We start from the raw sequence: 60948 nt of genomic DNA, 5'->3' as shown, positions 1-60948 counted from the left end.
CTCCTGAGGCTAACACAGAGAGATAAAGAACGGATGTTGCTTGAGTGCCAGCAAACAAACACCGGAACCATACGCTGCCATGCTTTGTTATGCAATGATTCCAGACAACATGCTACTGGCCTGGCATGGTAAAGTGTCCTACCATGGAGGACGGAATAAGGCTGCCCTGCCCAGAAACCTTTTGCAAAGGCTTTGGGAGTACATTCAGGAGAACTTCATTGAGATGTCCCTGAAGGATATGCTCCATCCCCATACATGTTAACAGACTTTTCCAGTAGCTGTACTGGCCACGAATGCATCCCAAGTCTTCAGGGCAAATTAATCATTAAACATGCTTGCTTTTAAACTATGTACAATATTTACAAAGGTACACTCACCAGAGGTGCCTTTGCCGCCTTCAAGGTCCATGAGCCCGTCTTGAGTGGGTTGAGAGGGTACTGGGTCCAGGGCGATTAACAGTTCCTGGCTGTCGGGGAAAATGTTTTCTCCGCTTCCTTGCTGTGCGCTAACGTCAACGTCCTCCTCTTCCTCGTCCCCTAAATCTGCATCCCTGTTGCATGAGAGTCCATTGACCGAGTCAAAGCACAGAGGTGGGGTAGTTGTAGGGGCACCCCCTAGAATGGCATGCAGCTCATCATAGAAGTGGCATGTCTGGGGCTCTGCCCTGGAGCGGCCATTTGCCTCTCTGGTTTTTTGGTAGGCTTGCCTCAGCTCCTTAAGTTGCACGCGGCACTGCTGCGGGTCCCTGTTATAGCCTCTGTCCTTCATGCCCTTGGAGATTTTTTCAAATATTCCAGCATTTCGTCTTTTGGAACTGAGTTTGGATAGCACAGATTCATCTCCCCATACAGCGATCAGATGCAGTACCTCCCATTCGGTTCATGCTGAAGCTCTTTTGCAATTCTGGGACTCCATGGTCACCTGTGCTGATCAGCTCTCCATGCTGGGCAAACAGGAAATGAAATTCAAAAGTTCACGGGCCGTTTCCTGTCTACCTGGCCAGTGCTTCTGAGTTGAGAGTGCTGTCCAGAACGGTCCCTATAGAGCACTCCGGGATAGCTCCTGGAGGCCAATACATCGAATTGTGTCCATGCTACCCCAAATTCGACCCAACAAGGTCGATTTCAGCGCTAATCCCCTCGTTGGGTAGGAGTACCGAAATCGATTTTAAGAGCCCTTTAAGTTGACAGAAATGGCTTCGTCGTGTGGACGGGTGCAGGGTAAAAATCGATCTAACGCTGCTAAATTCAACCTAAACTCGTAGTGTAGACCAAGGCTGAGTGTGCTCTTCTGAGTCCTACAGACAGACTGATAGTAAAATAACCAAGAAAAGCTTTCTTGATTTCCCTCCTCCCCCTGGAACTTAATAAAATAACATTTACTGTATTTGAGCCTTTCATTCATCTAAATTTGGCCAGGCATAATTTGCCCATACCACTTTCCACCAAAAATACAAATGCACAAATATGGACATTATAACTTGATGCACTCTTCATCAGTGTTTCTCACGTGGCAAGAAGGCATCCACAAATAGTCCAATTATATTACATTTGAATAGTGGGGAGGAGGTTGGAGAAGGAACATTTTTATAACTACTGTGATCTTTGGCCAAAATTTTAAAGCTTGGATGCCTAAAATCCCTTTGTGAATCTGAATGTATCACTAATATTAATTAATTTATTTTCACAACATTCCATGAAATGGAGATTATTGTTATCCCCATTTTACAGATAGGGAACTGAGGCCCAGAGAGATTAAGGTCAAAAGTATCCATTAATTTTGGGGGCCTAATTTGAAATGCCTAGGACCTGATTTTTCAGAATACATTACATAACACTTTATATATTGAAAGCACAGCTTCCTTTGATTTCAGCTGACGTTGCGAGTGCTCTGCACTTCTGCAAATCAGGCCCCAGGGTCTCAAGTCAGACAACCAAAAAATGAGGCGTAGTCAGTTAGTGACTGCCTCGGAAAAGTTTGAGTTAAGTGACTTTGGTAGTATCACACATGAACTCTGTGGCAGAGGTAGAATCCAATTCTCCAGAGCAGCAGTCAAGGGTCTTAACCACAAGACCATCTTTTCTCTTCCTGCAATCCTTCACCTCATTTACTACACACCCTCCAAATTCTGAAGAATAATTAGGTAGTGGGTCTTACAAACAATATCTTTTCTAGACAACCCTGATTCATCCCCAGATCAAATTATTCCTGTGAGTGAATGAGGCCGGGGTCCTGTGGAAAAAAAAATAGTATGTGATCATGTAATTAGACTGTTTCATAATACATACACACAAGGGGGGCAAATTAAGCTTGCAAAGGCAAGTTCAATTCTGGCATTTCCTAAGTTCTGAATGCCTGACTTTGCAACCTTAATGTTCTTTTAACACATATATTTGTATGTGTAGGTGAGTGATTTACTAATTTTAAAAAACCCTGGATGACAAATTCCATCATGAGGCATGATATTGACACCCCCTTGGGTCATCAGCAGGGTTGGAACCCTTAGATCCACCACACAGATCTCTGCCACTTGAGCTGATGGAGTAACTGATAGCAATAGTAGACAGTTGTTATCCTCTCTGTGGATCAGCGCTAAAGAGGGATGAGATGCACATACTTTGACAATGGGGTTCTCAGATATTTACTGACAGCAGAGGAATGGTGAGACTCAGGCCAGGACTACACTGAAGACTTATGTCAGTATAACTATGTTGCACAGGGGTGTGAAAAATCCACACCCCTGAGCAATGTGGTTATACGGACCATAAGCTCCCATGTAGACAGCACTATGCCAATGGGAGAGCTTCTCCTATCAATATAGCTACCACCTCTTAGGGAGGTAGGTTAACTATGCCAACAGGATAGCTCTCTCCCGTTGGCGTAGGAGCATCTTCACTTAAGAGCTACAGCAGTGCAGCTGCACCGATGCAGCATTATACGTGTAGACTTGCCTTCAGAAATCTTGGGTTCCATTCCAGGCTCTGTAGTGGGCACAGACTTTTCTGCCCATTCTCCCCCAAGCTTGACTCCTTCTGTTCCGTTCCCTCAAACCTGTTCCTGTCTCAGTCCTTTCTGTTCCCCACCCTGGCTCCTCCTCCCAGTCCAACAGTCCCAGTCTCATTTCCCAACAAGTCCTAGTCTCACCGCTCCAGATTTCCCACCCTGGTCCCAGTTTCCTCCCTAACTCCCAGTGCCAGTCTCCTTGCTCAGCCAGTTCCTATTCCTCCCCTCTCAGCTTCTCATCTGATCTCTCTCCCATACCCTGGCTTCCAGTCAACCACACCCCATCCCCACTGGCTCCCACTTCCAATCTCCCTCCCCAGGCTTTTCGTCCAATTTCAGTGTGCCCTCCCCCCCCCCATCCCATGCTCCTTATCCTAGTCTCTTTGCCCAACGACTGCCAGTTTCCCCCTGCACCCTGGATCTTAATCAGATCTTTCTTTCCTCTCCTGTTCCTCCCCTTGCCCCACTCATTCTCAGTCCCAGTCTCTCCCGACCCTAACTCCCAGTCCCAGTTTCAGTCTTCCCCACTGCAAGCCTCCAGTGCCAGCCTCCCACCCCAGATTCCTTGTTCCAATCTATTCCCCGCCATCCCTCCCTCAAGTCTGGCACTTGTCCCCTTTCCATTTCAATCAGGCAGCTTGCTCCTCCACTCTGCCTGGGCCCAACAGGGACATCACGAAGAGCACAGAGCAGTCTTGCTGCTCTGAGTTCAGGTGCCAGCATCAGGAGCTGAAATGGTCACAGAAGCCTAGAGCTGCAATTGCAGGGAAAGTCCTGCTCAGCCCTCTGCTGTGCCAGGCTGGAGCATGCCCAGTATGGATGGAATCTGCAGAGATTTTAGCTACTAAAAACTAGCCATTCTTACAGAGCCTGAGCAAACTACAATTTCTCAAAAGTCTTGTAATTTGGCCAAGTTTGGGTGGAGTTCCATGGGGATGGTAAAGGCATATCCTTAACACAATGGTCCCCCTACCAAATTTAAAGTCCTCTCTCAAAAGCATGGGGACTTTAAATTTGGTAGGGGGGCCAAGCTCAAAAGCATGGGGGCACTTGAGCTTTTCAAAGAAAAGGTTGCCAGTGTTTTTAAACATTGGCAAAACAATTTATTTCCCCCTATGCTCATTCTCTGAAACATCTGAACCATTTTGATTAAAATTTTCTAGAAAAATTCAGTCTAAGGCTGACATCCAATATGGGAAATTTCAGCCCCAGCAGTTAACATTTGGCAAAATTATAAGCAACTGAAAACAGTCTTATAATAGGAAGTGTCTGGCAACCTTAAATAGGTGGTGACTACCAGCCATGTCAATAATAATTTTATACACAGAGATCAAGTGGCTTGTGCAAAGTCACGGAGGAAGTTTGTGACAGAGACTTGTGTGACACTATGCCCACATATTCTTCATAATGATATTGTTATGATATGATTATGGCATAACTATGATGTATTTTATACAAGATAGGTCATGTGAGGTATCATTGGAAAGGTTATGATTTACTGAATCTGATTATCCTACTTGTATGCATGTATCATTTTGGTATCTGAAGTTAGGAATATTGTCTATGCATCTATTACAAATGTGTTTACACCTGGGGAATGCTCACTAGACAGAATGCAATCAGTCTAGAAGGGCCATTAGGGAAAACAGTAGGACTTTGAAGATGCTAATCTCCCACCAGAGAACCTTCCTGAGGATGTTACAAACAGCCGTTGTTTCATGGCTGCTATGCCCCTACAGGGACATGTGACCAAGTCACTTGGTACTGGGCTTCATCATAATACTAGTGTTTTTCCACTGACCAGGCATGGGAATCAAATAATGAGACAAAGGGTTCCCACCATATGCTAAAGCTACTTAAGGCAGGGGAATGACATCATCATGGTTCATTCTTCATTGACTCCCCACCCAAGATGACTGTTGTAAACACCTAAAAAACAAAGCATGAACTGGGGGAGAAGGGCTGAACCCAGGCTAAAGAGTTTGTGAAAGGAGTACCTGGAGTTTTGAGCTGCAAGCAAGAGTAGCTTGCCCTCAAGAATCTCTGCAAATTGCCTAAAAACAACAATTAGAGTGAGAATTAGCTACTTATAACCAATTTCTTTAGTATATTAAGCTTAGATTGCTTTTTGTTTTATTTGCTAGGTAATCTACTTTGGATCTGTTTGCTATTCCTTATAATCGCTTAAAATCTATTTTTTGTAGTTAATAAAATTGTTTTGTTTTGTCTAAGGCCTGGTCTACACTACGATTTTAAGTCAAATTTAGCAGCGTTACCTCGATTTAAGCCTGGATCCGTCCACACAACAAAGCCCTTTTTTTCACCTTAAAGGGCTCTTTAAAATCGATTTCTTTACTCCACCTCTGACAAGGGGATTAGTGCTGAAATCGGCCATGCTGGGTCAAATTTGGGGTAGTGTGGACGCAATTCAACAGTATTGGCCTCCGGGAGCAATCCCCGAGTGCTCCATTGTGACCGCTCTGGACAGTGCTCTCAACTCAGATGCACTGGCCAGGTAGACAGGAAAAGGCCCGTGAACTTTTGAATTTTGTTTCCTCTTTGGCCAGCATGGCGAGCTGATCAGCACAGGTGACCATGCAGAGCTCATCCGCATGATGTGCACGTTGCCGGGGCACATTGCCCAGCCCATACTTTGTGAGAAGTCTGTGTCCATGTCTATGTCCTCATCACTCTCATCACTGCGCTGCTGTCGCCTCCTCCTCTGGTTTTGCTTTTGCAGCTTCTGGTTCTGTGCTGAAAAAAGGCGCAAAACAATTGTCTGCCGTTGCTCTGACGGAGGGAGGGGCGACTGACAACATGGCTTACAGGGAATTAAAATCAACAAAAGGGGTGACTTTGCATCAAGGAGAAACACAAACAACTGTCACATTGACTGGCCTGCTCAAGGATTGAACTTGAAACCCTGGGTTTAGCAGGCCATTGATTTCACAAAACAGTGTTTTGATCCACTCCATCTATGTTTTACATCTTAGGCTGGCAGCAGATGGTGTAGTACAACTGCTAGCCATCATCATCTCCTAGCTGCAGGGCCGGCTTTAGGAAGTGCGGGGCCCAATTCGAACAGTTTCCACGGGGCCCCGGCAGGGATGACTATTAAAAAAAAAAAATGTAAAAAACCACATGGGGCTTGTACTCACCAGGTGGTGCTCCGAGTCTTCGGCAGCACTTCAGTGGCGGGTCCTTCACTCACTCCAGGTGTGTTCAGTGGCACTGAAGGACCTGCCGCTGAAGACCCAGAGCAAGCGAAGGACCCACCGCCGAAGTGCCGCCAAAGACCCAAAGCGCCACCAGGTGAGTAAAAATTAAAAAGGTGCCTCTAGCCAGGGAAGGGATTCTCACTGGGTGCGGGGCCCTCTTAGGTGCGGGGCCCGATTCGGGGGAATTGGCCTAAAGCCGGCCCTGCCTGGCTGCTTGCCAGAAGACAGTGCAGTACGACTGCTAGCCATCATCATCTCCTGGGTGCTTGGCAGAAGATGGGAATGAACTGGCTGAGAGTCACTCCCATGTCTGCCCAGGCACCCCTGATCGTTCTCACTGAGGTCAACTAAAAGAGCACCCAGGAGTACGACGACGATGGCTACCAATCGTAATGCACCGTCCGTTGACAAAAGGCAATGAGCTGCTGCTGTGTAGCAATGCAGTCCCACATCTGCCAGCATCCAGGAGACGTATGGTGATGGTGAGCTGAGCGGGCTCCATGCTTGCCGTGGTATGGCGTCTGCTCAGGTAACCCAGGAAAAAAGGCGCAAAATGATTGTCTGCCGTTGCTCTCATGGAGGGAGGGAGGGAGGGAGGGAGGGAGGGAGAGGGGGGCCTGACGACATGTATCCAGAACCACCCGCGACACTGTTTTTGCCCCATCAGGCATTGGGATCTCAACCCAGAATCCCAATGGGAAGCGGAGACTGAGGGAACTGTGGGATAGCTACCTACAGTTCAATGCTCCGGAAGTCGATGCTAGCCTCGGTACTGTGGACGTAGTCCACCGACTTAATGCACTTAGAGCATTTTGTGTGAGGACACGCACAATCGACTGAATAAAAACGATTTCTAAAAAACCGACTTCTATATATTCGACTTAATTTCTTAGTGTAGACATACCCTAAGACCAGTTTGTGGAAAACATTACGGGAGGGGTGTTGGGGGGGAAGCTGTTGCATATCTTCCTCCAGATTGAGGGAAGGGGCGAATTTCATGAGCTTACGCTCTACAGTTCTCTGTGCAGCCCAAGACAGTATAATTTTGGGTTTACTCTCCAGAGGGGGGTGTGCACTTGAGTAACTGGGCAGTTCCTTAGCTGAACCTTCCCATGCAGAGCTGATCTCGGCATGTGTGTGTGTAGCTGCAGCTGGGTGTGTCCCTACCTGTATGTGTCCTGGTAAAGTGCAGTCTGAAGCCTGGGAAAGGGCTTGGCAGGCTTGCCTCAGCAGTACAGTGTAAAAGGATCCCAGGCTGGTAGGTCAGTTGGGCTCAGTGGTACCCCGAGGGGGAGAAAACCCATCACAACTTGAATAGTATTTATTTATATCTGACAGTGTGCTTGGTACTTTACAGTACACAACAATAGAGACCACAGTGAAAGATGGTGTCTTTGATCCCCTCTGAAATTAAAGCCAAGTACCTGTCTTAAAGATTGTATAACTAAAGAATATATTTCTGATGGGGATTATTTTTGCTGTCTCATGATTTTATAATGAGTATCTAAGCAGATATGGCCCAGATCCATAAAGGCATTTAGGTGCCTAATTCTGATTGATTCCAATGGGAGTTAGATACCTAAATACCTTGAGGATCTGGGCCAAACTTTTTTTTGCAGGGAACTCTGCATGGGCACCATCTACTCTAGCTATGTCATGTAAGCAATCTGCAAAACATTGTGACAGGCTGTTGAAAAGTGAAGTGGTATCAGGTAGTATTAGCACTGAGATGGGGCCTCCATCCATTGCCGCTGATGTATTGTCAACCTCAACATTTCAAAAATCCTGAATCAGGCCTAAAGATGTAATGAGATTGGCTTATAAATCACAAGAATGACTAACAATAAAAATTGCGTTATCTTATGGTTTCTGAGCCTTTAGGGTTCATGCATTCAGGTTTTTCCTATACAACCATGAGGATTAGCAATTTACTTAAACAAAAGGAAAGCTGAGACTCTCAAGTAATCACTGGAGTTCAGGAATTAAGAAAGAAACCAAATATCAGGAGACTCGCAATAAAATTGCAAGAGTGGCAATGCTGCATTATATGATGCTTTAGTGCTACTAGGATTGTCTCCACAGAGGTTTACAAATTATTATTTTTTATTTCTGACTGTGATAAGGAAATTAGACAGTTTCTATTTCGACTACCTAAACTTTCTATCTGAGGAAAGATCTCTATTTCTTCTTCCCAAGGACCTAAAACTTTGTGAGGTCTTTTTTAAATATTCCGGTTATTAAAATCTGGTAAAGTCTCTAGTGCTTAAATGGAATAATCCGATACACAGTAAAAGTCCTGTAACCACAAGTATGTATTTAATATAAGGCTGTCAATTAATCACAGTTAACTCAAAAAATTTAATTGGGATTAAAAAAATTAAAATGCACTTTTAACAACACAATAACAATTGAAATGTTATTCTACAATATTATTGGATGTTTCTCTACATTTTCAATATTGATTTCTATTACAACACAGAATACAAAGTGCACAGTGCTCACTTTATATTATTATTTTTATTACAAATATATGTACTGTAAAAATGATAAAATAAATAGTCTTTCAATTCACCTCTTACAAGTACTGAAGTGCAATCTCTTTATCGTGAAAGTGTAATTTACAAATGCATATTTATTTTGGTTACATAACTACACTCAAAAACAAAACTGTAAAACTGTAGAGTTTACAAGTCCACTCAGTCCTACTTCTTATTCTGCCAGTCACTAAGACAAACAAGTTTGTTTATATAGGTGGGAGATACTACTGCCTGCTTCTTATTTACAATGTCACATGAATGTGAGAACAGGCATTCGCATGGCACTTTTGTAGCCAGCATTGCAAAGTATCTACATGCCAGATATGCTAAACATTCGTATGCCCCTTCATGCTTTGGCCACCATTCCAGAGGACATGCTTCCATGTTGATGATGCTCATTAAAAAAAATGAAAAAAATTAATTTAAACTGACTCCTTGAGGGGAGTATGTATGTCTCCTGCTCTGTTTTACCTGCATTCTGCATATATTTCATGTTATAGCAGTCTTGCAGCATGATGACCCAGAATATGTTCCTTTTAAGAACACTTTCACAGCAGATTTGACAAAACGCAAAGAAGGTACTGATGTGAGATTTCTAAAAATAGCTACAGCACTCGACCCAAGGTTTAAGAATCTGAAGTGCCATCCAAAATCTGAGAGGGACGAGGTGTGGAGCATGCTTTTAGAAGTCTTAAAAGAGCAATACTCTGATGCGGAAACTACAGAACCCAAACTACCAAAAAGGAAAATCAATCTTCTGTTGGTGGCATCTGACTCAGATGATGAAAATGAACATGCGTCAGTCCGCACTGCTTTGCGGGGCCGTCCTTAGGATTTATGGTGCCCTAGGCGGGATTATTAAACTGGTGCCCCTGTGCCTGTCTTGCTCTTAGCAACACAAACATAAGCTTACACAATTGGAAAACTTGCCACATGCATGTTATTAAAACCAGTTTAACTTAATGAAGCACACTGTAATGCTGATGGACTAGCACTAAAGAAGTAGCACTATAGAAAAAATTCTGATTTGACAGAATGATGCAAATAATATAATTTTTTAAATTTGTCAACATTTTATTGGAAATTTATATGAAGAGGTATTGAAACAAGGATTTGTTTTTAATTAAAAGCAATCTTTCTGGCTTTTTGGTTGCAAAATCAGTAATAATGTCATCGTATGACAAAGACAAAGTGATGTCTTGTTTGATTGCAAGAATAGCAAGACCAATCAAGTGTTCCTGACTCTTGTAGAGCAGAGATAGTTTTTAATGAGCTTTAGTTTTGAGAAACTCCGTTCTCCCGATGCTACTGTTAGAGGAATTGTCAGTAGAATACGAGTGGCAATGTACACATTAGGATATATGTCAACAAGTTTGCTGGTATGAGTAAACTACAATGTCCATCATCGATTTTGCATGTGGCAACATTGATGACAGTGTACTCAATTCTTCATACAGTTCAAGTCCATTTAAATCAAAATGATCGCCGTGCTTCAGGAGGCTCTCTAGGTCAGGGGTCCCCAACGCGGTGCCCGTGGGTGCCATGGCGCCTGCAGGGGCCTCTCAGTGCACCTGCGTACTGGCCGGCGGACGAGCATCCGCCGAAATGCCACCAAAATTCGGTAGCATTTCGGTGGTGACACCTTTGGATGACGCTGCTTGCCGCCGATAAGCAGCGTCATCCAGAGGCGTCGCCGCTGAAATGCTGCCAAATTTCAGTGGCATTTCGGCGGATGCTCGTCCACTACCACGGTCCTTCGTCTGTTGACCGCCAGACAAAAAAGGTTGGGGACCACTGCTCTAGGTTCTTGCACTTTGTCATTAGTTGCTCTTGTTTTCCTATTTCGTTGAATTTAGTCCTGCTCAGCCCACCTACCAGCTGAGTGAATGGAACCCCAGGCCGACAGCAGGTTGAGTGGCTCAGCCAGGGTATCAGCCGCCGGCCTGCTCAGCCCACTGCCAGCCTGGGGTTCCTTGAGGGTCCCCAGGCCAGCAGTGGGTGCTGAGTGGGGCCAGTGGCTGGGACCCCAGGTGGCAATGGGGCAGCAGCCGGAACCCCAGAGCAGCAGCGGGCTGAGCCGCTCAGCCCACCACTGCATGCCATCAAAAATCAGCTCGTGTGCCACCTTTGGCACATGTGCCGTAGGTTGCTGACCCCTGCTTTATACATTAGTAAGGAGATGAGCATATTACAGTTGTTGGAGGGCTCTATTTAGCAGTAATAGGGCTATAGGAAAGTCAGTCAACATTTTTTGTTTCTCTGATGAAAACTGGCCCACTCCCTTCCCCATACCAAACTTGACACAAATAATTGTCAACAACTTAATTTTCTGTTTTTGGCTAAGATATTGATTTTTTTTTTTAAATATTGAAATTGAATTCAGGATTGTTAGCAAGCATTTTTGGCTAACAAATTTGTTAAATGACAATCTAAATGGCAACACAGTACTGCTTTCATGCTTGGCTCACTCCCTAGCCTGCTGGTCCAACAGCTGCAGTAGAGGAGGAGGTAGGTGGAAAACTGCAGGACCCCAAAATCCACCTCTTGGGGTGCAGAGTGGCAACAGCAGCAGCAAACCCTCATCTCCGATCACACGCCAATGGGCACCACTGCCAGCCCAACAGACCATGATGAAGTTAGCACAGCATCTGATCTCAGGGACGGGGCACCCTGGAGCCACAGCAGCTCATCCTGCCCTGTGCAGCTCCCCCCGGATGAGATGGATTGCTGCCAGCCCGGGGGAGAGACACACTCCCCAGCTAGGGTGACCAGATCCAGATGTCCTGATTTTATAGGGCCAGTCCCGATATTTGGGGCTTTGTCTTATATAGGTACCAATTACCCCCACCTAGGGTGACCAGACAGCAAATGTGAAAAATCGGGATGGGGTGGGGGGGAACAGGAGCCTATATAAGAAAAAGACCCAAAAATTGGGACTGTCCCTATAAAATCGGGACATCTGGTCACCCTACAGATGAGTTCCTTCCCCTACCCCTACCGAGAGACCCCAGCAGCCAATCCCATCCCTCAGACTGTGCTGCATTCATCTCTCTCTAGGACCCAGCAGCCCTGCTCTTATGTGCTCCACTGCTTCCCACCTGTCCGGGCTCCCAGCAGAGCAGTGCCCCCAGACCTAGTGGTGCCCTAGGCGGCTGCCTGTTCTGCCTATGGCTAAGGATGGCCCTGCGGATCGTTATCAAACATAACCCATCAACATGAATGCATGTCCTCTGGAAGCGTGGTTGAAGCATGAAGGGACATATGAATCTTTAGCTCATCTGGCACGTAAATATCTTGCAGCTACAACAGTGCCATGCATACACCTGTTCTCACTTTCAGGTGACATTGTAAACAAGAAGCAGGCAGCATTATCTCTGGCAAATTGTAACCAACCTTGTTTGTCTGAGTGATTGGCTGACCAAGAAGTAGACTGAGTGGACTTGTAGGCTCTAAAGCTTTAGATTGTTTTATTTTTGAATGCAGTTTTTTTGTACATATACATCTGTAAGTTCAACTTTCATGATAGATTACATTACAGTATTTGTATGAGGTGAATTGAAAAATCCTTTTTTTTGTTTTACAGTGCAAATATTAGTAATAAAAATAAATATAAAGTGAGCACTGTATACTTCGTATTGTGTTGTAATTGAAATTAATATATTTGAAAATGTAGAACGCATCCAAAATATTTCAATAAATGGTATTCTATTAACAGCATGATTAATCACAACTAATCTTTTTAATCGCGCGATTAATCACAATTATTTTTTTAAATCACTTGACAACCCTAATTTAATACACAGTGAAAATTATTCCACTATTACGAAGTATAGTTACCTCATATTCATTCTAGCTGCTGCATGTGCGCGTGCATGCGTGTGTGTATTTGGCATTTGGGTGGGGAAGAGGAGTTTCAGGGAGAGCCAGCCTTCCATTATTTGCCTGGAGTTTTTTAAGTATATTAGGAACAAAAGCAACCCTAGGAATGGTATAGGTTCATTACTAGATGAAAATGGAAACATTATGAATAATGATGCAGAAAAACCAGCAGAGTTCAATAAATATTTGTTCTGTATTTTGGAAAGAAGCAGGTTGAGGTACTCATATCACATGAGGATGATGAAGAACTTGCCAGTCCATTAGTACCTGAGGCCAGGTCTACACTGCAAACTTTTGCTGGCATAGCTATGTCAGTGTGATCCCTGGTTGACAGAGCTGCGCTGGCAAAAGCCCCTAGTGTAGATGCAGTTACACCAGCCAAATTGCCCTTTTGTCAGTATAGCTTATTTCGCTCTGGGAGGCTGGAATACAGTGTAACAGCAAAAGTGCAGTTTTGCTGGTATAAACTACATCAAGTATACTGATGTAGTTATACCAGTAAAATGCTTCTACTGTGGACCTAGCCAAAAGAAGATATTAAACAACATCAGCTAAGGACAACTATTTTAAAATCCGTCAAGTATCAGAGGGGTAGCCATGTTAGTCTGGATCTGTAAAAGCAGCAAAGAATCCTGTGGCACCTTATAGACTAACAGACGTTTTGCAGCATGAGCTTTCGTGGGTGAATACCCACTTCTTCGGATGCAAATAGTAGAAATTTCCTGGGGCAGGTATATATAAGCAAGCAAGAAGCAAGCTAGAGATAACGAGGTTAGATCAATCAGGGTGGATGAGGCCCTGTTCTAGCAGTTGAGGTGTGAAAACCAAGGGAGGAGAAACTGGTTCTGTAGCTGGCAAGCCATTCACAGTCTTTGTTTAATCCTGAGCTGATGGTGTCAAATTCGCAGATGAACTGAAGCTCCGCAGTTTCTCTTTGAAGTCTGGTCCTGAAGTTTTTTTGCTGTAGGATGGCCACTTTAAGATCTGCTATTGTGTGGCCAGGGAGGTTGAAGTGTTCTCCTACAGGTTTTTGTATATTGCCATTCCTAATATCTGATTTGTGTCCATTTATCCTTTTCCTTAGAGACTGTCCAGTTTGGCTGATGTACATAGCAGAGGGGCATTGCTGGCATATGATGGCGTATATTACATTGGTGGATGTGCAGGTGAATGAACCGGTGATGGTGTGGCTGATCTGGTTAGGTCCTGTGATGGTGTCACTGGTGTAGATATGTGGGCAGAGTTGGCATCGAGGTTTGTTGCATGGATTGGTTCCTGAGCTAGAGTTACTATGGTGCGGTGTGCAGTTACTGGTGAGAATATGCTTCAGGTTGGCAGGTTGTCTGTGGGCGAGGACTGGCCTGCCACCCAAGGCCTGTGAAAGTGTGGGATCATTGTCCAGGATGGGTTGTAGATCCCTGATGATGCGTTGGAGGGGTTTTAGCTGGGGACTGTATGTGATGGCCAGTGGAGTCCTGTTGGTTTCTTTCTTGGGTTTGTCTTGCAGTAGGAGGCTTTTAAAATCAGCAGGCCTGAATAACTTGCATCCAAGAGTCCTAAAAGGATGCCATAAACATGACTTCCATGGCAAGTGATAATGTGGACACCACTTGGAAAGAGAAAAAGAGGGCTATCAAGAGAAACATTAGGCAGAGCAATAGAGAAAGAAGTCAAATACATCAACATGACACTCAGAAGCCTGAACAGACCAACCCAAGACTGAAATAAATGGCAGAAACTGGTGGATACCCTGTTCACTTGAGGATGCGGGAGGATAAAGAAAGAAGAAGAATCCTAAAAGAGGTGGCTGAAGAGATCTCTGGCCCCTGAGGATTGTTAATTTTTAATAAATCTTGGAATATTGGGGAAATTCCAGAAGATTGGAAGAATGCTAATATGCCAATACTCAAAAAGGGCAAGCAATGTGACCTGGGTAACTGTAGGCCAAGTTAGCTGACATCAATCCCAGACCAAATTATGGACAAGCTGATACAACATTCAATTGATAAAGAATTAAAGGATAGGAATACAATTAATGCCAGTCAACATGGTGTTATGGAAATAAGTCTTGCATTTATTGATGAGATTACAAGTTTGGTTGATAAAGGTAACTGCGTAGATGCAATATACTTAATCTTTCTGACCAAAAAATTAGCAGTATACAGTATTAATAAATCACATGTCAAATGGATTAAGAACGGGCTGACAGATCTCAAAAAATAGTTGTCTATGTAGAATCGTTATTGAGTGGGGGTATTTCTAGTGGGGTTCTGCAGAGATTGGTAATAGGCTTGATGCTATTCAACATTTTCATCAATGATCAGGAAGCAAATATAAAATCATGGCTGACAAAATTTGTGGATGACACAAATACTGATGGAGTGGTGAATGAGGACAGGGAAGTCATACAGAGTAATCTGGATCACTTGGTAGACTACGTTTTAATACAACCAAACACAGGCGCAGACTTCCTCTCTACCCAGCGGGTGTTCAACGCCCCCCTCCATCCCAGGCCCACCCCCAACTCCACCCCTTCCTCCAAGCCCCCACCGCTGCTCTGCCCCCATTCCACCCCTTCTCCCAAGGCCCCACCCCACCTCTTCTCACCCCTGCTCCACCTCTTCCCAACCCCTCCCCCAAGCGCACCCCATCCCCACTTCTCCACCCTCTCAGTGTCTCCTGCCCGCCATGGAACAGCTGGGAGGGAGGGGAGGAGCTGGCTGCCGGTGGGTGCTAAGCACCTGCTAATTTTTTTATGTGGGTGCTCCAGCCTATGCAACCAAATACAAAGTTATACATCTAGGAACAAGGAATGCAGGCCACACTTACAGAATGGAGAACTGTATCCTGGAAAGCTGTGACTCTAAAAAGGATTCAGAGGTCATGGTGGACAAGAAACCCAACATGAGCTCCCTGTGTGACGTGGCAAAAAGGACTAATATGATCCTTGGATGCATAAACAGGCAAGTAGTGAGTATGAGTAGGGAGATGATTTTACCTCTGTATATGGCATTGGTAAGACCATAGAATTTTGATGTCCTTTTTTTTTTAGAACGTTAAAAATTTGGGAGGGTGCAGAAAATAGCAACAAAAATGATTTGAGGGCTGGAGAAAATGCCTTACAGTTAAAGACTGAAAGAGCTCAATCTGTTTATCAAAAAGAAGATTGAGAGGTGACTTGATTATAGTGTATAAGTACCTTAATGGGGAGAAAATAGTGAGTACTAGAGGACTTTTTAATCTAGGGGAGAATGGCATAACAAGAATCAATGGCTGGAAGCTGTAGCCCCATTAGTCTTTGCAGGTTGAATTGTGTCTGAAGCATCTTGAAATTCTCAAATTTACAACAGTGACCGTCACTACACCACCAGTGTAATCACTGGAACCAACTACCAAGGAAAAGCGTGGATGCTCCATCTCTTGAGGTTTTCTACCAAGTTTGGACACCTTTTTCGAAGTTATGCTTAAAAAAATATAAGCTTTGGTTTAGTCAAACACAAGTTATTGGGTTCAGTACAGGGGTATGTGTGTGAAATTTAATGGCCTATGGTATATAGGTCAGACTAGGTCATATATTGGTCCCTTCTAGCCTTAAACTCTGTGAAATCTACTCTGGGAAGAAATCTGTTTATATGGTAAATTCTCCACCCTCTCTTGTAACCATACCTTACCACAGGCAGGTCTGCAAAGATAGCTACCATAGGTCAGTACATTAACCCTTACATCACTTAGGGGGACATGAAGACATGTTCTGGGTGATGCCAACAGAAGAGGGGATGGAATTCTGGAATCAGAAGGTTCCATAGTAGTTGGTGATGACAATTAGGCGGTACCTCAACCCCACCAGAAGAGCTCCAGGGGGAGGAAGGGGGCAGGTTCCTCTGCGGGAAACAAGCTGCTGCTGCTTGTGGGTTGCTGGGTAGCAGCTAGTGCCAATGTTCTGTTACTAGGGCTCGGGGTTTCACTTAGTTTCTTTTCATTACTGTGAGAAAGTTCAGGAAGGGGAAAGGGGCTTATTTCAGAGCAGCCAATTTCTCCATGGCATGCAGAATAAATGCAGCAAAAGGGTTACAGGAAAATACCCACAGGTGAACAGGGACCTAGATTCAGGTTCCCATCACACTCCTAGCATTCAGGGTTCTGCACAGCACCCATGTATCCAGCATAAGGGTAGGTTGCTCACTAGGTGCCCATCCCTGCCCAATCATTTGTGCCTTCTGCCTCTGTGAGGATATAATCCTGATCTGCATCTTGGTCTGTGGCAGGGTGACACTCACTGTCACAGCACCTCCTGCTGGTTGTCCAGGGAATGAGCTCTTTTCCAGCTCCAGAGCACCCTGTCAGCTGATGTCTCACCTCCTGCTAGCCCATGTCCCTCCCAGAACCCAATGCCCTCTGCCCAGGGGTTCTGCCCACTACAGTACCCCCTCACTCTGTCTCCCCTCCCAGGGGAACCCCCAACTCTCTATCCCCACTGTGCCTCAGTGGCTACTGCCAGTCTCTATTTAGCCCCCACTCACTGGGGCAGATGGCAGTCTGTAAACCACTCATCATCAGCAAGGAGGGTTGGACCAGCTGCCTCTGCCTATTCCTGGGCTGCCCTTGTACCCTTTTGTGGGCCCTTAACTCAGCCTGCAGCCTGGGGCTTTACTAGGCTGGAGTTCCCTCGTTTCCTCTGCTCTTCCCCAACACTGCTCCACCCTAGGTACCCTCTTCAGCTTCCAAAGCAGCCTGGTTCTTCTCTCTCAAGAGCCAGAGAGAGTGTCTCTGTCTCTCAGCCCTCTTATAGGGCCAGATGTGGTATGATTGGGGCATGGCCCCACCTGTGGTTGCTTCCCCCATCAGCCTAGCTTCTCCCTTGCCACAGCCCCTTCCCAGGGCTGTTTTAAGCCCTTCAGGGCAGGAGCAGGGTGACCACTCCACTACATGGAAACTTAAGTGGAAATGGTAGGGCAACTTAAACATTCTCATTAGACTGCAGACTTTATGACCTAAACATTGGGCAAGGGCGGGGGGTAGGTGGGTTTATATTGCTGTTCATTGTTATAAAGCTTTTGATACCAGAGCCACATATATTAGAGTCTGTATGAAAATGGAAAATATTTTTTTTTAAATGTTTGCAAATTTTCCCCCCTTTGTCATTTTGTTTCAGTAGGCATTTTCTGACCAGCTTTATTGTGCATGGTTCATTTTATGGGGAATTGCTTTAGTGGACTGTCCAGTTAACTATTGGTTACTGATTTAAGGTAGAGCAATACCAAATCCTCTGAGTGGCAGATCAGTAAATCTAAAATAATCTCTTTCAAAAATTGTCCTGGTATTCTGACCTCTCCCATCCCAACAATATTTTTACCTGTGCGGAAAGCAGGGTTAGTTTACATGTACACATTATCCTTCAGCACCTATTGCCAAAATAGGCTTAAAAAAATTAGCTTAGGCCCCAGTACAATAATTTATTGTAAGCAGATGCAGCAGTCCAGCTACATGCAACAAGTAGAATCGGTACCTTAATGCAATTTAAAGGAACTATTTCTATGAAGCATTGTGCTTTCGCCTCCATTTTTTTTTCCATGCGACTTTCACACATTTGGAGCTTATAGAGTTCAAAGTACATATCCACTGTATACTAAACTGAGAAATTAATTTGCAAGTGTTATTTAAACTTTTTGAAGCTTGCATCTTGATATGTGAAAGACTAGTGCACAAAATTAAATTTGCGACAAAATGGAAAAAGCCAAAAATATCAAAGTTAAGGGCATCAACTTTGTCTCTATTCTGGCAAGCATATTGCCTAATAGTGTCTCTGGTATTTACTGGTTTGAATCACTTGCAGCACCACCAACATAAACATTTCCCCTTTTTGAATTTTTTAAACTACTATTGTTAAAAGTAGCATATGTAGTACTTGATTACTATAACGGACAAATGTATTTGCGTGATTGTCTTACCAGTTTCTTTACTTTGTGCATGGTCCATTTCAGTTAGCCAAGCCCTTTATATACACTCCCACTGAGTTCAGAGGGCCTACTCATGGGCATAGAGTATGTCTACACTACAAACAAAAGACTCATAGCAGTGAATTTCAGAGCCTGGGTTAACTGATTTGGGCTTGCAGGGCTAGCACTATAAGATAAAAATAGCAGTGTAGACATTGGGGTTTAGGTGGGAGTCTGGCTCTCTGAAAAGCCAGGGCAGTGGGTCTCAGAGCCTGGACTGTCCTGAATGTCTACATTGCTATTTTTAGCCCTGTAGCAGCCCATTAGTGGCCCAGGCTCTGAGACTTGCTATCCCAGGTCTTTTTTGCAGTGTAGAGGTACCCAAAGTTATTCATATGGGTAAATATTTACAGGGTTGGGGTCTTTGCTTACTCATCTTTGACACAGCAACACTGCATTTTTTTAAACAGAACATTTTAATAAATATAATTGTAAAATTGGAAGTACTCAAAATTACATTTAACTCCTTTTTTCTTTGACAGTGTTCTTTAACCTTTTTCTCCCCATACACGTTTATAAAAATGAACTGTAATAGTGTTTTTAGATTTTTTTTCTTCTGTTTTTATATGGGACACCACCACCTGAAGCTATGCCAGTTCTTTACAGGAGGATACAGAACACGTACCATGTGTATTAAAAATCCTCAAGGAAAGTAACTACTACTATTACATGTACAAGAAGCCACTTTCAATATGTAAAGGTCGAGGTTCGGTTTCAGTCCTATTTACAAAATACCAGTTCACACCAATCCCATTATACTGATCGATTTGTTTTCCACTAGGGCTCGCCTGGAATTATCCCGGGCCACCCCCCTCCTCCCGAGCTCCGCTACTCAATCCGATTTTATTTCCACATGCAAAAAAATACAGAACAACCCCAAAAACAATAAAAAAACAAAAACGCTTTAATCCCCCCCCAAAAAAAGCGCGGGGGGGGGGAGAGGCCTGCAAAGTTTCCAGGATGGGCTAAAAATATATTTTGGGGGACGAGGGAGCCAGGCCACCCGATGGGTCAGTGCCACCGACTGGAGCGGCGGTGCCCAGGCCCGGCCAGGCAGGGGGCCCGAGCCCCAGCTCCCCTCTCCCCGGACCGCGCTGAGCGGCTCTGAGCCCCGAGCGGAATTTTACGGCCGAGCTGGAGCGGAGGAGGAGCCGCCACCGCCGCCGCCCTCCTGTTCGTCCGACCCCGGCAACGGCGCCGCCGAGTCCCGGGCCCGCTCCGCTGCCCGCGGCCCCGGGCGCTTGGCCTGAGAAGCGGCGCAGGCAGCGGCGGCGGCGTCTCCCTTCCGCATTTTCCTGGGTCTCTCTCGGGCAGTGACGTGACGTGCTGACGGCGGGCCCGGCCCGGGGAGCTTGGCCGCTTCCACTCAGCTCCGAGCTCGGCCCCTCCCTCCCCTCCCGCCCGCCCCGCCGCAGCCACCGCCGCCGAGCTCGGCCCAGTCGCGCTGCGAGAGGCCGCCCCGAGCCGAGCGCCGCCGCCCGCCACCCCGCACGGTAAGCAGCGCGGGCCGGGCCTTCTCCTCCCCGTGCCCGCTGCAGGCCGCGGCGCGGCGCCGCAGTGCAGGCCCGGAGGAGGCCGCAGCTAGGCCGCGCCAGGGCTCCGGCCGGAGCGGGCCGCAGGGCCGCGAGCCGGGCTCTCGCAGCGCGGCTGGGTGCGGCGCAGCCGGGGCCGGGCCGTGTGGGGAGCGGGGTCGGGGCCGGGCCGGGCCGGGGGGCGGCGGGGCTAGGCCCCGAGCTCGGCCGAGAGGGACTCGCGGAGCCTGTGGAGGAGGAGACAAGATGGCGGCGGGGCACAGAGGCTGCGAGAGGCGGGGGCAGGGCGCCGGCCGCCATCTTGAATTAATCGCTCGTCCCAGCAGCCGGGCTCCCCTCGTGCGGGCCGGGCCAGCGAGGGCGGCCCCAGCCCCGCTCCGCGGCCGCTACCTCCCCCCAGCCCACCCCGGGGCTGCGTGACAGGGGCTGGCGCTGTCCGCCCCCGGCGGCTTCCCGGGCCCCTGCAGCGCCAGGGCCGCCAGCAATGCGCCCCGCACTGCGGAGAGAGGCGGGCGCCCGCCCGCCCTACCGCCACCAGCCTCGGGAGGGGGCAGGGCAGGGCGCGCCGCGCTGCAGCCCGACACACACACACCCCTCCCCCCTGGCGGTGCCTGGAGCGCGGCAACGCTGCGTTGTTGTGAGCCCCGAGCGGGGTCCCCTCCACACTGCTCCCTGCTCAGCCAGGGGGCTCAGCGGGCGAGGGGGAGTCTGGCTGCCTGCCAGTGGGGGGCAGTGAGTTCTCCCCCAGCCCAGGCTGTAGAGCCCCCTTCACTGAAGAGTTTCAAAGAGATACTGGGGGCTAAATGTTTCCCCGATTTAGGCTTTATTAAAATCAGCACAGGCACAGTCTGACCCAAAACATCCCCGTCGCCCTCTTTTCTTAATCCAGAGGAAACATCCTTTTGCCCAGTGTCTGCAATTCCAACATCCAGCACTGAGTTAGTGCATGAGAGTGAAAATGAGTTTGGAGCCTGCCTGTAGGCCACAGGGAAACTCTGCTGCTTTTACTGCCCAAACTGAGGGAGATGCAGAAAAAGAAACAGGCAGCTAATCGTATTTGGAACATTTTTCATGGTTTTAGGACTTATTTGTGAAGTTGAGCCCTTGCTTTATAAAGGTGTAATTCTGAACATGATTTTTTCCTTTGTGTGTGTGTGTGTGTGACATGCTCAATGATCAAGTCAGGCAGGGAACCTGGTTTCAACACAGTAATAAGTTGCTACGGCATTGAACTGCTCAGGGCTTTAACCCAATTATGGGGACACAGTTAGATCCTGTCTATATTACATTTACTACACTACTTTTAAAACTGATGTGACTAGATCAGGGAAAAATCTTGTAGTTGGTTTTCCTGACTCAGTTATACTTCTGATGTAGATGGAGGTCTTTCACTGGGGGTGGAAGGTAGGGAATTTTGCTCATTGCTCTTCACCACTGGAAGTGAGGTCTGGATTTTGTTGTGCTTTTTAAAAATTTGGTACGGGGATAAGGGAGATTTTACTCTGTATATTGGTATCTTTATGGGAATGGAGGTGGGTGAATGATTTTTTTATATTATTCTCATCCGTAAGGATGGAGAAATGATTTTGCTGTATCTTAGGGTTTGTCTACACTTAAAACACTAGTGGTACCCCTGCAGCTGTGCTGCTGTAGTGATTCAGTGTAGATACTACCTGTGCTGACAGGACATAGTCTCCCATCCATGTAGATAATCCACCTGAGAGGCAGTAGCTAGGTTGATGGATGAATTTTACATGTGAACTTAAGGTCATCTTAACTATGCTGCTCAGGCATGTGGATTTTTCACACCCCTGAACAACGCAGTTATGCTGACCTAATTTTGTAGTGTACACCAGGCCTTAGTCTTCCTCCTCTTGCTTCCTTTGGAAGGGGGTTGGGTAATGGAATTTGCATGTTTCAGTGGCATATTACAATCTCACTAGCTCCTGCACATGTTCTTTCTCCATTCATTGCTTTCTTGAATGATTGTATTTAAGGTCAGAGTTATGGGGAAAGATGTAAATAACATCTTGGGAAATGAAGCATTTCTTTTGTAGGGTATTTTTATTGAATTGCTAGCATTTTAATATCTGTATTCCAAATATATATTTTTCTTGTCCTCATATCAGAAATTTGCCTTGATTTACATTTGCCCAAATAAAGTTATATTGCTTATATAAGCAGATATTATAAGCATCCTGTTAGAGCTGTCTTTATAGTTTAGCTTTACAGACTAGAATATGCAATATTTAAGGTCATTCTTATTCTACAGGCACATGAAACTGACTTAGTTCCTGATCTTTCAGTTGGATCTGACTGTGTAGGCGGATCTGTATACCTGCAAAGAGGCTTTTTGAAGCCATTGGGATTCCACATGGGTGCAGAGGTCTCTGCATGATCTAGTTGTAGGACTGGGGTCTTAAAGTGTATTAAGGCAAATCTTATTTATTCCAGTAGAGGCTAGTTTAAAAAAAAATTATAAAACTTCTATGTTGTACAAGCTACAAGTGGTAGAAAGTCTATCCTTGATTCACCACACTAAATCTTAAAAATCCACTTGCTTGGAAAGCTTTCTCAGATGACTGAAATCAACATTTGCAGAATGTAAGCCTTGCCTTTGCAGAATTTCTGATCTCAATGGTTGAGCATGAACAGAGTCAAACAAATATAGTACTGTCTTCCTGAATTTTGCAGATGGACAGCTCTAGCATCTCTACTGTTGTTGGTATCTTTACTAAGTTGCATCAGGGTGAGAACTGACCTTGAGATTTGTCAGTTTTTACTGTTACTACTCAGAATCTGTGGGCAGCCTTGAGTAATGATGAGAATCAGGTCAGTTTCACACTTCTGGAATTTACAACATCAGTACAGGAAAGCAGTGGAATTATTCCTAGGAGAGAAGGACCCAAAAGAAGCTGAGTAATGAAGACCTCCCTGTGCAGTAGCCAGAAATTTGAGGGAAGGATAGGATAACAGATGGATAACATCCATCACAGGAGCAAGGAGGCCATGGCGTGGGAGTGGGGAATAGAGAGCTTGAATGCTCCTTCTAGCAGCCAGTGGGAATTGGGGCTTCAAAGTCATCAAACTCGAACTTATCAAAGGTTAATATGTATGATAAGATGGAGCCATTAAGTAGGATCCAGAAATAGTACTTCTACTTGGCATTGCTTGGGGACAGAGCAGGTCACTCCATTTTTTTTTGTCAGTTTTTGGCTAGCAGGTTTAGTTCTTGCTACTAGGTATCTGATACATTTATAAATCCTGTGTGTGTGCATGAATGAGGGGGATGCATAGAGGGATATATTAGAGAGGGTAAGTTAGAAGAGAGAAATAAATGACTGGGGGTGTAGTATGAGAAAATATAGGTAAGACAGCAGAGAACATGATGTAGGGAAAGATTGAGAGATGCCAATGGGTGGAGAAAGAGAGAAGGAAAAGAAGCAACCATAAGAAGGCACCACAGGAAAACATACTATTATAGGAAAGAAATTCTTAATAGACTTAATAGACCTGAACTTGTTTAGTTACTAAAGCTGAACAGATTTGGGACTGGTGATTAATACTTGAATAAATGATTGTCTTAGAATACCTGGGGTGCTAGAGTTCTTGCTTTTCTACGATAACAAAAGTCGACAAATCTGTGATCTTTCCCAGATCCAAAGCTAAAAAAGTTTCTTTCTAATGAGTATTTGGGGTCCTAAATCTGTGAAGGGATCTGCTTGGGCAGACCCTTACATCAGTGCAGAATGCCATTGACATAATATCTTAACATTCAAAATGGCCTGATTGATCTCAACAGAACTCCATAATGATCTGTCAGTGCAGATTTCTTTTCAAGATCGGGGAGCCTTGGACTAGAGTCCTCCACAGTTTGTCAGTGAAAGTCCTTTTTCAGAATCTAGGGTTCTTCAACTGGACTTCTCCAAGTAACAAGGGAGTCCATGGAAAAAAGTATAATTTTTACATTGTACTGCAGCTGCTGTTCTCATAGTTTAATTTCTGGTTACATTCCCTCTCTTTCCCCCTCCCCCAACTTGTTTACATTATTTTTCTCAACAGGAGGATTTGTTAGCTGAGAGTAGCAGAGGATTGGGTTGTGCAAGGATGGGGTTGGAATATATTTGCTTCTGGCTGGGCGTATATGTTTGGGAATGCTTGTTTGTTTGTTTATTTGTCAAATAAAGAAACTCCCCCATGCAAAAACTTAATTAATATAAAGGAAAGATGGAGAATGAAAACAAATTGTTGAAGTTTTCAGTTAAGGTTTCCATAAAAATCTTAACTCTTTATATTGGGCTCATGCATTGTAATAAGGCACTATGGTGATAGTGGGGAGGGGGGTTACTGCCCATTATTGGCAAAAGTGTTTGGAGGGAGGAAAACCACATGCCTTCCACCTACTGGCATAATTCTTATTGGAAGAAATTTTCAAGGAGATTCTGTGGCCTCTTCCTGGTCTTACACATCAAATCCCCGTAGCTTGGATTAAGTTCAAGGGACCAGTCTAGACTGGTTTTCTCAACCCTAATTCTGATGCATATATGCCAGGGGGTCAGAGTTAGGGTTAGAGTGGTAATTTGTAATGGGAATTACTTAACCTTTAGTATTTAGATTTTTTGGGCGGTAGGGTGATTTAACATCTAATCAGTTACTATTCGTCAAATAAGTTTTGACATTGTATCAAACTATAGAGAGTTGATAGATTTTTAAATTTGATCATGTTTGAGACCAGGTGGTATTTTTAGTCTAAAAGCAAATGGATGATGCTTTTCCGGGGAGCCTCTGCATAATCTCATTCATGAGATTCGACGTGCCTGTGACATGGGGGTCTGGAAGCTTGTGGCAATGACCATTTGGGACCCTGAGGGCAGTATGAGATGCAAGCCCTAGCTACCTTAGTTCCTTTCTGGCTGCCAAAGGCTGTGAACATAAGTGACCCCAGAGCAGTGTCCCTTTCTGATTCTATTAGACATATATCTTTACTCACCTTGAGTAATTTTGTAATCATTATTAATTTGAGAACTCCTCAGCCCATCATCCATCTGGGTTGTATTGTTCACCAGTCTCTCATGAGTGGAAATGTGCAGAGATTTTTCTCTTTGGGGAATATCTGTATGTATTCACTTTCTCTGCCCATCTTCCTCAGAGTTTTCTATACCTCCTTGAAATAATTAGGTTCAGGAAAAATGAACTGAGGTGTTTAGGGGTCATCTACCCTTTGTTCAAGCCCTGAATGTTCAATCACATGAGATGCTTTTGAGAGTCCCAAAGGGTATGGCTTTCCAGAGATTTAGGAACCGTACAGGCATCTTGAGTGAAATCTTGGCCACACTGAAGTCAAGAGGCATTTTGCCTTTGACCTCAATGGGGCTAGGATTTCACTTCTTGAATAAAAGTGTGAGATATGCATAGGGAACTCTCGGAGAACTATAGTTACTGGGCAAGTAACCTTTCTCTTCTTTATTTTTCTCAGGCACTGTGACTGATGAGAATTAAAGGCCATGGATGAAGATGGACTTGAACTGCAGCCACATGAGCCAAATGCGTTTTTTGACCCAACAGGTTTGACAGGAGATAAAGCATATAAGGCCCTTCATGTTAAACATAAAATAGATTATAACCAGTCAGTTGTCGTTACTGAATCGGGCTGGGCTGTTTTATTATTATTTTTGGACTGAAAGCTGCATTTGTGATTTTATTTTTAGTTCAGAACAATGTAACTAAAATGTACTGGCTATAGGATACTCTGAAAGTAGACGTGTTTGGGGTTATGGCAGAGGCTCAAAAATGGCTGACCTTATCCATAAAAAAATGTATGGTCTCGTTTAGTTGAATGCTAGAAAACTGGTCTATGTTAATTTGTCAAAGAAATGTCAGTGGCTAATAAGAAATTAATAGTTTTCTAGTGCTTTTTCAACTAATATATAATAGATATGGTCAAAGATACCAGAAAGCTTGTGGTAGATAGATACGTTGTTTATAATCTGAAGACAAATTGTAATAATTTACAACTGATAAATATCAGCCATGTTCCTTGAATTACTGTGGATGTTTTAAACATTGGTTTAATTATATTTTGCAGGATCTGATGCAGCACATATGGATGGAGATCAAATTGTTGTGGAAGTGCAAGAAACAGTATTTGTTTCAGATGTGGTGGACTCAGACATAACTGTGCATAACTTTGTTCCTGATGATCCAGATTCTGTAGTCATCCAAGATGTCATTGAGGATGTTGTTATTGAGGATGTTCAGTGCTCAGATATCATGGAAGAGGCAGATGTGTCTGAAACTGTCATTATTCCTGAACAAGTGCTGGGCCCAGAGGTAGCTGATGAGGTTTCTTTAGCACACTGCACTGTTCCAGATGATGTTTTAGCTTCTGACATAACAGCAGCAGCATTGTCTATACCAGAACATGTACTGGCAAGTGAATCAATGCATGTACCTGAAGTTGGGCATGTGGAACATGTGGTTCATGATAATGTTGTAGAAGCAGAAATTGTCACCGATAGTCTGGGAGAAGATGTAGTTTCTGAAGAAGTGTTGGTAGCAGACTGTGCCTCAGAAGCAGTGATCGATGCCAATGGAATCCCTGTGCAGCACCAAGATGATAAGGGCAACTGTGAAGATTACCTTATGATTTCCTGTAAGTTTATGGGGAAAGCAGTAAAGATAGAGTGAATGACATTGACTGGGGTGCTGTTTGAAATTTTTTGTTCCTTTTAAATAATGCCAGAGAGAGAGTTTTCTGAAATAGTTATAAAAATAAAGTCTCATAAATATGCATGAATATTTTCAGTTATAATTGTGTTCCTGCTGAGGTGGTTTATTTATGAAACTAATATAGATAAAGCAGCAAAGAATCCTGTGGCACCTTATAGACTAACAGACGTTTTGCAGCATGAGCTTTCGTGGGTGAATACCCACTTCTTCGGATGCAAGTGCTCTTGCATCCGAAGAAGTGGGTATTCACCCACGAAAGCTCATGCTGCAAAACGTCTGTTAGTCTATAAGGTGCCACAGGATTCTTTGCTGCTTCTACAGAACCAGACTAACACGGCTACCCCTCTGATACTTAATATAGATAAAGTAGTTTTTCCAGCTATCTGATTATTAAAATAAGCCTTTTAAAATAAAATACTCATGTATTAGTTTACAGAAGAATATTTTATATGAATAGTTTCTGTAACGAAGGTGTAAAATGCCATTTACTTAATAACAACTATAGGAAATAAACCTGGCATTGCTCCAGTATAAGTTGCAAAATCACTAAGAAAGCAAAAGAATGGTCTCACATAAGTGAAAGAGGGACAGCCACAGAACTGTTCTATTTTTCTGCAGTTTGAAAAATGGCTTGCACCTGAAATATTATCCTTAATGCTTTTGCTAAGCTCCTCTTTTAGACATAAAAATACAGGTAGCAATAACTTTTTTCTTTTCTATTAGAATATGTTTTTTTCTCTTGAATAAACTGACCGTGTGAAGGCACACAATTAGCAAAAAGGACAGCCACTATTGCACATAATTGGGAAGCTACCTTGAACTCCAGATTTTGGTTTTTGAATTTTTTTAAGCCCCTTTGTACCAGTAGAATGGTATATTAGAATTGCAGTATTGAAACACGTGTGTGTGTGGGAGGGAGGGAGGGAGGAAGGAAACGAACAGGGACACCACCAAATCATAAAGTCAATTCCCCTGTGGGAAATAACCCTTTGCTCAAACTAACACTGATTTTAATGGTGTAATCTGATTAACATTCTTGTGTCCTATATAATTTATGAAAGTAATGCTATTAAACAGGTTTTTGTCATAGAATCATTGTATCATTTAGCCCATTTACACTGATCCTTGCAGGATTATTTGTTGTGTCTAGCTTTTAATGACTAAAATAATGGGACTTAACTGACTTTATATATTGATTCTTGCTTCATTTCCAGTACAGGTTCTTTGACTAGTTGTTCTTTGAATATTTCTTTAATGGAATTTTAGTTTGTTTTGGCTTAACTATAATATATATCATCTTCCGCACTTATGGATTTGCATAATTCTTCTTTGCCTCCATGATCACTTGATTTCTTAATTCCCTAACATTTGACTTCCTAGTGTCGAATATCCTTGTGTAGCTGTGTTTTAAATTAATATGGAGATCAAATTAATGGTCCCTAGCTAAGAAACCATCCTTTTGTACTTCTTAACTGTAGAGAGTAATTTATTGAAAACATGAGAGAGCCTCATCATGTTTAACAGAACCAAGGTTTTTTATTCTTAGTCAGTTACTTCTACATGGTAAGAAGTAGATCCAGAGTGGTTCCTCCACTGACTTGATTCTTTATTTTCATTGCTATTAAATGCTAATGTGTTTTAAAATATTTTTGTAATATATTTGGCCCTTCTAGCTCAGGTACTTAAGTAAATTTAGTATTTTATATTCCTCTTTTGTTGCAAAGTGTATCTATTGTTTTCCTTTACATTTTGAATTGAAAGTACATTCTAGAATTTGAGTTAAATGAAAGTTTCCTTCATTACCTTCTACTGTATTTAAAGCCTGCCTAACAAGTTCTACTGCTTTTGAAGTCAGGAGGTTAGTACTCCCTCTTGTTAAATGGAGATTGTCTAATCTGAATAGTCAATTCATTAGAGAAAAAAAATCAAATGATTTTTAAATTCAAATCTCTCCTCTTTACATCTGTAGTGTATGTCTGTCTTGGTCTTCAGGCTCAGTCTTCTTTCTCCTTCAGTTGCACTTGGTACCAGATGGCTCTCAGAGAAGATCACCAACATCAGTCTCACCTTTGATTTCCCCCCCCATCCCTGAAATCATCCTTGATTCTATCACAACTTTTTTCAGTTATGTTTATCTAAATTAATCATTTTGGGCAAATGAGTGAGTAGAATTTTGCGAGGTTGACTTAATCTAAGGTACCTGCATCATAGTATCTAAATGCTGCTGGTTGCCATGTATGCTACAATACATGGACATTTGCCTGTTTTCTTGGGAATACTTTTGCCCTTTGTATTATGCTCTGTCTCTTGAGAGGCAGAATATTACTCAGATCACTTTATATGGGTCACAAGTTATCTATCCCATATTCTTCAATGGAATTCCTAGGTAATATCACTTGCCACCTTCTTTCTGTCTGTTGGTTCCCTTTCATTGTTTTTCCTTTTCTGGATAGGCTACTCTTTGTACCTGACTTCTTCTTAATCTGATCATCATCTCATTATTCAAGATTGGTTTAGCTGTTGCTCAGGTGAGAATGGTTGAATGAGTGTGTAACAATTGAATGGCTCCACACATGCTTTGCTTATTCCCTCTTCCTATTTAGGGATTGAACCTGCATTTTCTTTTCTGATGGTACCTGTCTTAGTGAGCTCCTTTCTGTGAGACTTTCCTTCAGCAAATTTATCTACTGTTTGAATCATCCCATTACAAATGAAATCTCTCATGTATATGAGACTGTCTTGATTTCCTTGGTATGCATTCCGTTTTAAAGATAATGCTTCTTACCACTAGTGATACCCCCTTTTTGTGTAGATACTCTGTCTTTGCTTGCCTTCAGAAACTCAGTTGTTTGATCTGAACGGAGTCCTGGCTATTTATACCTAACTCAACTCTGCCTTTGGATCCCTAAGCAGAGAATGAAAACCACTGCCAGGTGTTAAGCAGCATAGGAAAGGATTTCAAAGGTTTTGATAAACCACACTTTTCCGTTTATCCATGCCAGAAAAGGTCATTTAAGGAGGGCTCTTGATATATCTTGGCCAAAAGGAGACAGATTATGGACAGACATACATCAACTCAACTCCTTTAGCCATAGACCAAAATTATGATTTGGAAAGCCATTTCTCCCCTAAATGGAAATGTAACATTTTAGTAAAATGTTAAAAAATGGCCATAAACAGAAAGATGTTGGAGTTTATCAGGGAGGACAGTACCTTAGATCTGGACAGCCAACTGACATTAAGGTTTCTACATTTCTGATTTTATTCAGTTCGTCAAAGCAGGAGACATGCAATTAGCTTTTTGTGGCTGAACACTGGCAATAGAAACAGCTCCATCAGAAGAGAAGTTGTGCTGGATGTTCTCAGTATGTTTTGTGTAATAAGAATGGTAAAATATAAATAATCAATATAGGAAATCTGAAGAGATGAAGGCTAACCTAGGAAACTTTGTATTGGTCCAGTATTCCACAAATCTAGGAAATTATATGATGTCAGCAGATACAGCAGGCACATTACATTGACATCCTAATCAGGCCTAGAGTAAGAAATATTTGATTCATGTACCAAAACCAACATTTTCAATACAGGACTTTTTCAGAACCAAGGGTATTCACAAAGATGGTAACAGTGATTGTATAATTACTTAGGTTTAGAAGGGGCAAGTTCTCCCCCATCGCCCCCGGATGATATTTTTATAAAGTCAAGAGCAATGGACGTAGTCAACAGAACCATAATCCATATGACTTCAGTATTGAAGAATCATGGTTTTGTAGCAGATATAAAAAATGTTTTTGTTTTACAGGCTGTCTTCATCAACAACCTGGGAGTACAGAGATATTTTCTCTTGAGGCGATTCTTAAAGGTGCAAGACATAGTTTTTTCCCTCAAAAAAGTAACATTTTCTGTCAGACCCTATTTAACCATTATAATGGTACTGTGCATAACTGACCTGGCCAAGAATGTTTATGAGATCACTGTGTGTTGATCGTAAGATGAAAGACATTAGGATACATTGGTAAGAGTAATATTCAAGAGCTTAGTTTTTACTGTGCTGGGTAGACAGGAGCCAAATTATAGGAATTGGAGCTACTTTGCTGAAGAGCTCACCAAGACCGACTAATGGCAGATATCAGTCTTGAGTCCTGGGAAATTTATCTATGATAGATTTCTGTTTCTTGGGATTGTAGGAAGTTCACATTAAAGAAATGTCAGGATGGCCTGGCATTGTGTTGGACACCATCATAACAGTGTTCTGTGTGGAAAAGAAAGTGGGCACAAGATATACTAGACTACATCAGGAAGTAAAATTGCCATTTCAGTGTACAGAAAGTCTAGCCTTTCAGTTGCAATACAAATAAACAGGTAAATGTACAGATTGAGCGAAAGGTCAGTTTGGGAAATACAGCCTGTTTAGGAACCTACTTGAGTATAAACATTATGGAAGAATGCAACAACCTTTTGCGTTAAGGAAATACTAAACTAAGCAAGTTGTTCTAGAAGCTGGCAAACAACTTATCCTAAGTATTTTGTCTGTTACCTGTGATAGTGAGAATCTTTGGCAATGTAAGGACAGAACACAGGTTGTTCTTATTGTTCTTGACTGGCTCCAGAGACCTGGGGCCAGATTCTTAGTGAAATTGATGTAAATGTGGAGTTGTTTTTTTTTTATTCAAAAACTGGATTGATGTGGTATTTATTGATGAGTATGTACATGTAAAAGGATGGCACTTGAATTTTGCCCAATTTGTATATTTTTGGAGTAGAGAAATGTAAGAAGGTTATACCATTTGGTCTTTCCAGGGTCACATTTTGACATAATTTGTAGTGCAATTTGTTCATATATAAGAATTTTTCATTTTAGATTTAATGTTTGGTGGGAGGCAAATGCTGTAGTAGTAAGATGATTGTGGGTGATCACTTGTTACCGAGTATGATCATCTTCCATGGGAGTTATGGGTCCTCCGATGGCTAATAAGACCAGTCCTTGAACCACATGTTCTATTTCAATGAGGACAGATGTTTTCAGGCTCAGCAGGAGGCTGTTGACCATGACTGGAGACCAGTCTCTCCTTCCTCCTGCGCCTCTTGTCCTCTTCAGCAAGTTCAAAATACAGGGGACCATCATGTAGGACTTCACTCCATTTTAAGCGATCCTGGGCAAGTGTCTCCCGAGTATCAATGTCAATATTACATTTTTTTAGGTTGTCCTTCAGCAAGTCCTTATAACGCTTCTGTTGTCCACCCACGTTACGGTAGTAGTATAGTAGAGAACAGATTATTATATATTAATAACATTAATTCAATGTTATTAATATATAAGCTATATTTTGTTTTTCCTTGTACTGTTCTTAGTCATTCCCGTATTATCTCTTGGTTTTACTGTTATTCCTCCATATGGAGACTATCTAGATATGCTTTAGATTAGGGGTTCTCAAGATTTTTCATGTTGTGGACTACATTAAAAGATTCTTTGATGGACCACTTCTACCTTTGCGCACAATTGTGCAGTCCACCTTCCTCTTCCATTTGTGATCACGTAAAATCACTGTAGCGACTATAGCAATTGCATACATAGAAAAGTAACATTAGGAAAGTGTATTTTTCACCATTTTTTAAAGTAAATTTAGCAACTGGAAATGAGAAAAGAGCCAGCGTCATGTGATCATGAGCTCTATGAAGATCACCAGCAAGTGAGCATACATTCTTTGAGAAATTAAATTAACAGATAGGAACACATTTTCCTTTTTTACTTCCAGGAGGGAGAATATAAGAAAATGGCAGCATCCTGTGTTTGGCGCATTCATGGGTAAGACAGGTATGGGGTAGTACCCATGGATAGGTCATGTATTTGAATTAAAAATTCAAGCATCTAAGAGGCTTCACATTTTAAACATTGACCAAGTTGATGTTTGTAAACCTCATTTTCTCTAACTGAGGTTGAGAAGCTTGGAAAATGCGTGGAAAGTGTTCATTTAAAAAAAAAATCACTATGTAACCAAAATAACTTTTTTAGATTGCACCCTAAAATAAGTAATTACAAGGATGATACCAAAGCCCAAATAAACCAGTATAGACAGATGCTTCAGTGTGGCAGGCACACTACGTGTCTTGATCACTAATCAACCACCCAGCTACACTGTGGATAGCAGACAATGGCCAGCAGCTGCAGCCAAACTGTACTTCAGTGGAAACATGCTTTATACATAGAGCCAATTGGAGAGGGAAATGGAGTTATTCCTGCTGGGATATATTTTGTTTCCCCCTTGTTTCCATCTGACCTTCTGATTTCCTTTGCCTTCTTTCCTTGTTATCTCTGATCTTGTCTTGTACTCTTTTCTCATCCTTTCTTCCTCGCTTTTCTCCTATTAAATTTACTGCACTATTTATCATATTTTCTACTCTTTTCCTCTAATCTGCCAAGCACTGCTAGCATGTTAATGCTGCAAACTCTCCCAGAAATATGTATGGGAATTTTTCTTCCAAGGGGAAAATTTGGTCCTATATTTCTACAGATACTCACATTTTAAAAGTTTGGCATGTTTTTGTTGTGTTTCTTAAATAGGGCTATTAAAGAATACTTATATTACATAGGAGTCATATCTGAGGTGTTTATGTAATGAGAAGGGGAGTCAGGAAACAAACTAATTATAATTGTGTACGTTGAAATATGCACCAATTGTCTTAAAATTACATCTTTCACAAAGATTACTCTCCAGCGTAGGAAGACCTTATCCTTTGTCTGGAGGAGAAGGAACTGAGTTTCTGATTCATAAGCCAGAAACCTTCTATACATTATTAAAAAAAAATTAAAAAAACAAACAAACAAAAAACCCCCACCTGACTCTACAATTAGAAGTTTGTTTTAAAAAAAAAAAAAACCCAAAACAATCCCTGCCTAATATAGTATTCTGGGCTCTAGAACTTTGTTATTTTTTTCCTTGTTAAAGACTTGTTCCTGCATCCATTTAAGTCAGTGGCAAATTTCCCAGTGACTTCAGTGGTGCAGTATCAAGCCCTATTGATGAGAAAGCACTATCTAGATGGACAGTGCTGATAATCAATTCAGAAGGGAGTAATTAAATCCTACAGAAGGAACAAAACAAAAAGTATACTTGAGGAATGATAGTAATACATTTCCCCCCAGAATTTTATTTATGGTTGGGGTCTCATGTATATTCCAAGGAATTTTTTATAAAAGTGCATCCAGGTAGCTGAGAACACCACCTGTAAGGTTGCATTTTCAAAGTGATCAGTAATAACGTATCACCATAATGTCTTGTCTTTTTTCTCCGTTTAAAAGGTTCTGAGTTTCATTACAGCTATGTTAACAAAGACATTATCTCTTGATCTAGGATCTTGTTTGTAAAGGCATTTCAGATAGTACTCTTGGTTTTCTAGGACTTTGGAAGCAATGTATTACGCAGTGTTCATTCATCATTCACTTGAAAAAGTAGTGTTTGGTTCATTCCTGCTGCCATTTCTAGTAATGGGACTAGTAGATTAAAGAACATCTTTAATATTTTGTGATGTAATATAATGCATAATATTCTCTGCAAATAGTGATAGCTACTAATTTACATTCCTTGTTGAGAAATTTTATGCATGTGTAAACGTATGTATAGTACGGATGAGAGACAGAATATATTGATTGTATATGGTGTAAAGGTTTTATGTTGACATAATTGCACAATAATAATAATAATACCTAATCTTGTATAGCGCTTTGCATCAGTAGATCTCAAAGCACTTTACAAAGGAGGTCAACATGATGCTCAGGCTGGCTTCATTATTCTTGAGTGGCAAAACCATGATGGACTAATGCAGATCATTCCAGATGAGCCAATAAGACTTTTATACCATGACATCATGTGCTGTGTATATGCCACATGTTACAGAAAGCTATTAGAAAATTTTTAGTGTTTTAAAAGATTTTATTGGTACTGTTTTGCATTTCTTTTCCTTTAAAATTTGTGCCTTTTGTTACCATGAATCCAAAGTATACATAACTTTGAAGGAGCCATAAATACCTCAAAAAGAGACTTAAAGTATTTATTGTACATAATGTCATATATTTTAAGTCCAGTTCTTTGGACTCTGCCAGTGCTAGAAGAAAATGCTGGATCCTATTGGAAATGGGAAATCCCTGTAGGGTTGTGAGATAGTGGACTTTGTTAGCCTGTGGAAATTAATATTTTGGGATAGAAGTCCACATTTGGGCAAAGAAATATTTTCTTATGGTATGTGTTTTAAAAAGTTGTCAGATTTCTGAAGCTGCTTATGAGGTTGCCGTGTTAGAAGCACTACCAGTACTAGTGGCTTAGTGGGCAGAGAGCAGATGAGCCAGTTAAAAGCTGCGTGAAAAATAAATTTATCACATGAATGTGGGTATATGTGTGTGAACTATATTTTCATTCTGCTGCTTGGAGGAAGTCCGTTGAGGAGCAGCCCTGGAACAGGCACAGTCTTCCTTTAAGAGATTGTTTTGCAATAAATTCAAAATAATAGTGGGGAATGGATATAGGACTGTAATACTACATACAATTTAAATTCCTTTCTGTAGGGAAGTTGACAGGAATTAATGGAATCAGAATTTGTCAGTGTTAGAGTGTCAATTCATTAGTTTGAAACTGAACTTGGTCCATTCTTTTATGAGCAAGCAGAGTCTGGGATTGCTTAAAATGCTGCTTCTTGGTTAGTGGGAAAAGACAGACCTAGTGTTTTTGTGTAGTTAACCCCCTTTCTAGCCAACTAAAGGAGCAGTATTAATAGGCTTAGAAGGGAGCTAGGCCCAGTTCTCAACTGAAGGGACATCTGTAATACGTGGCCTTATGGGAGAGGTGAGATGAGTAAAGGACGGCTCTTGACAGGAAGGGAGTTAATAGCTTGTTGGATGTGTGTGTGGAGGGGAGAAAGTTGTTAAAAATTGAAGTGTATGAAACCTGGGCTGTAGAATAATTACTAGTATGCTGTTTTTTCCCCTCTTCTTACTGCAGTTTGCTATTTTGGGATATTTCCTGATGGTTGTCATTCATCTTCTCCTCTTTGCTCCAAATTGTAGTGCTGGTTCTCTATATTAGTGGTCAAGGAAGGGCAACCTAGAGAAGTTGTGAAGCAGTTTTGTGTTCTTCACTGTGGCTGTTTCCTATCTCTTACTGCCTTCATCGCCACTATATTTTGGCTAGCTTGGGTTGAAATAGAGCATAAGGGCTGCCCTTGTTTCATTAAGTAATGCAACAATGCTGCTGCCTTTTTTTCTAATCGAGTGGTGCAGCTTATCGCTTTTATCTTATCTAGATGATGAAAATTTTGCGTCTTGGATTTGCCTCCGTCTTTCTCTCTCTCTCTCTCTCTCTCTCTCTCTCTCTTTTTCAGGACTCTTAAGCAATTCTTTGTGTGGCTTCTTCCACTGCAGTGTCAAACCAGTAACTTTATTTTCATTTTTAACCATTTAAAAACTGAAATGATAAAGTGAATCCTCTCTCATTTGCAGCTGTTCATATAGATTGTGTGATCATATCATAATTTGTCTTTGTAGTGGATGATACTGGGAAGATAGAACATGAAGGTTCTGCTGAAATTACCATGGAAGCAGATTCAGAAGGTGATCCGTGTAAAGTGGACAGCATTTGTCCAGAAGTCATCAAAGTATATATCTTCAAAGCTGATCCTGGAGATGATGATTTAGGTAAATCAGCATGGTCATTTTAGAATATTCTAACTTGACTTCTGAAATCCTGTATACTCTGAGACTATGTTTTTTCTCAAATCATTTACGAAGAGCCATGGATTCTAAATGTTAAAGAATATAAACATTTTTAATATTATTTTTCAGTTTAGAATGTAATTTGATAGAATGTACTTTAAAAAACCACTTTTATTCTGGTCTTCTTAATTAGGAGGCACAGTAGACATTGTGGAGAGTGAATCTGAGAATGATCATGGAGTGGGACTACTGGATCAAAACAGCAGTGTTCGTATTCCAAGGGAAAAAATGGTTTACATGACTGTAAATGATTCTCAGCATGAAGATGAAGATTTAAGTAAGTAGGTGGCCTTTTTCTGGGGACAGGGTTTTTATTTTCAATTATGGGAAATTATTATTAATGCTGTTTATTCTTAATTCCTTTTTCTGTTAGATGTTGCAGAAATTGCTGATGAGGTTTATATGGAAGTGATTGTGGGGGAAGAAGATGCAGCAGTGGCCCATGAACAGCAAATTGATGACACTGAAATTAAAACTTTTATGCCCATAGCTTGGGCAGCAGCTTATGGTAGGTCATGTACAAGCACTTCTTCAAGACTGGGATTGGTGGTAGCAAAATATCTGCAAAAGCATTTACAATCAGAATGTCATGGCATTATGTGTCCTACAGTTCCAAAATGCTTTCACCCATACATCTCTAAACAGATTCCTGAAAAGGAAGATGAAAATTTTAAAGCAGGCCTCTGTTTCCATTTTAACAGGCATTTCCTTCATATAAATAATGTAGAAGGAGGTACAGCAAGAAGTACACAGTCTTCCGGCTGAAAAATTGTATCTTCAGTACCTCTGGCCTTCACAGTTTTGGTGTACAATAAAGGCTGGCTTGGAAATAGAGAGATGAATATTTTTGTCTAAAGTGACAACCAGGAGAACCTAGGATGCATGTAAATCTTAGCTGAGAAGCAACATGTGACTTTATTTTGGGGTGCCTGGATGAGTGCATAAATATATAATCTGGTACTTGGAAAATGAAATACTTTTAAAAAGCAAGCAGGAAGGGGATACTGTTACTGTACTTTCCATTTAAATAATTCTTGGGTAGAACCCAGAGTTGTTCTCCAATATTTCAGAATTGTTGTTCTTGATTATTGGTATCTGGGCACTAACTGAGATCTGAACTGATTTTTCTCCTTGTTGGAGTAGATCATTTATGTATTTATGTTATAGAAACAGGTACCTCATCAAGACGGGGACCCTGTATGCTAAGTTCTGTCCAAACACATAGTAAGAGACAGTCCTTGCCCCAAAGAGTTTACAGTATAATTTTAAATAAATTGCAATAAGTGATATAACAAACTAAAGAATGAAGGAGGAAGGATAAAGGCAACAGTGATAGGAACACATGGCTAAGTAGCTGTGTGAGTCATTTTAAAAAAAAATCCCTTTTGTATACCTACCTGTCGTTTATTAGTTGAAAGTTTCATGTACTCCTCACAGTTGAAGTGAATGTTGAGGAGGGATTTGAACAACAGGGTAATGACTGTACAAATTAATTTAGAGACGGCAATCGAGGCTGGCATTAGCAGCAACCTTGAAGAGATGAGGTGAGAGGTAACACAGTAAGACAGAACAGTGTTTCCCAAACTTGGGACACCGTTTGTATAGGGAAAGCCCCTGTTGGGCCGGGCCGGTTTGTTTACCTGCCGCATCCGCAGGTCCGGCCGATCACGGCTCCCACTGGCCTCGGTTCGCTGCTCCAGGCCAATGGGAGCTGCTGGAAGCAGCGACCAGTACATCCCTCGGCCTGCGCCGCTTCCAGCAGCTCCCATTGGCCTGGAGCAGCGAACCGCGGCCAGTGGGAGGTGCAATCAGCTGGACCTGTGGACGCGGCAGGTAAACAAACTGGCCCGGTCCGCCAGGGGCTTTCCCTAAACAAGCGGCGTCCGAAGTTTGGGAAACACTGAGATAGAACAATGGATAAGTGGGTAGGGGCAGCATACTGAAGGGCCTTAAAAGATGAGAAGAAGATTGAATTTCTGATGGGAAAAGGATGCCAGTGGATGTACTCAAAAGAGGAGCAGCAATATGGGCAGAATCTTAACCCCTATGTGGATGGACATGAGTGGACTGAAGTGGATTTTCCAGGATAGAGGAGGAGGAGATAGATGATTAGGGCTTGGATGAGAGTGTTAGTTGTGCAAACAGAGAAAATTCTAGATCTTAAAAATGTTTTTGAGGAAGAAGCAGCAAGATTGGAACATATTTTGGATGTGTGGCACTAGAGAGAGTGGAATAAAAGATGACATCTCGATTACAGATCTAAGTGACATGGAACATGGTGATGTTGTCAGTAGTGTCAGAGAAAAGGGGCAATGAAATGCTGAGGAAATGATTGGAAAAGATGAAGAGAACGAAGATGGTGACATAAAAGGCAAGGAGAACAAATATGTCAAGAAGGAGAATATTTGTTAAAAAGTGCTGAGAGATCAATGAAGGTGAGGGTGGAGTTGAGACCTTAGATTTGGCTATGAAGAATTCATACAAGACCTCAGTGCAGTGTCAATAGGGATTTGAAGAACTCAAGTCAACAGTTGTAGACAGCACATTCAGTGAGTTTTAAAGATGAAGGAAAAAAGGGAGGACAATAGTCAGAAAGAGGTGATACGTCTAAAGTGGAGATTTTTTAGGACGTGGGAAACAGTAGTGTGCTTGTATTGTCAGGATTTGGGATTTGATAGGAGAGGTGAGAAAAGGGGAGCAGAAGTGGCCTGGAAGGCCTGGGTGTCACTGGGGTAGGTTGAAGATGGCTTAGAGGAGATCAGATGAGAAACCTCGAAGTCAGTGACAGGTTCAAAGGAGGAAAGAGTGATGGAGGTAATGTTACTGGGGAGACTTAAAAAAAAAAAAAAGCACATTTTATTATTTTTCTGCTGCAATGTGGCAGAATCCATGGTTCTACTACTTTCCATTCTAGAAAGTAGGGAAAACAGTTTCCTGTATTTGAGAACATTTAGGTCCAATTTTGTCATGTCATAATCTGTAAGGACCCTTGTGTACATAGCTCAGTTATGTTTTGCGGTCAGATGTGAAATTGGTTCTCACTTCCAAACTCATCTGTCACTTGCCACACAGACTCTTCAGCCCTTTTTCTGGCTTTCCTCAGCTGATACATGAAGTTCAGAATCCTCAGGTTATGCATGAGTCTGTTCCTTCCTGCATTTTTTCTCTCATTAATTCCTAAAAACCCACTTCAACTCTTTACTTTTATTTAGCTGCTTACTTTGTCTTCTTCCTATTCCTGTCTTCACACCTTCTTATATGCTACCTCTTCCACCTTGAACTGCCTCCCTCTCCTGGAGCATGAAGAGACCACTCTTTGTGAGACCATTCCTTAAAGCTTACATATTCCACAAAATCTTATCAATGTTTAATCAATGTTCAACAATCAACAAAAGATGTGTTCTTAAATAAAAAACAAATCTTAATGATTTCACTTGTAATTAAACCCATTATCTGGTGTGTTATATGTCATTCTGGTACTGTTTGTATATTTAGAATGTAAGCTCCTTGGGGCATGGGTGGTATCCTCCTCTTCGTTTTATAGAGTGTTGACTTTATTGTTCACTCTCATTAAAATTACCGTATATACTCGATTATGAGCCGATTTGTTTATAAGCTGACCCTCCCCCCACCCCAGGTGGATAAGTAAAAATGGAAAATTTTTATAACCCATTCGTAAGCCTACCCTATAATTCAGGGGTCAGCAAACTTTGGCTCCCGGGTCATCAGGATAAGTGGTTGGGGGGCCGAGATGGTTTGTTTACCTCGAGGGTCCGCAGGCACGGAGGTAAACCTAAGTAGACAAAGTGTCCCGGCGTGCCAGCTGCTTACCCTGGCGGGCCGGGACAGCAACTGATGGGGACATTTTTTGGGGGAGGGAGAAGTTGAGAGTCAGGGGACCACCCCCCATATGACCCCACCCCTACACTCTCCCCATCCCATCCCTTCCCACCTTATCTGGGGAGGGCCGGAGAGGATGTCTCTGACCTGGTTGGAGCTGCTTCTGCAGGCTGGGCAGCGCGACTGCAACCTGCTCCAGCGGGCCAGAGCGGGCAGCGCGGTTGCAGCATGTTCCAGTGGGCTGGGCCAGGCGGCACGGCTGCAACATGCTCTGGTGGGCAGTGTGGCGTGGCCACAGCCTGCTCTGGAGCTGGAGCCCTGGAGCTGCAGCTGCTTCGGAGGCTGGGAGGAGAGCAGCGTGGCCAGAAACGGAAAGACTCTAGACCTGCGTCTTCCCTTCTGTCTCTGCTGACTGTGCTGCCTCTCCCTCTGTTGGGGGGAGGGGCTGTGTCCTCCCTCTCTATACCCGTTCGTAAGCCGAACCCCTTCTCTGGTGCTTCTCTTTTTTACTAAAAAAATTCTGCTTATGAACGAGTATATATGGTAATTTGTATAAAGTTAAATCTCCAGATTTGCGTAGAGTGTGTTATGTATATTCATGTTATTCTAGTTCGTATTAAAGTCTCTGGCACATTCAGCAATGACTCCCAAATTAAAGGTCCAATCCTGCAAATCCTCTGCATATGGAACTTTCATTATCATCCAGTCAAGTTAGTTGGCTTGAACAGAATGGGCATTCACACACAGAGGTCTTACAGGATTGAACCCTAATGGAATAATGGACATCAGGTATAAAATGTGTAACTTGCACATGTTCCCTAAGATTAGAAATTCTTTGTACAGAATTACTAACCAGAAATGTATGGGGAAATCTTTTCTTAAAATGCAATATTGAGATTAGAAAGAGTGAAACCTTTGTTTTCTTCTGTAAACTACATTGGATTTGAATCCAGATCCTTCCCCATACAAATCCAGTACCTGCACCATTCAGTTTGTACTCAGTTATACAGTTGTTTTAGTCCTAGATTTTGTCGTATACTGAAAAGAGTGCTTGTGGATGAATTAATTTTAATGGCCTTTTGGTTTAACAACATTACCATAGTTTAGCTAAAAGTTATCAAGTTAAAAGGTTCTCTTGCCTATTTTTCATTTATCATTATAGTTTCTATAGTCCAAATAAATTTTAGAGTAGGTAATTTTAATCTATTTTATTAGGTAATAATACTGATGGGATTGAAAGTCGGAATGGCACTGCAAGTGCTCTCTTGCACATAGATGAGTCTACTGGACTTGGGAGACTAGCTAAACAAAAACCAAAGAAAAGGAGGAGACCTGAATCCAGGCAGTACCAAACAGGTGAGTACTTAGATGCGTAGGTAATTTAGCGATAGGGCCATAAAAGTACCTTGATAGAGACATATGGATGCTCATAAACAAATGTGCATTGCCACTGAGGACTTGAAGACACAACGTTCTGTAGAGAGAATATGGTTACTTTGCTTCTCGAATTTGTTGGCAAGATGTTCAACTCACATACCCAACTAGTATTTTCTTTTTAAAACTCTGAAATAAAAATGTTACGCAAAGTTATCATCACAGCTTCAAATGGAAGTGAATCCGTCTCAGACAAAACAAAAGCAGTATTGTGGCAAAAAGTTAAATTTGTATACATTTAATTTGTTAAACAAATCTGAATTGACTAGCATATACAACCTTTTTCAAAAACTGATCTTGGCCAAATAAAATATTGCTGTAAATGGTACTTTTCTAAAAAGCTGGTTGTCTTTTTTTGTATATACAATAAACTGAATAAAGTTAGTTATGGCAGTTAATTTAACAAGTAACTAAAGAAGTTTGAGTATCATAAGTTACTTTATCTGGTATAGCTTCTATACATGTTCTCTCATGTCTCTTAAACTTACTATAATTATGAAATAAGTTGCCCTAATGTTTTTTTCAGAATCTTTACTTGAAACCACAAGAGCAGCTGCATGGTGTTGACATTAGTAGGCTTCTACCTTCCCTGAATTATTTATTTTTCTAATGAAGTAAAAAGAGCACCTCTCCATTTGTTTAGGTGTTCTTGACTTAAAATACAGATATCAAAAACGCCTTTCCATTGTAAGTAAACTGCAGCAGTTCTAGTTCATGTAGCCCCCACATAGCAGACCAGGTGAATTAGAGGTTGAAATAATCCTTCCTTTTGCACCACCAACTACCCTGTTAATTTTCCCTTATTTGGGGAAATGTTCCCAGAAGGTAATCAAATTCAGGCTAATTTGGACAAAGATGAGGGAATGAGTTTGAAAGCTGAGGAGCCCTTACATAAAATGTTCTCCCATTGACCCACTCCCATTCATACCAAGAGGAGTCGAGCTTGAACATCTCTCCTGCTTGTAACCATGACATACGGCATGAGGAGAGAGGTAGTCTCTCAGATACGTAGGTTCTGGCTATTTAGTGCAGATCATGTGGCACCGATGTAATATGCTCACAGGGCGATGTTCTGCTTAACAAGTGAGCTCATCAGGAGTTTTGTACCAGCTTCAGTCTGAGAGTGGTTTTAATGTGTAAACCTATGTAGATTTCATTGTAGTTGTATAATCTTGAGAAGAAAAAGACATGGATGACACATGTAAGTTCTGCTTCCGAAAGAAATTATTGCTAACTCCTTGCCATTCATATATGAAAAAAATCCATCCTCTCCACTGCTGCAATCTGATCTCATAGCAAACAGAATGTACACTATATTGCAGTAATTATATTGCATAGGAGTGTTTGTGGTATGAATGGACTTAATTCATTTTGTTAAAAAATATAACTTTGAAATCTGGAATGTTGCGGGGAGCATAAATAGTTCACTGTGTGAGGTTGTGTCATTGATTCATAGAAGTTGTCCTTTAATATACATTTTCCATTTTTTTATTAAATCGTATCAATTCTGATTAAAGACAATGTTGAGGAATGTTGAAGGACCTGTAATCACTGACATGTTAACTTATTCCTTATCGAGTTTCTACAAATTTCTTTCATGTAGTCTGTGTGACATTGATTCATTGGTTGTAAAGATGCCTTTCTCTCTGTATGTCTCATACTTGACAGTAGTGCCAAATATAGAAATTTTGAGTCTGCACTTGTGAGTGTTGGGAAATTCTGACTATCAGTGCTATAGGATTAGTGCAGAATAGTGGTTAAAGTGAACTTAATAACATTAATGGAAGTAACTAATTTGGATTTATTTAACAGTACTACTTATTGTTACATAATATTTATTAAATGATTTGAAGTAGAATGTTTGACGGTCAATTTCATGATGCTTTGTTTATTTTCAGCAATAATCATTGGCCCTGATGGCCATCCTTTGACTGTCTACCCTTGCATGATTTGCGGAAAGAAGTTTAAATCCAGAGGTTTCTTGAAAAGGCACATGAAAAACCATCCAGAGCACCTTCTTACTAAGAAGAAATACAGATGCACGGACTGTGATTACACTACCAATAAAAAAATAAGTTTACATAACCACCTGGAGAGTCACAAGCTGACTAACAAAACAGAAAAGCTTATTGAATGCGACGAGTGTGGGAAAAGCTTCTCTCATGCAGGAGCTTTATTTACTCACAAGATGGTGCATAGGGACAAAGGAGCCAACAAAATGCATAAGTGCAAATTCTGTGATTATGAGACAGCGGAACAAGGGTTACTGAGTCGTCATTTGCTGGCTGTCCACAGCAAGAACTTTCCTCATATTTGTGTAGAGTGTGGCAAAGGATTTCGTCATCCGTCAGAGCTCAAGAAGCACATGCGAATCCATACTGGTGAAAAGCCATATGAGTGCCAGTATTGTGATTACAGGTCTGCTGACTCTTCTAATTTGAAAACTCATGTAAAGACTAAACATAGTAAGGAAATGCCATTCAAGTGTGATATTTGTTTTCAGACTTTTTCAGATACCAAAGAGCTGCAGCAGCATATACTTATACATCAAGAGAGCAAAACACATCAGTGTTTGCATTGTGACCACAAGAGTTCAAACTCAAGTGATTTGAAACGGCATATAATTTCAGTCCACACAAAGGATTACCCTCACAAGTGTGATATGTGTGATAAAGGCTTTCATAGGCCTTCAGAACTGAAAAAACACGTGGCAGCCCACAAGGGTAAAAAATTGCACCAGTGCAGACATTGTGACTTTAAGATTGCGGATCCATTTATTCTAAGTCGCCACATTCTCTCAGTTCACACAAAGGATCTTCCATTCAGGTGTAAGAGATGTAGAAAGGGGTTTAGGCAACAAAATGAGCTAAAAAAACACATGAAAACACACAGTGGCAGGAAAGTTTATCAATGTGAGTACTGTGAGTATAGCACTACAGATGCCTCAGGCTTCAAACGGCATGTTATTTCTATTCATACAAAAGACTACCCTCACCGTTGTGAATACTGCAAGAAAGGTTTCCGAAGGCCTTCAGAGAAGAACCAGCACATTATGCGGCATCATAAAGATATTGGGCTGCCTTAAAGTCTCTTTTACAGACTTATGGCTTGGAGTTGTAAAGGATATTGCTTTTCAGGCAGTCAGCTTATTTTAAAGCCAATCACCTGCGATCACAAAAAAAATAAAAATAAAAAATACTGTGCATTTGATTTATTGCTGTATACAAATAGGATTATTGCTTCTAGTTGACTTTTATACATTTTGTTCAATAGCGTGTTCTGAATTCTATTCAGTTTGTTTAATAAATGAGGAAAAGATGGCAACAATAAAGTTGCATTTAATAAAGTAAACCCTGTCTCATACTGAATTTTTCAACCGTAATAGCTTATTTAAACATTTATCTTACTGACTTTGTTGGTACTCACAGTGTCCATGTTAATGCAGTTTTGTTGTGAATTTTAAAAATATTTTAAATTTTCTCTTGCTAAAATTGTCAGACATGTACAAAATAACATGGAGAATTTTAATGTCAAGAATAATGTTATTAGGGCCAACCTATTTGTCTTATTTAGTGTATACAGAACTTGTGGCAAATTAAAAACTTTCCATTTGAGCAGTTATATTTAATATTACTGAACAAAAAATACGTTTTGCATTTTTATTCAGGTTTCCTTTACAAAGGATCTCATTCCTCCCTTTATAATAAGTAAAAATGATGGGGGCATTTTTTCAATACTTATGCTTTTTGGAGTAAGAATTTATTCATAAGTATTATGTTTATTCTCTGTGTTTCTTTGTCTTTGAATGGTTATGTATCACAAAAGAGTTTTGGTTTTCTCAACTTCCTGCTGACTAACATTGGAAACATAAAATATAGCTCTTCCACTTACCTGGATAGGCTGCAACTTCTTGTGTGTACCCCCAAATTGAATATGATTATATGTATAACAACATACAACAGCAGTATTTGGGTCAAATCACATTTTGCTGGGAATTATTTTAGTTTTATTCTAAAGTCCAACAGATGTCTCAGATAATTTTGCAAATGTATTATTTAGAGAGAGAACTTCAGGAAATAGTAGGAGCAGATGATTTTTAAGGAACAGAGATCCAATTTTAATGCAGATATCCTTAATAAAAATAAATTATAACAGAGGCAGAACTGTTTTTAAATAGAACATTTTCATGAACCATCAGCAGCTGTTCTAAGCTGCTGTTTATTAAATACTTAGTATCCAGAATTAACCCAGTTTTTCTAGTCTGTTTATAAACAAATGGGAGAGCATTACAATTGTATGTAATTTTACCACCTGAAGTCTATTACTAAGATAAAGCTGCAATGCAATATTGGTTACTAATTGCTGTATAAATGTGTAAGATATAAAGTCATGTATCTTGAGATGATAAAAGGTAAAACAAAACTGAATTGCTTAATTACAAGTCATGTATTACGGCCTGATCCTGGAGTCTTTATTCAAATTCCCACTGAAATAAGTGGTTGATTGAGTAAGGATTGTAGGATCTGGCCCCAAATGACTATAGGATTAGACAGATTCTGCAAGCATTAATCCCACCAAGTAGCACTTACTGATAGTAGTTCCATTATCTGTAATAGGACTACTCACTGGGAGCAAGGGATGCAGAAGTTGGCGCTCAGTCCTTAATCAGACCCATAGTGAATGAGTTTTCCTCTTTCAGATGTTTGTGTCCTAAATCTTTACTATTTTGTTTTCTTATTGAGAACTGCAACTATCGCTCAGCCGGTCCATATGTTTTATTGTAAGTGTAAACACTTGAGTTTAACTTGGACTTGTCTTTTCAGGCAAGGCTAATGCTTTCTAATGCTGTTTTTCCCCATACTTTTTTGTGATGTCTGATTAATAGTGCCAGACGTACTGATCCAGTCCAACATTGGCTAATTTTGCTAATAATAAAGAGATCCTGATCATTTCACGTGTAACTGGGGAACAGACTCCTGTACCTGACTTCAATGGGAATCTATGTGGTCATAGCAGTCTGCCTGCAAGCTGTATATTGCAGGATCAGGTCCATAGTGTGTGAAAACTTGGTGCACATTTTCTATTGAAATATTGCAGAATGTCTTTGTTCAGATAGATTTTTCTCTCTAAGTGTTTTGCAAGTGGAAAGCTGAAAACTATAAATTCCACATAAATTCCCACCATATTATTGAGAAGTTCCAGCCATTTTGAACTATATATTTTTAAATAAGCTGAAAGACAAAGAACACAAACACTTTACACACTTTATTTCTCTTATGTAGTCTGGAATCATACACACTTTTTTTTAAAGCACAACACTGAAACCTTTTTTTTAAAGGAGTAATTAAAGGTTTGGTCAAGTGGATTTTGTAAAATGTATTTGTCTGTATAAAGAGAAAATGAAATTGTAGTTATTGTTAATGTACTGACATTAGTTACAGGCTAGTTTTAATTCTTAAATAATTTGATTAGCATATGCTATAAAATGGATGTTTCAGTTAAATGTTTTTAAAAGGTACAGATTTTTACAAGGACACAATATAAATTATTGTTCTGTAGAAATGCCCTGTTAAATATTGTATGTCCCTCCCTCTGTACACTTTGTAAAAAAGAAAAAACAAAATACATAGAATCATATAGGGATGTGTGACATTATTGTAATTGTGTACTTGATAATAACGTGGAAAAATAAAAATCAGAATATTTTCTTGTTAACGAACGTTTAGTTTACTTGGTTCCAGTACTAAGATAATATTACTTAATGATACACACTTTAGTTTTTTTTTAAATAATTTAGCCTAAATGTTTATTTTTATTCCCCCATTTCTCAACTTGTGTGCAGTACTGGATACAAAGTGTTTAAACGGTTTACATTTGTGAAGCAAATAGAATGACTAATGATCCTTCATTTGGGCATTTGATCATTTCTTATGCTTAGGTTACAGGTGCTTTGAGACCCTAAGAGGGCAGGTCCTCTGAGTTCACTTAACTTCTATTTCCATGTCGTTAAAACGATTAATTTCTATTAAACTGTTTTTAAAATGTCAGTCTCCTCCAACAAAGTGGTTAAGTACTAAGTGAAGTTCTACTACAATATCCAGACAATGGATAATTTTTATTTTGTTATTTTCCAGAAGGAACAGCATATGCAGCTATCATAATTAAACTAAATGGACCACACACAAATAACATCTAGATTACAGAGAAGGTAAGAAACATTTATCCACTGGGGGCCTAGAGAGAACATGTCTAATAATGAAAATGCCAAACACTTCAAACTAGTACCCTTTAACAGGACTCTTACTGATGGATGACTTTGTGTATGGGTGGGTTGATGGAGATCTAATCAATTGTCCTGGCCATTGCAGGAAGAAAAACTAAGACACCAAGAATATGGTTTAACTAGGCTGCAACCAGACATGCCAAACCTGTGAAAAAATGCAGAAATTGGCCTTATTTGGCTTAATTGGCTTGTGAGTTGCTTGTTGGCGAGTTTTTGGCTTGTAGCTCGTTTGGCTTGTAGGTTTTTTTTTTTTTGATCGGCTCTTGGCAAGCAGGGCCAGGGTAAGCGGGGGAGAGTGTCAAGGGTGCACAGTGGCCACACCACAATCCTAGACTGCATGCCGGGGGGATCTAGGCACATAGAGTGTTGGGGTTCTTAGAGATTGGCTTGTTTTGGCCTTGTTTTGAAATGGGATTAACTTGATCTTTGGCTTATTGTGAAATTTGGGGTGCTTATTTACCGTGTGAAAGTTGGCAACTGTGGCTGCAACTTTACTAAGTAACATATTTGGGAACTAGCCAGCAATAACCCATCCAACTCAGGTCATCCAGTGTAATCTCTACCACCTGTGATATGCTCTCCACCCTCTATTCCATTTGGTGAGTACCTTGGGGGAACTATTTGGGGATTTAGTGACCCCATTACCTTGGCCCCAACACCATTACTGGGGCCCCATTGCCTTCCCCCTGTACTGGTGGGGGTTAATGAGGTGAGAAAGAGAGTTGTGTCACTATACCAGACATTAGGAGACCCAGCCCAATTCCCCAGCTTCTTTAGGAGATGCCTTCTAGTCTGCTTCCAATGCCAGTTTTCCAGGGAACTGGCTCCTTATTGAATGAGTACATGCACTGGCATCTGTCACAAGGAGGTGCCAGCAATTTCCTTGGCTGCTTCCCGCCATGCAGACTGTTACCAATTCCTTCCTTAATAGCCACCAGAATCATACCCACTTCTCAGTTGGAGAAGTATACCACCTTTTCTTTGAATAACATGAAATTTTGTGATGGGAAATCTTTATCCTTACTCACTCATCTAATTTAGCTACTAGCTGATTTACCCCTCAGAAAGGCCAGGTAGCTCCCCTTCCAGACCCTCTACTGTGGCATCTCTGGCCAGGTTACACTTACTCCTGGAAAAGGACTTGGCTCCACTCCCTAATCTTTGTCCTAATTCTTAACTCCACCCCTTTACCAAATCCCCGGATAGTTTCCCCCTCCCCCAGGTGTACACTGATCTAGTCACATGGCTTCTCCCAGCCCAGCAAGCATAAAAGGGGCATCTGCTAACCCCAGCTCATGCTCCTCCATTCAGGCCAACTCAGAGCTGCCTCACCGTTGGGGCCCAGCTGTGAGCTTCCTGGGGAACTGGCAACCTACTTGCGGCTAAATGCACAATACTGTGCCCACATGTCTAGCCGTCAGCTCCTGGGATCCGTTCTCTTGAGCCTGAAGAAATAAACAGGAAGAACTTAGCACATTTATACCACTGAATTATTATTCCTGTCAGGAGATCTCTATACCCTTCTCTGCATTCAGATGCCACCTTCGATAGCCAGAAGCCATGGGACTCCCATTCCAAGCTGTGCTGTGGATGTAGTCACTCCAATCCTGAATGGATGGGATTCTAATTCACCAGGAGAACCTCAACAATATGTGCTCTTCTACATCATGAACTGGTTTCCTTTTCCAAGGTAACTTCCTGTGAAGAAAGAATGGCCTGACAAACAGGTTTCTGCACTATGCTAGTCTGTACTGCTTTGATTAGCCAATCCCAGCTCCCTTACTCTGGTAGTAGTATAATTCACTGTGGTCTTTTGACACTCAGGATAAGAGCCACAAACAAGACAGGCATTGCAACGTCTTTCTTTTAGGTGCTCTGCAGCCTACTAGAATCCAAAACCCTGAGTTAGGTGCCCAGGCTCCCCATACAAGGCATGGGGATAATTGGATGCCTAAGAATGGGATTCACAAAAGCCAATAAACTGAACAGCTAATAAGCTAGCCAATAAAAAATCCTGAAGAAAGGAGCGTGACCTAAGCTCCAACCCTTAAAGAGAGTTAAGTAGACACTTTCTTCCACTTGTGATTCATAGCCATGTGCCTTCCTGGAGTTTCTGTCCTAATCACTGGGCTATGGGGCATTGTTAGGTGGGGCTCCCTCAGTCTCTCCTGTTGAAGCTGTTTCACTTTGTATAAATAATTAAATAGTCAGTGGAACAGGTTGGAACTTGGGTTTCCCACCTCCATGGGGAGTGCCCCAACCCCTGGGCTATAGAGTCATTCTCATGCATGTTCTGGTCCAATGACTATGTAGTTGATAAAATTGGAACAGCTTCCCACAGGTGAGCAGTAGGAGCCCAGTATGGCCTAGTGGTTGGGACATAGAAAACCTAGGTTCAAGTCCCTGCTTCACACCAGGCCGAGGGGGATTTGAACCTGAGTTTCTCATAGCCTGCATGAGAGCTCTAAGCATTGGGTGATCATACATAAAGGGAGCAGTGACACCACCATCATTTTGTGTGGGGGCTCAATTTGGTAAGCATGCTCAGAGCATGCCTACCACATCAGCCAAGATAGGTGGGGCAAATGCCTACTTAGGCAGAAGCTAGGTGCTGGGCATCAGGACTGAGTTGGCTTGCATGCTCACCAGCAGAAATTTAGGCATCTATGGGGTCTTGGAAACTGATGCACTTAGGGAATTTAGGTGCCTGTGGGGTTAGCTGCTAAAGTGGGGTTTTGAGGATCTAAATTTTGGATTTAGGTGCCTAAATCCTTCATGGCTCTAGCCCTCGGAGTCAGATCTCTTCCCCCCCCATACAACCCCTTTGTAGACTCATAAACTTCCAATATCTATCTGAATCCTCCCTTGCTGACCTTTAATTGCTGTGATAGAGACCATCCCTCCAATAGCCTAACAAAAACCCACTATCAGGCTTCTGGTAATTGGTATCTTTCTGTAAAGTGGGTTGTTCAATAAACAACCCAAAATACCATGTGATGCCAGCCCATGGTGTACCCACTATACCACAGCATATGGTATGCAGTTGGGAAATAAGTCAAAATCTGAGAGGGCGCACACCTGCTCTCAAGCGGAGTTGAGTAAACTCCAGAATGAACCAGAATGTTCATGGGGCTAGTTGCTTTGCAGTGAAGTAAAACTGGTCACATGCCAAGGTTCTAGAGGACTAGTTGGAACTGAATGGGCTCCTTGCTGGCTCCCAGCTGCAAAACTCAAGCTTTGCCCACCTCACACACTGAGGGTAGGTCTATACTTACTGCGCTGGTCGACGTGGAGAGTTCGACTTCTCGGAGTTCGAACTATTGCGTCTAATCAAGACGCGATAGTTCGAACTCCCCACGCACTCCGGTCGACTCCGGAACTCCACCACCGCGAACGGCGGTGACAGAGTCGACCTTGGAGCCGCGGACTTCGATCCCGCAGCGTCTGGACAGGTGAGTAGCCCGAACTAAGGTACTTCGACTTCAGCTACGCTATTCGCGTAGCTGAAGTCGCGTACCTTAGTTCGACCCCCCCCCCCAGTGTAGACCAGGCCTGAGTGACATGAAGAACTGGCAGTTATCAACGTGGGCCACTGCTTGGTATTTCACTTCAGAATTGCCTATCTTGCTCCTAACCTTGCCCCTGAAGATAGCGAGTGACACTATGACAAGAAAGCACCTCAGAGAAGTATGTCTTTCACTAGCCTCTCTGATACAGTCAGCACCATGTGCCCTGGTGGACACCCCAGACTCAAAGCCAGCATCTGAATTAGGTTTCAGGTCCACTTCTGGCGTCCAATCTTCTCATCAAAAGAAATCCTACTGCACTGATTCAGAACGCAATCAATCCTCCATTCCTTGATTTGCCCTTAATAATAAATTGGGTCTGGCCATGGTAAGCCACTGCTAAAGCACAGCTTGGATTCTTTAGGATAGATCATATTTTGGGCATAGAGAAGTACTAGGACAGAATTATCTGTCACCTCCAGTATCCTCTCTGACAGTGATCAATAGCAGACACCTCAATGGAAAGCATGAAACTCCTGCAGTAAATCTAACTGCACAATACTACCGCCTAAGCAAAAATTTCTACTATGTTGCCATTCAGCAGCAGCTATCTATATCACAGCATATACCTTTTGAGGGAGCAGGGTCTAGTGATTTATAGGGATATTGATACTGAAGAAGGCTCTTCACAGTTCTTGAGCCAAAAGTACCTCTCCCCTACTCCTGAGGTGTTCTTCAGTATGTTCCTGTTTTGTAGGCTTGGCTCATTTATTGGTGCTGAGGTAAATGTATCTGATCAAGATCTGTGGACATCTAGTGGGAGGAACTGACCACTATGACATGGTAAGTAGTATCTGCTCACAGGACAACTGAATTTGGATTCCTCTAAAAAGAAAATCATCTGGCAGGAATAATGGAGTGGGGGAAGCAGTGGTGTTGAATTGCTAAGTTAGGCAATATTCATTCTAAAGCTTCTCTAGAAATGAGCAGTTCTGCTACAAAACAGGATTATTCAGATTGCCTCACTTCCTGGTGGCTGTTGCACCTTTGACTTCTTAACGTAACTACAGCTGAGTTTGTGAGGGCCTAATGACATATTTGGAGGGAAACAGTTGACAGATTGTCTTCCTTCCTCTGGATCAAGTTGGAGAAAAGGAACAACTGCCTGCTTGGCAGTTATGAGAGTTTCTATCACCATGAGTGAAAGAAGAAAAAGGCTAAAGTAAGACTCCCCTTTTTTACTAAAAACCTCTTCTCTTAACCTAGCTGCAGACACACTATACAGTCCACTGGTTTAGCCCTTAATTAGGGCTAAGTTTGGGCTGCAGAGAGGCACGTATCTCTGCAAACAATCCACAAACTGAGAGAAGATAGATGCTTGGCCATCCAAGTCATGTGAGAGGGGCCTGAGTGGATATGTGTTCTGGAGGAGGACGAGAAGGAAGACCTGCCTTATAGCCTTCAGACTAGTGGATAGGTATTCAGGTACAGGATGTGAGAGACCCCTTGTGTGAGGCCCTGTTCCTCCTGAGTAGGACCAGAGATTTGAACAGGTTTTGGTCACTGTGATGGAATTCAGTTCATGCAATCCAGACCAGTAAGAAGTTGTGTCATCACTTGCCCTGCAGCCCTGGCTGCCTCACAATGCTTTGGTGTTTTAGCTCCCAGCCTGGGATGCTCACAACCAGCCACCAAGCATGTAGGTCACACTCTGAAGCAGAGGTGGATTAAGGTTTCCTGGGGCCTGGGCCAGAACAAGTGTGTGTGTGGGCTTCCTGGTGGGCCCCTCCCTATCCCTTCCACCTGTGGCTCCGCTCCCTCCACAAGTGACTATGCCCACGGCCCCATCCCTCTCTGCCCCCTTCCACCCAGCCCCCCCCCATTCTGCCCCCCACTGCAGCCCCACCACTGGAGAAGCTCTGTTCCCCCGCCGTGGCCCCAGGCCACAATGGGGAGTGAGAGCTCCCTCAGCACTGAGGCCGCAGCGATAATGAGAGCTTCTCTGGTGCTGGGGCCGCAGCAGGGATCCCAGGGCTGGGGCTTCCCCTACTGCCCCTCAGCTTCTGCCAGGGATGGGGTTGGGAGGGTGCCGGGGGCTTTCCCTGCCACCGTGCCTGGCATTGCTGTTGGGGAGCAGGGTCTGGGATTGTGGGGGTTCCCCCACCGCTGCACCTGGCATGGCCACCGGGGAATGGTGTTGGAGCAAGGGGGGGCTTCCCACACTGCTGCCCCTGCCAGGGGGCGGGGGCACTGGGGTTCCCCTGCTTCTGCACCAGGCTGCCATGTCCACCTGGTGCTGCTTCCCAGGAAGAGGGTCAGGGCATGGGGGCTTCCACTGTCCGCCCGGGTCTCCGAGGCCCCCAGTTGGCCAGGGCACCTTGGCACGGGCCCTGTAGGCCCAGTGGCTAATCTGCCACTGCTCTGAAGCATCTGTGTGCTTAGCCTTGGTTCAGCAGCTCTGACCCCAGTAGCCTGTATACAGCCCCAAAGCCCTACTCTGGCTTCCACCAGCCTTAGTTACAACCAGCAAGGTGACCCCAACACACTTCCCATCCTGAACTTTCCCCAAATAGTGTACCCTACAATGTCCAGCCCTCTCCTGCACAGTCCAGAGAAACGCTAAAGTCCATTTGTTCCTCTAAAGACAACCCAAGAGCTTGCCACATTAACTGGAGTTAATATTTACTTTAATTGAAACACAGCACTGGTGGTTGATTACTAGTAAACAAACATATTAACAATAGGTTAAGTGATTCCAAGTAAAAGGAATAAAGTTAGCAAGGGTTACAAGCAAATAAAAGTGAAAATGTGCATCTAAAAGTCTAAAACTTAATCTAGCAAAGTACAGGCTTCATTCAAACTTGTTTCTCTCACCAGTCTTCCTTCTTCCCAATCATGGCTGACTTTCCCTCTGTCAGGACCTTCCACAGAAGTACAAGGTGCTTGCTTAACTTTTCTTTGTAGGTGAAAGATCTCTCTGCCTAAGTAGGTTTCTCACCTATATTCAGCTCCCAGAAACGTCAAATCCCCTTTTTGGTTGAAGGACCCACCTTTCTCAGCTTGCAAGAACTTTATTCCCTTGTGTCTGTCTAGTGATGGATGCCAAAAATGTCTTCTGTGCTTGCTTATATCTTACAAAGTTCAGTGACTTTGTTTCAAGAGGCAGGATGACTTCATGCTGTTTTTCCCTTCCTGGGGCTTCCATTGTTTTAATTCTACCATCCTTAATTTACATAGGGAGACAGCTGTGATGTTCCCTTTCTGTCTGGGCAGATTGAGCAGCCTAATATCAATAAGTATCCATAATGCCTTTTAGAGGGTTAATATATACCATTCATAATGACATTAATCACCAGCATCACAGGCTTTTGGAAAAGACCTCACTCTGCATAAACTGATAGTACAGCAATGTTATATACAATCAGTTGATTCAGTTGCTTATCACTAGTAAACCTTTGAAATGGATTCTTCTGCAAAATAAATCCCAGACCAAGCCCCTCTCCCCTGCTTGATGTAGATACCATGCTGTCTCTTCCCACACTGTTAGTGAGAGCTTTGCCTCTGCCCCTTGTGGCTTGATGGGTGTGTTTACGTGATATGTTTATAGATTCTCACTGTCTTTCAACATACTTTGGAAGTAACTCCCAGGTGGGCAAAACACATTCCTTTGTTTAGGGCAGATCTGTTTAAAACTCCCCTGACATACCTGGTTTACACACACTTTAGTTATAATTCTAACATATTTCCATAGCTTAATACCCATTGTGTACATACATCATGCAAGAATATTACCAATCAGTGAGTTGTTAGTTTTCAAGTGACACCTGACAAGGCACATTTTGTAAAAGATTGTTCCAGTAGTGTGTGGGGTGTGACTACAGGGAGCTTAGTGTCCTGGTCACCTATCTGGTGAGTGCCCTAAGCACTAGTCTATGGAGGATTCTGAGGTGTGTCTCCCTCAATCTCTCCTATTTAACTAGTTCCACTTTCATTAAATATTAATTGGGCCACAGCTAGAGTTAGAATGACTATAGCCTTGTGATTCAGGCACTTACCTGAGAGGTGGTAGATCCCTGTTCAGATACCAAGTCCTTATCAGGCAGGGGGGACTTGAACTGGGGAGAGGTGGTGGTGATAGTGGTCCTGCATCCTGAGTTATTGTCCTAACCACTAGCCTAAGGATTACAAAGAAACACAGACTCCTCCAGTTGTCTTTTGTGAACTAGCCTGAGGCACCTGATTGAGTAGGCATCCTTTGAGCATGCCCACAGGATCCAGCCCCTGTGCATGACTTAGTCAGCTGAACACCTATGAATTGCTCTGCGGCTTAAGTGGGACTTAGGTGTCCAGGCAGCAGTGAGGCAATAACTTAGGCACCAAGTGAGTTGAGCCAACAGCATTAGGAGCAGCAGAGTGGGAGTTTTGTGGATTGCAGTGGTGCCCAAAAATGGAAGTTAGGCACCCAAGCACCTGAGTGGATTGCACTCCTAGAATATAAAATTATTTCCGTTTTACCAGAAGGGCTTTTGCAGTACAGAGCCCTACGACACTATGCTGGGGGTCAGAAAGTTGATTAAGTACTGATGCAATGAGAAGAGTGCCATAAAGTATCACAATTTCTAGTAGCCAGTCCCCTGATCCCAGGGCTGAGGAAAATCACGTATCTAACTCCTGACCAGGCCTGATCCTTTTTCATTTGTGAAATCAAACCAGCTCACAGTACAGTGATTGGAGTTAGTGTTAACAGGATCAGCAGTAATAAATACTAAATATACTTCTTTCTGTAGAAGAGGAGCTTGTGTTTAATGTTAAATATTTTTTCTCCTCAGAAATATATCAAAATGTTGTCAGTAAACACTTGTTTCAGAGGAAGTGCTTTCTTTAGAAACAAAGAATCTTAAACTCCATTAGCCAAAATCTTATGCATGGCTTGTGCAGTTTTGCCAAAAGCTGAATTATGAAATTCTGATCTCAAACAGGCTCATGTGGATTGTTTCTTAAAATAAATTAATGTGCTCAAGTATGTGTAAACAATAATTATTTTATTAAGTAAGTGGAGGATGAAAGACCAAGGAAGGATCCTTAATTTAATCTGGTAGATTGCAGAAATCTGAAAGTCTTTTCCACTAGGTGGCAATATAGTATAAAAACACACACAAACAGCTATATAGTAGTTTTGTTTCTTAATAGGTAGATGGCATTAGTTTACCAACTGCCCCAGCCAAAAATACAGGCAGCGGATGATTTAATCTCTCTTTATTTAGAGGATCCAATGGAGCTGGTATTTGATATCCTGTTGGCTCAAGGATACTTATTTTTATGGTGTACTTCCTAGAGAGGCAGAAATTGCCAAAAGGCTAATTTCAAATATTTTCTACTTTCCATCAAATGCTTTAAAATTTCATCTTTCTCTCTTTCTTGTCAGTGGACATGGTGCAGTGATTGGTATATTGAACTGTGATTCAGGAGACCTCGAATCTTGTGTCTGCCACAAACTTGCTGTGTGGCCTTGGATAAATCATCTAAGTGCCCTGTGCCTCAGTTTCCCCATCTCTCTAAAAAGTGATAATACTAGGGCTGTCAAATGATAAATTAATCATGATTAATAAAATAGATTGTGATTAATCATGCGATTAAAACAATTAATTGCGCTGTTAAACAATAATAGAATACCATTTATTTAAATATTTGTGGATGTTTTCTATATTTTCAAATATATTGATTTCAGTTACAACACAGAATACAAAGTGTACAGTACTCACTTTATATTTATTTTTTATTACAAATATTTGCACTGTAAAAACAAAAGAAATAGTATTTTTCAATTCACCTAATACAAGTACTGTAGTGCAATCTCTTTATCATGAAAGTTGAACTTACAAATGTAGAATTATGTACAAAAAAAACTGCATTCAAAAATAAAACAATGTAAAACTTTAGAGCCTACAAGTCCACTCAGTCCTACTTCAGCCAGTCGCTCAGACAAACAAGTTTGATTGCAATTTGCAGGAGATAATGCTGCCTGCTTCTTGTTTACAATGTCACCTGAAAGTAAGGTGTTCACATGGCACTGTTGTTGCCAGCATCACAAGATGTGTATCTGCCAGATGTGCTAAATATGCATATGTCCCTTCATGCTTCAACCATCATTCCTGAAGACATGCGTCCATGCTGATGATGGGTTTTGCTCAATAACGATCCAAAGCAGAGTCGACTGATGCATGTTCATTTTCATCATCTGAGTCCGAGGCCACTAGCAGAACCTGGTGGTTCAGGTTCTGTAGTTTCCATATCTGAATGTTGCTCTTTTAAGACTTCTGAAAGCATACTCCACAGCTCGTCCCTTGCAGATTTTGGATGGCACTTCAGATTCTTAAACCTTGGTTTGAGTGCTGTAGCTATCTTTAGAAATCTCACATTGGTACCTTCTTTGCTTTTGTCAAATTTGCTGTGAAAGTATTCTTAAAACAAACATGTGCTGGGTCATCAACCGAGACTGCTATAACATGAAATATATGGCAGAATGCAGGTAAAACAGAGCAGGAGACATACAATTCTCCTCCCAAGGAGTTCAGTCACAAATTTAATTAATGCATTTTTTTTTTAATGAGCATCGTCAGCGTGGAAGCATGTCCTCTGGAATGGTGGCCAAAGCATGAAGGGGCATATGAATGTTTAGCATATCTGGCACGTAAATACCTTGCAACACGAGCTACAAAAGTGCCATGTGAATGCCTGATTTCACTTTCAGGTGACACTGTAAATAAGAAGCAGGCAGCATTATCTCCCATAAATGTAAATAAACTTGTTTGTCTTAGCGACTGGCTGAACAAGAAGTAGGACTGAGTGGACTTGTAGGCTCTAAAGTTTTACATTGTTTTGTTTTTGAGTGCAGTTATGTAACCAAAAAAAATCTATATTTGTAAGTTACACTTTCACAATAAAGAGATTGCATTACAGTACTTGTATGAATTGAATTGAAAAATACAATTTATTTTGTTTTTCATTTTTACAGTGCAAATATTTGTAATAAAAATAATATAAAGTGAGCACTTACACTTTGTATTCTGTGTTTTAATAGAAATCAATATATTTGAAAATGTAGAAAAAATCCAAAAATATTTAATAAATTTTAATTGTTATTCTATTGTTTCAGTGCGATTAATCGCAAGTAATGTTTTTGAGTGAATTGTGTGCGTTAACTGTGATTAATCAACAGCCCTAGATAATACTTACCTATCTTGTAGAGGTAGAGCAGGAGAGGATTAATTGTGAAATGTTTTGAGATCCTTAGTTTAGAGGTATTGTATAGAAATCCAAAGAATTATTAAATTGGTATTTAAAATCAACACTCAGAAAAGAGGAATCATAATCACATCATGATGTGTTTAATTGGATGGAAGATTGGTCTCTGAAAGTGGGACTTTAGGCTATATGCGTCTTCTCACAAATCGTGGGCGTTTCATAGGATATAACAATAGAATATTGTCATCATGTCATTAAAAGTTCATTCAGAGGGGTGCAGATCTGAAGCCCATCGGGTTGATTTAAAGCTGTCGGATTGAAGCACAAGCCAAGCCTGGTGATATATCAGGGTGTGGCCAACCTGTGGCTCTGGAGCCACTTGTGGCTCTTCAGAAGTTAATAGGCGGCTCCTTGTATAGGCACCGACTCCAGGCTGGAGCTACAGGCTCCAACTTTCCAGTGTGCCGGGGGGTGCTCACTGCTCAACCCCTGGCTCTGCCACAGGCCCTGTCCCCACTCCACCCCTTCCTGCCCCCTTCCCTGAGCCTGCCATGCCCTCGCTCCTTCCCCCTCTCCCCAGAGCCTTCTGCATGCCACAAAACAGCTGATCGGGAGGGAGAGGGAGGCGCTGATGGGCAGGGCTGCCAGCGGGTGGGAGGTGCTGGGAGCGGGTTGGGGGAGCTGATGGGGAGGGCTGCCGACGTATTACGGTGGCTCTTTGACAATATACATTGGTAAATTCTGGCTCCTTCTCAGGCTCAGATTGGCCACCCCTGTGATATATGAAAAGGTATTGAAGTGGGTGGGGGTGTGTGGAAACTGTGCGGTAGGGATCAATGTTATGCCTGGTTTTATTGAACACCTTTGTCATTGTCAGGGATCTGGACTGAGAGATCATTTGGATCTTAATAGAAAAGTTTAACACACACACCCCCACTCCTCTCACTCAAAGGCACATGGTATGGGAAAAGTTAAAAACCAGAATAAAAGAAGTGTTGACTAATTGTGTGTGTTAGTTTCTGGAAGTCCAACATAAGCCACCTAAGGCCTGTTTTTCAGAGGTGCTCCTTAGTGTGACAAATATAACATTTTTCCTGGAGAAATCTGATGGAATTAAGTTAAACCTTATTGAATTAAATAAGTATTTTGGGAGTCCATTGTATTGAACATGCAAATGCTTATATACTGTTGTGAGATGGTCTGGAACTTCTTTAGGAGGAAGGATGTGATTAATCAATCTCTGGAGGATATTAAGAACTTCAGTGGACTTTGGGGACAATACATGGGAGAAGTGGATTTCCTAGGAAATATTTGGGGGATGCAGGAAATGCAAACGATCTACCTGGAATTCATCCCTTTGAAACTGCACTTTGAGCAGAGACCCATTGGCTGATTATCTATTCACAGGCTGTTCAAACATCCAAACTGGATAAGCCAGAGACTCCCAGAGTCATGGATTCTCATTCTGAGCAAAGAGAGTGATGAATCACAGGGAAAGCCCTGGGTGCGGTTTTGAAGGACTGCAGCTGCCAGTGCTCATGTTGGAGGGGTTGACGTCTGGTGAGCTTATTAGCATGCATATAGGTTCCTTTATTGGTTTAATGGTTTCTCTGTAGTGCTTTAAGAATAAAATTCCTGCTTAGAATAATTAGGTGGTAACTTAAATGTGGGCAGTTACACTGTGATTAGTCTTTGAAAAGAAAGCAAGCCGGTCTGTTGAGGTAGACTGTCTTTTTCTGGGAATAACGCAGTGAAGGCAAGGAACTGTTCAGCCTAGAGATACCTCGCTCAGAAGGATGAGAGAAACAGGTCTCCACCTAGGAAAGGCAATGGCTGGGGAGCTGGAAGTCTCAGAGTAGGGTGCCCTGGCTGAACCACTAAAGGGGAATCCAGGTGCAGTTGCCCTGAACTGTGAGACTTAGGACTCACAGGTCCCTTTGGACAAAAGATATTCTGCAAGTTTATATTTGAAAGTTTCTGACT

At 42.1% G+C, this 60948-nt stretch overlaps 1 protein-coding gene across 2 annotated transcripts; it reads left to right on the top strand.

The window, feature by feature from the left end:
• Positions 1–20062: 20062 nt before the first annotated feature.
• On the top strand, positions 20063–45105 carry ZFX (zinc finger protein X-linked). 2 transcript variants are annotated; one of them, XM_045007639.1, is made up of 8 exons: positions 20063–20126; positions 25642–25730; positions 26251–26817; positions 36430–36579; positions 36791–36934; positions 37031–37165; positions 41713–41853; positions 43830–45105. In XM_045007639.1, the coding sequence occupies exons 2-8, from the start codon at positions 25670–25672 to the stop codon at positions 45014–45016; spliced, it is 2385 nt and encodes a 794-aa protein (XP_044863574.1). In that variant the 5' UTR covers positions 20063–20126; positions 25642–25669; the 3' UTR covers positions 45017–45105. The 2 variants fall into 2 exon arrangements, with proteins under 2 accessions (XP_044863574.1, XP_044863643.1); XM_045007708.1 differs by lacking the exon at positions 20063–20126 and adding an exon at positions 20787–20802.
• Positions 45106–60948: the final 15843 nt, after the last annotated feature.

Source organism: Mauremys mutica, chromosome 1, assembly GCF_020497125.1.
Source record: "Mauremys mutica isolate MM-2020 ecotype Southern chromosome 1, ASM2049712v1, whole genome shotgun sequence".
Lineage (NCBI taxonomy): Eukaryota > Metazoa > Chordata > Testudines > Geoemydidae > Mauremys > Mauremys mutica.
The sequence above is the reverse complement of the archived record's forward strand: the minus strand, read 5'-3'. Positions and strand labels throughout refer to the sequence as shown.

Bases quoted from the DNA above. Each gene is read 5' to 3' on its own strand.
- ZFX (XM_045007639.1), top strand. From the start codon at position 25,670: ATGGATGAAGATGGACTTGAACTGCAGCCACATGAGCCAAATGCGTTT. The intron at 25,731-26,250 runs GTTTGACAGGAG...TATATTTTGCAG, and splicing joins TGCGTTTTTTGACCCAACAG to GATCTGATGCAGCACATATG. The intron at 36,580-36,790 runs GTAAATCAGCAT...CTTCTTAATTAG, and splicing joins TCCTGGAGATGATGATTTAG to GAGGCACAGTAGACATTGTG.